Here is a 72,089-nt window from a genome sequence, read left to right as displayed (position 1 = left end):
GATACCCCTCAAAGTGCCGGTGCATTTTGATCTTTGTAGAGGCATTCTTTCCAGCACACAATAACTTCATATACAGGGTGATATTGGGAAATGAAGTAGCAGTATTCCCGAGTAGCAGATGGACACAATAAGATAAATCCAATGTTTTTATAAGTCCATATGTCTGAGACGTTTTGTGCAGCATAGGAAGGCACCTTGAAGATTCTGGGAGATATTTCAGATTTGAAAAAGTTCACATCAGATTTTGAACAGGGTGCAGAATTATACCAGCTTACAGAGGAGCACTTCCATGAGACTTTTGACCCTTTTTTCTTCTCCCTTTTTTTTTTATTGTTTTTGAATCAAAGTCAGAGTCTAAACCAACGCATATATTTCAATATGTATGGTGCAAGCCCTGCAAACAAATCAACAGTCATGTAGAAAACACAAATATGAGCATTTTCTTTGATTGGTGCTGTCCTTGTATGATTGGGCAGATTTGAAGTTGAAGAGACACTGTTTTGAGAGAAGTGGATGTTGTTTTCCCATCAGTTCCAGATCAAAAAATGAAAGGCATTTTTATGTTGGTCTATGTAGCCCCTGATTTCACATGTCTAGGTGCAGTTCTTTAACCAATTTATATGGTATTTGAGTGCTGTTTGAAGAGGAGCATATGAGGCGCTTTTTGGAAGACCAAGCACAATATCTACACCAGGAGATGAGGCACATCTGATAGGAGTTATAACCAGCAGCCTGGGCACATTTTCCAGGGTTGTTATGTGCCTTAGTTACAACATAAAAGGGAGCATTCTTAACCATTGTTTCTGATGCCTGCTGACTGGGTAGAGGGAGCGCACTACTTCAGATCTGCTTTACCCATTTGCTGTGATGCCTCTTGTTTCAGGCATTAAAACAGATTCTATTAGCAAGTGTTTTTCAAGCAAATTCATGCATGGTCACCCTCCAATTCAAAACAACTCAATTCACCACTCTTTTGGAGTATATCATACATGGAAGAGTGTTTTCGATCCTACCTTTCTCGGGACTCCAAATTTGATGAAGAAAAGTCTGGGCTTCTCTGTTCCAGAATGCTGTGCCATACTTCCTGTAGGAGACCCCACCCGTTTCCTGTAGAATGTTATTCTGCCTTTGAGTGAGCCCGATACACTAGAGAAATTCGAACTAGGCCGCAAAGCTCCATGGAGGTTGATAGGTTAATCGATGGTGGGAGCAGAGGATGCATACTTCAGCTAAGAATGTCACAAATGCAAATTAATCAGCGGATGGTGAGAGTCAGCCGAGCATTTTTTAATTACGGCATGATTTGTGGTGAGGGAGTGAAGTGGCCAAGTGTACGTGGCCACATGCAACTAGAAGTTTTGTTCCTGAACTCTGTGTTTTCCCCCTGTAATCACTGTCGTGAATTGAACTGAAGTTTAAACAACCAACACTCCTTGTTGCTTTAATTTTCACGTAAGTCAGCTGTCCATGCGTACTGCGTGACTTCCAGCTGAGTGCTAGAGAAGGAAATTGACTTAACCTTGCTATATTCGTGGCTTAATCCCACCATCCCATTAATTCATACAGTTTTTAAATTAAATTTATGCAATAGAGGAATGAGTTTCAGTCACATACCTCGAAGTTGAATGGCTGCCGTGAGCTGCTGTGGCCTGTCATTGCTGCATGCATTGGTTTTTCTGATTGCATGTGGCTTGGCTGCTAATCTTTGATTGCTTTTCCTTGTCCAAGTGCCCTCTAGCCGGATCTGAGCTGCATGCAATTGTTTCCACGTTCAGATCTGCACCTTCAAGCTGCTGCTGCTGCATGGTCACAAAACCAGAACTTGTTTTCGCCATTTCTCCCAAACGGCAAAGCGGATCGATCTGAAACTTGCTGAGCATGTTTCTATCATCATGATGCATCTCCCATAGAAAAATCGTGATCAATGGATGCACGGATTTCGAGAAAAATGGAAAATGGCTGAAGATTTCAGAGATCAATTTCTCGGAAACCGTGCATCGGAATCGGCTGAAACTGCTTGGGTAGGTTACCATCACTCATATGCATATCCCCATGAAACAGGTTTTGAAACGGATGCACGGTTATGGAGAAAATGCAAAAATGGCTGATGGTGATGGAGGCTGATTTCTTGGAAACCGTGCACCGGAATTGGCTGAAACTGCTCAAGCATGTTGCCATCACCCTTGTACAATTCCCCATAAAACGGTTTGTCAAATGGATGCATGTTTTTCAAGTTATGGCAAAAACAAATTTTGTTCTATGTGTTTTTGCTTCAAGGCACTTTTCATGTGTTTGCATGGAAGGAAAAACTGAGCTTGGGCTGTGATGCAGGTATGGAGATGATGGAGGAGGAGTTGGAAGATTGCATGAGGACTTCTAAACCCTCGAGGAAGGTACCATGTTCGCCAAACCACTTTTTGAAATGCATGCCTAGTTTCCCACAATTTCTACAGGAAGTTCCTGTAGAAGCACAATGAGAAGCACAATGAGGTGGAAAAAATGATGGAGAAAGGCAAGGGATGGACACACAAGTGCTTGTAGGCCTCATCAATAGATTCCCACCATTAGATTCACTTTTGAAATTGGATTTGGCTCGTCCAAAGGTTCTACAGGATGTTTCCTGTAGAAATACAGAGCTTCCTGTAGAAGGCACAAGAAAAATTCCTTTGATCTTGATTTGAGTGCTCCTCCTGTCATGAAACGTCCTTCTTGCAACCTGCAATGTCATTGCTGTAACATGAAATTATTCAATGGAGATTAGCTTTATTTTTCTTTTTCTTTTTCTCTTTTTTTTTTTTTTTGAAAAACAACTAGGGCGCCTCATGGAGGTTTTCACCCTAATTGCCTGCCTTGGGCGCCTCCAAGGGAGGTTTTCACCCAAAGATCTTATTCTCTTTTCTCTTTTTTCCCAACCCATTGACCGCCTCATGGAGGTTTTCAATCAATGAGCCAATCTATGTCGCCTCCGAGGATGTTTTCACCTTAGATTTCTATTTTCCTTTTTTTTTCATTTTTTTCTTTTTCTTTTTTTCTCTTTTTTTTCTTTTTTTCTTTTTTCTACCCTACCCTACTTGAAAAACAAAATCATTTTCAAGTATAAGAATACTTCCAATGGAGCCATGTGCACATTGAGATTAGAGACAAAATGATGTGAAGGCTCGAAATGCATTCTTTGTTAGGTATCCAGATCTCAGAGACAAAATGATCTGACTTTGAAAGTACAAAACATAGCTGAGGAGGAGAGTACTGCTGCAACTTAGTGACTGTCTGGAACCATGTCTCAATATAGCTTTGATATCCTTGGTTCTTTTGCTGATCTGGATCATTCTTCATGTCACCTTCTAACATGACTTTCTCATCTTCCTCTTTTTGCTGATCTTTCTCTTGAGTACATGGAGGATTTGATGGTAACCATGAAGGAACTCTCTCGATCTCTGATTCTGATCTCTTCTCTTCATCAAGTGCAGCCCATGGTTCTTTGATCTCCTCTTTTGAATCTTCTTTTGCTGGATTTGGTCCTTCAATGCTTTCAAGATAATCTCTTTTTTGCAAGGCTCTTCCTGAGCTATGGTGAAGATCATTGAGCTCAAGAGGAGTTGTTTGGACATGTTGTGCCTTAGATTTGCAATGGGGTTGAGCTACTCCATGGTATGGCTTTGGAAATGGTATGGGTAGTTGAGTGGAGGTGTTAAATTGAGATGGAGATGGATGGCATTGTGGTTGGGTAGGTATTTGGGGTTGCCTTGGTGGAGGAGGAGGCGATGGTTGTGGATGAGCAGGTGGTGGAGGAAAATGAGCGGGATGAGAGTTGTACTGGGGCCTCCACTCCTGATAAGGTGCATTCCACTGAGGCTGTGGCTGAGCATAAGAGTGAAATGAATGAGCAACTGGTTGGGCATAATATGGATCTGTGAAGGAATCAGGAGGAGGTGTGAACCATGAAGGATGAGCAGGGGGACCCCAAGAAGGCATGAACGTGGCTTGGTAGGGGTCATAATAGGTCTCAGGTGTCCCTTGCAGTTCCTGCTGGTAAGATCTAGGTCCATGCGGCCAACTTTGGTTCATGTAATAGAGTGATTCAGTGGCTCCTTTGGCTGTCTGATATGCAGCTTTGAATCTGGGTAAGGAAGGGCACTGATCTCTAGGATGGTATTCTTCACAGACAAAACACACTTCTATGGAGTACAATGGACATTCGTTCCTAGGATGCTGTCTAGTGCACCTAGGACAAAAAATGACCAAAGCCCTCTTGGCTTCCTCTTTCTTCTATTGGATCTGCAAGGTATCCAGTTGCATGGCAAGAAACTGCCTCATATCACTCTTGAAATCTTTGATTTGATTTTCAAATTCATCTTTGGACAAGATGTTGCTCCCAACATTTCTACTTGTAGCCATTTTCTCCAGAGGAATGTTTTCTTCTTCTTCTCCCCTAGAGGTTCTTTAAATATGCCTTGATGTCCACCCAGGGGTTCTTTAATCACAGCCATCGAAGAAGAGAGAACGTTGGCTGTGTGAAGTAGTGGGGCTGTTGTGCAATCATTTTTCTAACTTATCTCTACTCCTACAAGACATGAAATGAAATCTTTTTGGTTGATTTTTTCTTTTTTCTACTTCTACATGCAAAACTGAAATAGATTGAACTGCAACTAACTATCTTGCTAAAATGAAAATGCGGAATTGAAATGAAAGCAAGAAAGGACTTATCTATTTTGCTCAAATGAAATTGCAGGAATGAAATGCTAGGCTACGCTTGCGGAATTGAAATGCTAATCTACGCTTGCAGAAATGAAATTGCAGAATTGAAATGCTAATCTATGAAAGCGAGAAATGCTAATCTATGAAAGCGAGAAATGCTAATCTACTTTTGCATAAATGAAATTGCATAATGGAAATGAAATAAACTACTTAGCAGAAGATTGTAGTGGAAAATAGAAGAAAAGCGACAATCACCAATACTCTGACGCTTCCCCGGCAACGGCGCCAAAAAGATGGTGGGCTCTAGTATTGTAGCAATAATGCTACAACTCCTGGAGCTTCCTATCTCTAATTTTATCAACCCGGTAGTTCGTAACAAACTTGGAAGCGACGGTGCTGTATGCACAAGTACTAGCTCTTGTCGCAGCTGTCACTTGGTCAGCTGGCACAAGTCCGCTAGGGCTCAAGCCAACTTCTATATGTTCTCAGAAGAAGCTTTCTAAATGATGAACGAAGACTATCTGAAAGGAAATTAACCTACTTTGCAAGAATGAACTGAAAGCCAACAGAACATGGAAACCCTAGTAAACCCTAATCTGACTAGTCTAATCCCTATGATGTAATGGTGGGAGTGCAAACTTCTAGAAATGATGCCATTACTTCTAGTGATATGAGATGCATGAATTTAAACTACTTCTACTGAAAAGAACATTGTTTTTATATTTTTGCTTAAGTGGTTGGAGTTATTATGACTTGTTTCTTATTAGGTTTTGACTGCACAGGGGTGGTTTGAAGGGAAAGAAAGCTTGGGGAAGGTCAGGAGGGCTAGGAGAGGTTCCAGGGGATCCCTAACGTCGTTCCACAGAAGTCCACAACGTTCAGGTGCTCGGCAACTGAGTTTGCAGGCTTCTACAGGATGTCTGCAGGGGATCCTACAGGAAGCTCGGGATTTCTACAGGATGTTCTGAAAAGAGGATTTTGGAGCATGGGTGAGTGAGGTAAGGTGCATGAGTGGATATGGAGGTAGGATAGGGGTCTGAAGTGGCCTAGGAACTGATGGATGGAGCTAAGGAATGGCGAGGATGGTTCAATTTATTCAAGGGAGAGTGAAGCAATGTTGCACAAAAATTAGGGTTTTGGGAGCGAATGGAAAACGTGAAGCAAGGGTTCTAAGTAGAGGGTGGAGTGGATGGTGCTGATGGAGAATAAGCAGATGAAGGAGTGGTACAGGTGCTCTGCAAGTCGTTTTTCCAATCTGAACCAACAAAGACTTATGAATTCAAAGACCTAATTACGTTGACCTAATTTGCTAGCTGTTAGTAAAGAGAATGAACAGAAGTGTGACCTGCAATGAAACCATGTATTCTAACTCATGCAAATAAGCAAATGAAAGTTTGAACTGGTAGCCAACTTCTACACATGAAAATCAAACACTAGTGATTGCATGGCAAAGCAAAATGAGTGTTTTTGCGGGCAGCAAAGTCATCCTAGTCACAACTCCTGATCCCACTAAGGGAGAGGTGAAACCACAGATGTTTGTTGGCCCTTTTCTTGAAGCTTTTTCTGTTAACAACCTATCAACAAAATCTGAGCATGGAAAGCTATTTTACATATAAAAAAAACAAACTAAATAACAAAACAAGAGTTAGATCTAAATAGCAGATTTTATTCTAAGAATGCAGCAAAAACACATAAAGATAATCAAAGGAGGTATTGGGCGCTTGAGATGGGCCCAACCCCAACGGCTACAGCCTTCTAAGAGAGATTTAGAACTGGTGCAAAGCTGGATTCATCTTTATTAATCAAGAATGAAGAGTTACATCAAAATTGTCCACAAGGAGAGCTTGAGCATGAGCTGAAAGCAAAGCTAATCTATTGCATAAAAATCGAACTACAAACTAGCTAACTAATGGCTAAAACAAAATGACTAACTGGCTAACCAAATTGACTAACTGAAATGAGGCCCTCAGCCCTCTTATTTATACAATTTGGGGACCCAACAGTCCTCCTACAATTTAGGGACTCGGCTGCCCAAGACTTGGAGTTAACAGCAGTCCTACTTGACTTGCTTGGCTGCCCTTGTGCTGATTGATTTGGTGGCCCTTGAACTCCGAGCTGATGGTGGAGAATTCGAGGTAAGGGCCCATAAATGAAGGGGACACCTTCCTACAAATCCTCTAGCTTTTTCTCCCACGAATTTGGCTGCCAAGTGCTCATTAAGACCTTCAATTTTGTCTCCAAGTTGACCAAAAAGGCTACACAAAGCACCCATTAGACTTGTTGGCATAATGACTAACCAAATTCACTCTATTAACATAAATATAATAAAAAACATGCAATAAACTAATGAGAATGGTCGATTAAGTCAAATTAGGAGGTTGAATGAGCCCAAATAATTGTCCATTTTTGGGGCTCATCACTTGTGTTCCTGCGTGACTCCACCGGGGTACTGTTCAGGCCTGCTCATAGAGGAGAAACACTAGAGATGAAACTAAGAATCTGACGACTATACTTCTTGTGCACCAATATACCCCTCATCCCCAATCGAAACAACTATGTTGGCTTCGCTTGGAATGTGTGTTGACTGACTACGAGATTGGAAAATGCTACATCTTATAATCAAGAAAGTGTTGAAACCAGGATGAACAAAGAATTGAACAATACTTCTGGAGGTGTTAGACTTTCTTTTCACGAAAAAGGTCCATTCAGAGAGTTGGAGTTCTACCAGTGTGTCACCAAGTGTTGTAGTGGCTAAAACTAACCTCCAAAATTTGTCCTTAGCTTCATTTTGGAACCTCCCTACCAACCATCCTTAGCAGCATGTCTTGCACTATCCAGTAGATGAGCTTCACCGGTTTTCTAGCAGATTGCCAACCTGTGCACGATAGCTTGTTTCACTCCCATCACAGGTTGTTCATTGGACTTGGTCCAACTGTTGGCTGAGAAAATCCCTCAAGAAATTTCACAATTCTGGAGGGGAACCATCCTTCCCTCTAAATATAACTGGCAGCCTACTGAGCTCAGAAACTGCACAATCTTGTCAGTCAACCTTCCTAGTGAAAACTGCACAATATGGCTCAATAGGACAGCTCAACCCAGAAATTGTGCATTTCTCAGCAACAATCAACTGCTCCTCCCAGAAATTGTGCAATCCCTTTCCGTAGCCAGCCCAACTTCCTCCTAGAAACTGCGCAAAATATCCCTCATTCAAGCAGGCTATTGTATGTGCCCCCAGGTTGAATGATTCCATCCAAGACTGAGAAAACTTGACTTGCATGCATGGGCTACATTTTCCCAAAATAGCAAAAAGAAACATGCTAAAAGCATCCCTAAATTTTAGGGAGCTATCTTTCGCAGTTGAAGGTTACATGCAAAGATCGTTTGAGAAACCTTCCTCCAAGTGTCACTTTTTCCTAGATTTGTAGCATGCATGTCATGAGCCTTAAACTTATTTATTTGATGCTTCAGAGCTCATTCTTCACATTGATCTTTGACATTTGACATCCCATGATAGATCCAAGAGTCTTTGACACATCTAGCTCAACTATTTACGAGTAAGTATACTTAACTTGTCGTTTGCAGTATTTCTATCGCTTTTCATGTTTTGGCTTGTGTTAGTAATGTCTACTTGATTTCTATGAATTCTTTCTATCATTTACATGCATATTAGCTTGTCTAACACCATTTAAGTTTTCATTAACATCTCACTATTGTCACATGCATGATACTATTTTTGCATGAATGGTTGCTGATTCGATGACTCGTCTCACACACATGCATGTTGTTCCATTTTATGAATATTGCATTCACAACTTGCATGCATGCTCATTCACCTCTGCCTACACTCAGTATTTCCGTGAATTCACATCTTCATTTTCTTTCAGTTTCCTATTGGTGGGCAACCTCGGCTCGGACTCTGCCTCACCAAGACAACATTGTGAAATTCTGAGAGTGAAGGCTTTCCCTTCCTCCCAAAAAATGTGGATTTCTAGCTATTGACTATCCTCTAGTCTTGCCTTGCACAATTCTCAGAGGCAGTGATTGCTAGCCCAGAAAATTGTGTAATGCAGTCCTTGGGCTTGCACCACATGCTAGCTAGAATTGTGCATTGTGCAATCCTAGCATCCAGAAGATTGTCTGGATTACGCATTGCACAATTCCAGAAACCATCCAACCTCCAGATAGTCTAGAATAACTTTTACACAATTCTGGTAGCCAGTTTCTCGTCCTCCCAGTGTAAATTGTGCAATCCTTACCACTCAATCCCCAAGTATGTAGCATGTCATCCCTCAAGTTTTCTTTGGTTTTAGCTGACAGATTTCTTGCCATGCATGTCACCATGTCTCTAGAGATTGTAGGTGTTTGTCTGTCGTTTAAAAATTCATGATAAATGGCCTCAAAGAGAGTAGGATCAAAGGACACCAATGGAAGTGCAACTGGAGTAGCAGGTGAGCGAGTGTCTACAAGTTTTTCGATCTATGAAGACACCAAGATGATTGTAGAAAAATACATCAAGATGAAATGGAAAGAGGTCAATGATGCATTCTCAGGCACATTTGGGGAAGATATCAAAGACCACTAAGTCTATGTGAACATTCACAAGTCCGGCTTGTACCGGATCGCATGCAGGTATCTCGTGTTCCCATCTACGGACATGATACATTGGATTGTCTCGCACACTGATCCCAAGACGATGACATTGAGTAGTGTTAGCAAGATAGAGATTTATACCTTCAGGGCATAGGATTATCAACATATGTATCATTTTTCAAAGCTAGTGATCACCATGTAGAAACCTTTCAGCCAACCCAACAACAATGACAACTCTAGGGATATCTTGAAGAATTTGGTAAAGGAGCCGGCCAAATTCATTATGACACCCACCCATATTTGCAAGACAAAGGTACTACGGAAGGCATAACAATACTTGGTCATCTTTGCATGTCGCTTGTATGACCAAGAGAGCACGGAAACTTTCCTGTAGAGTTGGGTGATTGTGTTGGACAAACTGGTCAGTGAAGGAAAAACATACAACTGGTCTGACATGTTGGCTCACAGGATGAAGGAATAGGTAATAGGAGCTCGACAGCTGCCCAAAGGTTAGCAAGCAAAAATATACATGTATGATTACATCTTGGATGCAATATGTGCCCATTAGTAGTTCCTGGGCATGAAGTGGGCATGGACATCAAGGGAGACCTCTGTGAACACTTATTTTAAATTGTTTCCTAAATTCAGCTTCAAAGGAGTTATCACACAATTGTTAGATCATTTTGTCACCCTAGTGTACAAGATGATATTTGAGTAGGATCCACCTTGCATGTCGAAGGCAGTAATTGAGGCACTAATCGACATTGCAGATTGGTATGCCTCACCATCTAACACCTTCATACAGGTGTACAACATGGAGAAGCCTTCGCATGCTTTGCCAAAGTTTTCCATGGACAAGTTCGTCATGCAGGAAGTATGATATCACATCTCGGCAAGACTGTCAGCTAGGCTACACTAGAAGAAGAAGACACCTTGGCCCACTCTTCCATTGTGGATCAATTTGTACGAGATGTAGAACCTCAAGAATGCAGATGTTGAAGTAGAGGAGATCAACAAATATGCTTTCGATGTTCGAAGCTTCAATCCGTATGACCCGCATTGTATTGTGAAAGATTGTTGCATGAGATTATAGTTTCAGTGGATCCATGGGGCATGTCATTAGGTGGAGGAAGACCCATGGAGATATTATTACAATTTCTCTAGGACCAATGAACCATTTGGCATCATTGTGGAATAGTTAATGAAGAAATGAGAAGTAGCATCCAGGAGAGCACCAACAACAACAGTAGTAGAGGTAAACATACCAGTGCATGACAAAGGCAAGAGAAATATTGTCGACAATGCAAGGGAGAAAAAAAAGATGCAAGTTTAGGGCAGACCCAATTGTGCAGAAAGAAGCTTTGGCAATAGAGCGAAGAGGCAACAACGCAACAAGAGGAATGCACAAAGGCATAGAGAAAAATGGAGAATGGAGGAAACAAAGAAGGATTTGCATGAGTTGAAGGAGAAACTCCGAAAGGAATAAGAGTTGCGGAAATAGGAGAAGGAAGCGCAACAAGAAAAGGTATAGCAAGGGGCATAACATGTACAAATAGATGAAAATGCGCTCGTACAGGTAGTAGAATCATCAGAATAGTTGGCACCAAGAAGACAGGGTGAGCAGTTGTAGGAGTAGGAATTCGCTCAAGAGATAGAACAAGCACTTGAATAGATGCATACGGATATGGAGAAACAAGAGTTAGAGGAGGACATTGACCTCATTCCTTACCACCAAGAGGTTGACCTACTAGATTCATTGGCTCCGGAAGTGCAGCAAGTCCCAAGCAACCAAGGAGACACTGAGATCCTTGGAGATAATCAAGAAGGAGAGATGCACAACATATCATTCGACGAGTTGTAGCATAGAGTTGTGCAATCTTGCAGAGTGTCTACTCTAGATGGAAACACATCTCCTGCACAAATTTGAGGAATAAGTGATCATGTTTTACGTGTGCAAGCATCCAACAACATTTACCGATGCTTCCAGAGAATATGCTGAAGCCACTAGCTCCAGTGGTCACTTCTTTATAGCTGAGAACAAGTGAATGGCTAAGGAGCTACAGACAACCAAGCAGGGAGGAGAACTGGTTACATCATTCGCCCAAGCAGAGATGAAGAAGACAATACTAGATTAAGTTTTGTCCCTTGAGGTAGTCATGTGAGTGTTGTATTCCAAGTTTGGAACCATGCATAGGGTAGTTGTCCATCTCAACTGTTGGTAGCAATGATATGCTAGGAGATCATGTATCTTGTCAAACATTCATGCTATTGTTGACTACATTAAAACATGGACAATGAGATACAAGGGAGGCTCATTACACTTGCCCAAGATGATGAATCATAGAGTGGTCGAGCTAAAGGCACCCATTTGGAGTCAGATCTGAAACTATGAAGAGCTCCCACAGCTCATCACTATTTTGTAGGCTTTGCATGCACGAGTGTTCAAGAGTATGGATGTTGTTGTGTGCACACATGCGATCCCATCTATTGAGACACTCTCTGAGGCAAGGACAAAGGCACAAGTAAGACTAGAGATTGACTCGTAATTTGAAGAGTTGATGGGCATAGCCACCAACGTAGACTTGGTGATCGGTGCAGACACCATGCATAAGTATGTTATTGGTCTGGCTGCACTCAAGACAATGATGTGCATATTATGAGATGAATTGGATAGAGGATCTAGAGAAGTGTACCCAGATGCTACAGAGGAAAGATTTCGGTTCTAGAAAGATGTCACCATAGAGTACACAGACACCATCACGGACTACCGAGCTTGGAATCAGTTCACTACAGTCGACCACCGTTAGGATGTGGAAGAGATGGTATTCCCACAATTGTCTGAGTCATAGTGATGTCTTGCATGGCTTGCTCAAGACTATTTTGTCTCAAAATGGGTACATATGAAGATTGTATGTAATGTCTTGTCAAGTGGAAGTTCAAGTTTCGATAGTTGGATGTAACAGTCATAGAGTAGATGAAGAGTCATGAGGGTAGATGAACTATCACAAACGGGAATGTCGATGGTCACCCCACCCTTTTCTATAGAAAGTCCCTCATAACCCATTGTAGAGGCTTTTGGTCAGCCAAGCTTGTGATAGGAGTATGTTAGAGAGAGCTTGGAGAGTATTGTAATGAGTCTTGGCTTCTGCACTGTTCAACGCTAGTATATCTCTTTGTAGGAGTAGGTGGAAGTGATTGTAACATTCCACTATCAGAACTAGTGGTTGGTCATGGTTTTATTATATGACTAGAACTTTTACTTCTTAATATAATAGATCCAACACGTTTCATGCATATGTCGTATTGTATTTCAGCTATCTTGTTTACTCTAAAATGATATATGTATTTTTTTGCTTATGCATGCATGTGTAACTATTCTTTGTATATGTATGTATTTATCTTACTAAAATGTGTTGTTGGTTTAACCACCACTTTAGATTGCTAGCTTACTTGCCTTCCATGTTTTGGTGCATCTTTGCTTGTGTGTTCCCTTCTTAACTCCGTGCTTTCACAGGTTTCCAAGGGGTGCACTCACCTCACCTTCCATGTGTTAGAACCACTCATACACATTCCTTGACTTCCTGCATATGTCGTAAACTTACAACCAACATGGACATCTTACTAGCCTTTGTGTGCAACCGTGGTCAAGGCTATATCGTATGACCCACTGCTGGGACTCCTACACCAAATGATCTAAGGTCTAGTTGGGACTTCTTACCGGGGAGATCCCCTGACATGTTGGCGGGTCCAAGACCATCAACATAACCAGATCAGTGAATGTGGTTGTGCTAGTATTATTTATATTCACAATATTAACGTTAATATCATTAATAGTGTCACTAATATCATAAGCAAGATGGTTGAAGTTTTATTTTTTATTGGAGGTTTTATGAAATATAACGTGGAAGATTGGATCAAAAGTTGGGCTTAATTTTCTTATTTTTATTTCCAAAATAATTTTTGTTTTTAAAATACCTCATATATTATTTACATACTTTGTACTAAGTGCGAAATATATGAGAAATACCTCCAATGAGTATGCATTGGAAGTTGTGTAGATAGTCTTTTTCCTTGTACAAAGTCCAACTTCTTTAGTAAACCTCCTTGAAAAATTCTACACCTAAGCGCTCTATATATATATATATATATATAGATTAAACCAAGAAATTGAATAACACATTAAATAAAATAACTCTTCTTTGGAGCGTCTGCAACACTAGTAAATCACATTTTAAATAGAATGAGTAAGTCCTGGGTTGGAGACATCATGTGCAATTCTAGATTAAATGCAGTCACCATTTGGCTACAATAAGGTATGACTCACAACAGGAGTAACAAACATATTAAATCAAATAAATCACATATTATATAAAATAATCAAGTCTTGGGTTGGAGATATGGCATGCGATCAAAAACCCTGAGACAAAGACCTAAAAATGAATTTCATCCTAATGAATATTTAAACATATCTATTAGGAGCATCATGAAGCAGGCAAGAATGCATTATCAATATTCAATCATTTAATGAATTTTCAATTCTTTGGATTTAGGACAATTGTCATTCATTGAATTTAACCAAGTGTAATATTGTAATATTGGAGTAGAATATAAAATGTTAATTGCCATATGTTTCAATTAGTAAATGACACAGTAAATTTATAATCATGGTTTGTAAATTTTTTATTTAAGTATGGGTTAATCACATGATTTAGATATGTAAGGAAGTTAGTAGTGTAAATTTCATCTATTGATATAGTGGCGACAACGAGAACATACCAGCATCTTCAAATTTACACCATCCAATCAAAATTTTTAATTAGAAAAATCATGAAGGTAGCCAATTCCAATAGGGGTACACCTATCGACATAATAATGAGATGCAAGATTTTATTGAATTCGTTTTCACAACAATGTAGGAGGAGAGGGAAAATTCTTGGTGGACTAGGAGAACTACAACGCTATTGAGTATTTGTCTTTCACATTTGATTGTGGACAAACAAGAAGTTGATTGTAGTTTATGTATTGACTGAATGTTACTATAAGTAGCACAACCACATTAAAAATATTAATATGATTTATATAGTTGAAGACTTCATTTATATCTAGCATTCATAAATATATAATAATAGAAGAAATAATAAAAAAAATATCATTGATAAATATATAATAATAAAAATAATAATTTAAAAAAACTATAGCAATAAAAATATTATTATTATCATTATCATTATTTAATGTTAAATGTTATGTGGTTTATTATTATATTAATATTTGATTTATCTTTCATACATTATTAATTCATTCATTCATTAAATAGTTAATTTAATAATAATTAAATAAATAGTAATAGTTATTTAGTAATAACAATAATTATTTTAAAATTATTATTATTTATTTATTAATGGCTTGTGTGGTAGATACAAACTAAACCTTTGACGTATATCAACTACATTTACTAATAAATGTGATTGTGCTTAGTATATGTGGTTGATATATGTCGAAGGCGTGTAATTATCATTATTATTATTATAAATTAATATTACTACTATTATTAATTAATATTACTATTTTTAATTATTATTAATTAAATTTAGTATCATTATAAATTAATAATAATTAAATTATTTGTTTTTGTTTCGTTCATTAAAAATTAATTTATCAAATAATTAACTAACTAATTCATTAAGCAATATATTAATTCATAAAACGCTAATTAATACATAGTTAATAATTAGTTAATTCAAAATTAATTAATACATAATAATGATAATTAACTAATTAATAATTGTTATTATTATTATTTTAATATAAATATGGTTAATGTTATTAATATTATTGTTATTGTTAATATTTTTTTTTGTACGCTTGGCAGTGCCTTTCCATTCATTTATTTGAATAATTACCTAGGTTACAATCATATAAATGGTTCGATGGCTTCAACTTGCCCAATGGGGAACTAGGTCTCTTGGCCACCGAACCACATTATAATCCATCCAAAACATAAATAGCCGGGGTCTATCTATCCAAGCCTTATAAGACTTATACTCTTTAAACCATCTAGTAAGAATAAAAATGTAAACATAAATGCTACCTGACATATACATCAAAATATAAGCCAAAAATTATGAAACATGGCTTCTAGTTTCTACTAGTCATCTAGCGATTCCATTAGAGCAGGATCGTTTACACTTGAACTTGGCAATTCAGATTGGGGAAGACATGGAATATGGTGCTCTATGTGGCCAAGGTGGGCATTCAAGTGCTACAACTGGAGTTGAATTGGCTAGAGTTCTTTTTCAATGTCTCTGAGACCTAGATCATAATCCACATTTGTAGCTATGTTGATGGAGGAAGCCATCTCCTTAGCCACAATACATTTCATAAGTCAAAAAAGATGAACAGATTGCTTATACAAAGTGAGGCGGCTGCGGGTATAACCAGGGTAAGGGATCAGATCACTCCAATCTTATGGCAGTGGCTAAACCTCAACTTTCAAGTTTAATTCTGCCTCCTAAATGGAAATCAAATGCTTCACCTAGGCAGGGGTCCCTACACAATAGGCCTGGACCGTATTATGTAATATCTCATCATCCATTTTCCTTCCATGCTAGTGCGGAGTCTTTCCAGACGTCGAGCTTGTTTCCTTTCCCTTGCCACCCTTCACCAGCCTTCTCTCACCTTCCCACACTCGAAACCCAACCCCACTATATAGAGGCAGGAGGGAGAAGCGACTTAGGCGGCCCTGGAGTAACAACAATACATAAAACCACTAGAAAATCAAACATAAAATTAATCGGAGGGAAAAAGAACAGAGGTAGCACCAGAAGACACTACAACAAACAATAAATCCATCACCTGAGCTAATATACAGATACAAATAAAAACCCTCTCGGAGTGTGAGGCACCTTCTTAATGAGAAAAATGACCCTCATGCACCCATGAGAACAGAGTCCATATACTTAGCCCTGACCAGAAATTTGAATGCTTACTCTCAACATGAAGAGGAAACATTATAAAAAAGACCTGAAAACCAGTAATCATGCCCATACAGAATAGTAAATTGCCAAAAAATATGGATATTGACATAACATAGTTGAGAAAGCCATAGATTTTGGTCACAAAAACTTCCAAATTAACCATTGTTCCTTTTCCCTGCCAAACACTAGGCGTATCACAAATTACAACCCCCATCTGACAGTATAGGATAAGCATGGAAGCATACCAGACTATGTGTGCCAGCTGCGTGTAGAGACAAACTGCTACTGAGTTTTCTCCTCATGTTCCAAGTGCCACGAACCAATAAACAATTTCCTTAGGCTCCCTAAGATATTCTGACACCAATTCGATGGATGGAAAAATGTTATCAAATAAACCTACACTCCCACCACCTGTAATCATAGTAGTCTGCCAAAATTCATGTCACAGATCTGTTGTGATCTATGACCCTTCATATCCTTAAGACAAGAGAGTGTGTGAGGGAATGGGAGAGACCGCCCATCGTCCCGAGCATTTAAGCCATCAATCATGTTGATGATCCCTAGATGGATCTCTAGCTCTCTCGCACCCCGATCAGTGATATTGTTATTGTTAATATTATTAGTATTGACAACAATATTATTAATACTATTAATATTTTTAATATTATTAATATTAATATTGTTTAGATAATCTTCGGCAAAATCACATAACCAATCTTTTGTCGACGCATTTCGAACCAACTAGTGTTATGGATCACAGAAGTCTAAATTCCTTATTAATATTGTTATTAATATTATAAACCTTATGAATAATATTATACCCTAGGAATATGAGCACTTAGATTGAGAAACCCAAGGGATTGATATTATTAACCCAAGGGATTAGTTTTAAAATCCTAAGGTGTTATAAACATAAGAGAATAATATTAAACCCAATGGATTAATATTAGAAACCCAGAGTATATAAAACCCAAGATAAATATTATAAATCCAACAGAATAATAAATCTAAGGGAATAATAAACCCAAGGGATTAAAACTAAAAACCCAAGGGATTATAAACCCAAGGTATATAAAACCTAAGATAAATATTATAAACTCTAATACAAACATGGTTGACCATCCTTGATTTTCATATTGACACAATCTTTGTCACAATGTGGCATTGGACTATGGTTGACCATGATTGATTTTCATATTGAGACAACATTTGTCACAATGTGAAGTTGCAAAATGGTTGGACATGGTTGACCATGGTTGATTTTCATATTGAGATAACAACACAATGTTGAACTGTTTTTGACCATGGTTGTCACAATGTGACGTTGGACCATGGTTGACCATGATTATAAACCCTATTGATTTATATTAAACCCAAATATTAATATTATAAACCTTATGAATAATATTATACCATAGGAATATAAACCCTTAGATAGATAAACCCAAGGGATTGATATTATAAACTTGAGGGATTAATTCTAAAGCCCAAGGTATATAAACCCTAAGATAAATATTATAAATCCAAAATAATAATAAATCCAAGGGATTAAAGATTAAAACCTAAGGGATTATAAACCCACGGGAATAATATTAAACCCAAGGGATAAATATTATAAACTCAAAGTATATAAACCCTACAATAAATATTATAAACCTAAGGGATTTAAATTATAAAATGAAGGGATCTATTTTAAATCCTATGATTATAAACCCAAGGGATTTATATAAAATCCTATACTAGAACAAAATGTCTAATTAGTTACTAAAAAAATGACTAAAATTTGCATATAAACGACTTTTTTTGTTGGTGCCAATAGTAGCTATTTTACAGTATCTTACAACATGAACAACTTTTAATCATTTTTAGCTTAGTCATTAATTGGTTGTCTCAATTTTATCATTTAGTAGTATATTTAGCCATAAATTTAGTTATTAATTTAGTAATCGATTTAGTTATTAATTGCCAAAATTAATCACCAAATATACAACAAAATATATTACTACATGACCACCCGATAAAATCGATTAATGATTTACTTTCAATAATAATCATTTACTTTCAAAAATAATCATTACAAACAACTAATTTAGCTGTGTATTCATTTTATTTGTGTTCATCATTAATCAATATAAACTACTAATTTGGTAGTTTTAAAGTGATTTGATGTATTCATTATTAATCAATATAAATTAATTAGTATTATTTTGTGACTAAATTAAAAAAATGGCATACAACACTAGTACGAAATGACAAATTAGTTACTAAAAAAATGACTAAATTTTTCATATAAATGACCATTTTTTAGTTGGTGACCAATAGTAGCTAATTTGCAGTATCTTATAACGCGACCAACTTTTAGTTGTTTTTAGCTTAGTCATTAATTGGTTGTCTCAATTTTACCATATAGTAGTATATTTAGTCATAAATTTGGTCATAAATTTGGTCATAAATTTAGTCATTGATTTAGTTATTAATTGTGTTAATTAATGACCAAATATACAATAAAATATATTGTTATATGATCACCCCAGAAAACCAATTAATAACTAAAGAAATATGACCAAAATTTTGGTTTTGTTATAAGATACTGTAAATTAGCTACTAATAGTCATATATATGCAAATTTTAGTCATCGTTTGAAACTAATTAATGACTAAAGAAATATGACTAAATTTTGATCGTGTTATAAGATACTGTAAATTAGCTACTAATAGTAGTATATATGTGAAATTTAGTCGTCATTTATAATCAGAAATTTATCATTTGCAATAGTCATTTATCTTTTTTTTGTAGTTTCATATTCATTATATAAACGACTAGTTTAGTAGCTTATATGCATTTTTTCTTTCATTAATAATCTTTATAAACGACTAATTTAGTCGTATATTCATTTTATTTATGTTCATCATTAATAAATATAAACTACTAATTTAGTAGTTTCAAATTGATTTTACGTATTCATTATTAATCAATATAAATTAATGAATATTATTTTGCGACTAAATATAAAAATGTCATACAGTGTGCAGGTTCATCTAATATGAAAACGCAAAGTTACATATGTTAATTACAACACTGAACAATATCAAGTGCAACTATAAATAATTTCAATCAAATAAATTATATTATATGAAATTTCAAATATTACAATATGAGTTTCCAACTTAATATTGGTTAGACTACAATTTACGCATGAAAATTTGTTTCATCACTTCAAAATATTATTATTGTGTTGCCAAGAAATTACGGGTGTATTCACCAACTTTGAAGATTTGACCACCAGTCTCTATTTGTTTGTCTTATGTGAGATATTAGCTCTAAGGATATCACTACACCAATTCTCTTCTCTCTCCCTTTTCGCATTTCTTGCTCCAATGTTATTATTCTCATCTTTCTTCAATTCCTACTTCTTACCATCAATACTGAGTTTCCTTTTCTGAAAATAAAAGAAGATACAATGCATAGTGTAAGACATGAAAGACGATGAATACTAGAATATAAACTAAAGTAGATTATAAATGATTTATACAACATATACCTCAACATCAACAATGTCAAAGCCATTTTTTCCCATAAAATCAAGAAACTCGACTTGTATAAACAAAACAAATACAATGTCACTATAGAAAAGAACGTCTTAGTAACTTAGTATTCTACCTGAAAGAGAAATCTTAGGCACAATCATGCCAACTAAGTTACATGCTAAAATGCTCAAGCTGTAGATAACTTGTGAAAAAAAATAATCTGAGGTGTGATATCTAATCCTTGTCATTTTATTTGCAACAAAATTTCATTCTCTAATGTCTGAACTTGGTAAAGTATATAAACAACATGTGCTCAAATAACAACATGAAAATAAACTTTTTTAATAGTCATGAAAATATTTTAACACAAAACAACTAAAAGGATTTCAATCAATATCATGTAATACTAATTTCATCTTCAATCTTTGGTTGTTGTTTAAATGGACATGATACCAAGTATTTTCAATTTCATAGTTAAAAGACAAAACAAAATCAAAAGAAACATTCAAAATACAATCAAACAATAAAGAGAGGATATCATGGAATGACCATTACAATTACAAAAAAATTGTTTACCTGTCCACCGAAGTCTTGCCTGGCATTCCTAAAACATTTGCTTGCCCAAAATAACCATGAGGTGAAAGGATAACAACATTAAAAACCATAGGAATCCCTACTAGAAACATTTCAAAAGTTGATGGCGCAGGTGCTTGATGGATCTCCAACAACAAATGAATCATATCCAAGACATGCTCTGCATTGTCTTCCCATAATTTTTCCAATCACATTCCCTGTAACCTACCCACACCAGAGTCAAGTAATAATCAAACAAAGGCATTGACATTTTTTTTTATCTTTTATATATATAAAATTTGAATCTGATTTGTTTCAGGAACATATTAATTCATATTTAAAGTCTTCATGTCATGAGAAGGTATCAATCAAGTAGGACATCAGAAAAATTGACCTCAATGAGGTCCTCAAACAATTTCTACAATATCAATATTTTTCTTGTTGTGATATCTTCGGTAGAAAAAAGAACACATGAAAAAGAAAAAGCCATATATTACTTATGTTCAAACTCTATATATGGTGTATTCTTAGGAATCTTTTTAAGATGTTCCTTTGTCTTTACCAAAGCAGACTGTAACTTGGTTAAACTCTGTATCCTTTCATTCAACATCAATTTCTACAAGATAAATGTTACACATTATTCTTTCCCATTTTTCAACATGCTACATATGATAAATTGAAAGTCACATAAAACCAAGGGAAAACCCTTTTCTAACCAAAACAAACAAACAAACAACGCCTCTAATAAAACTTCACACCTCATAAATTACTCGGCCACATGCTTAGGCTAAAGGTGAGATTCTTTAAATCATATTTAGGTCATATTTAATGGGATATTCATATGTTACCATGATGTCAATTTGGTGTTAAAAGAAATATATAAATCCAAGTTATTATCAATGAAATTGAAGTATAATTCAGAAAAATAATGTCATTCCAAGGTAGCAGTACAACTCACCATAAATGTGATAGTTAAGCAAAATATAGTAGTACAAATGTACTTGAAAATACCTCCTGTGTCACAAATGTAGTAGTACAACTCACCATTCTGTACAATATTCTTTTGTGCACATATCCATTAGAACTGACTATTCAAGTTATACTCTTTGATAAGTCTATGCATTTTATGTTGAACCATGCTATCTACGTAAAGGGACAGAAGTGAAAATATTTTAGCCATAAGAAATACCCTTATAAATTTCAATGGAATTCTTGAGCAAGCATGTAGTTAAATATCCTAAGCCAGAAGAGTGGAGGTGGGAAAAGATCTCTGGAATCCCTGGAGTATCTAGTGATCTAGTCATTGGGACATGCTTCTTTCACTAAGGGGTGACAATTGTATATTTGAGCAGTCTATCAGTGGTTGGGAAGAGATTCTGAAACCTGATCCCAATGCCCATTTTAAGTCACATTTTGTTGAATGTTTTATTAACTATCTAGGTAAGGTACAAACTGCAATGTTGTATCTTTTTAGGCATTTTGTTAATTAAAGAAATGAACTCATGAATTTCAAACTATAATAAGGTTAGGTATTGTTAGGTTAAACAATATACAGACCTCCTTGACATTGATATGGAACAAGAGGTATAAATCTGTGCCACCAGGTATTAACTATTAATAAAGTGAATTGATGCCTCAAAAAGGCTTCATGTATAGTCTTTACATGATCTCCCTACCTTAAAGCTAATAATATGGTACTCATTGCCTATGAAACCTTAATGGTTCACACACCATACATTTTAATAACTATTATATGCTTTTATTACATTGTGGTGATGTAACTTAGTTCTGTGAGAAAATTGTCATTGTGCTAGAGCATTGTCGGTCTGGCATAGTTTGTGAGCCTCTTAATTGATTTTTGGATCATCTTTTGTATTGTTGTTCTTGCACTAGAGTTGATGTATGTCCTCACTACTGCATAAACACTTGTTGGTAGTAAAAAGAGTTCTATTGGAACACAGGGTAATGGTGGTATACCAATCTCTATGTTAAAATGGTTTCCATAGACACCTGTTGTAGTCCATTAATGTGTTACCCAACACATAATGTATTATTGCAGCATGTGGAACTGTTGACACACAACATAGACTAATGTATAGGACCATTATGCTAACGCACAAGCATAAAATAGTACTGCAACAAACTGTCTCATGCAAAGTTGAATGCATCATCGTATTCAACAATATGTAACCACCATGGTAGTAGTTGCAACCATAAGAAATGTTGTACATCCCTCTATTGGCATGTAAAATTAAAGGTAGTTTGTTGCCTTTTCTTGAGTATGTGACATACATCCCTCACATATCCCCTGCCTTCATAATACTTTGCAAGATAGATGGATGTATCACATGTTAAATAGGGGAATAGAACATGGTTACAAAAAGGATAATTATGTTAACATTCCTAAATGTGCCTCAAGAAGCCTATGCATCTGCCTTCAAAGTAAAATGTTACACTAAACAAAGGTAGTTGGGAGATTGATCAAAACAACACATGCTAGAGTAGATTTGATCAAATAGAAGCCAATTGGCTTATACATGTCATAATGAGGGCACACATAACATAGACTTGTTATCTCAATCATAACAAGGTGAAAACCTATGGATGAAACTCTCTACAATCCCATTGCAAGAGGAATTTGATGGCAAAGATTACAGGGTTAGGTAAGACATTAATGACTAACCTTTGTGAGGTGTGAAAGTTTGACGAAAACCTTAAATGAGAAACAATAGATCATGTCAATCCAAGAACCAAACTTATGCGGAGTTTAGGTAAGTGAGGATTATGTTAGAATCTCAAATTGAAATCAATTGGAAACACGGGATAAAGCCCAAGAAGAAACTGGATGACACTTGTCACAATGATATTTTCCATGCTTAGATTTCTTTCACCATCCAATCGTGGTGGACTTATGACAATTATGGTTCTCTTGTGGGTGTTCATGGGTTTGTTTGTTGGTTACTCTTTTGCTTGTGTGTATAAGATGTTCAAGGGCACAAAATGGAAAACAAACACGCTTAAGACTGCATTCATCTTCCTTGGCATTGTTTTTTGGCATTTTTTTTGTCCTCAATGCACTGATCTAGGGTGAAGAGCCCTCTGGTGTCATACCAATTGGGACAATGGCTACTTTGGTATTTTTATGGTTTGTGATATCTGTGTCTTTGGTCTTTGTTGGTAGTTACTTTGGCTACAAGAAACCTGTAATTGAAGATCCTGTTAAGACAAATAAAATTCCCAAGTACATTCCAAAGCAGGCATGGTACATGTAGCCAATTTTCTTAGTACTCATTGGAGGCATATTACCCTTTGGTGTAGTTTTCATTGAATTATTCTTCATCTTAACATCTATTTGGCTAGATCAATTTTATTACATTTTTGGGTTTCTTTTCATTGTCTTTGTTAGCCTTATTATTACTTGTGCAGAGACCACTATTGGTCGCTGCTACTTTCAGTTGTATAGTGAGGACTACCTCTGGTGGTGTGTTATAGACATTTTTGTGCCTTACAGCATGAAGCATGAAATGTCCATAATCTAAGGGATCCAAAGTCCCTAAACATGTTGTTCCTACCCCTAGAGGAACAAGGTCAGCAAACCACAGCACTGAATAACAGTTCTCCACCTGAAAACACTAAAAAACAAGCCAATTCTGGATCATGTCAACTGCTACACTGGCTACCTGCACTGAATGTCAACTGCTACACTGGCTACCTGCGCTGAATGTCAACTCCAACACTAGCTACCTGCACTGAACGAGTTTGGACATGTGGCAGACTCATTCCTCAAGGTGTCAGAGCCCAGGAAGCTTCCAAAGTGACACTTGCATCAAGGAATTCGACTGGTGATGAGTAAGAGGGTCTAGATCTCCAAGTGGAAGCAAGAACCTCCAAGTGGACTCAAGAACTGAAGAATAACTGAAGTGGGAGAGGACACTAGTCAGCTTCATGCCAGTTACAAGCTGACTCATCCTTTCTCCAAAAATCCTATATATAGAGCTCTCTCATGAGGTCTAGGGAGGCTGGAATCTTGTGAATGTAAGGAAGTTCTGTTGGTTTGAGTATAGAACTATTGGGTGATTTGCTTGAAGGAGGTGAAGAGGAGATTTCTTTCTGCTAGGAAGTGATGCTGGATTGGGCCTTTTATGGTTGTATTACTTCCTGAACTTTACTTCTTCCATTAATAAAGCATTTGAGGTTCTTCTATATGCATGTGTTTCAATGGTGTGTTGTTATACTTGTGTATTTGATTTATCCTAATCCTTGAATCAATTATGAATGTATGCTTCTTGTAGTTTTCCTCTCTTGTTATTTTGCAGGATCTTGGTGTTGCTGGGCCAGTGAAAGAGCAAGGAGCTGGGAGCAAGCAGCAAAGAGAGAAGATTGGATCAATCATTAGCGGAAGACAACGGTTAGTGGATCTCTTTCTCTCCTCTCTTACATCTCATAAAGAAGTAATCTTGAATAGCTTTGCTTTGATTGTTGCTGAGGTACTATCACCCTTAGAGTGGGATAGGGTCATTCCATATTGGATACTTTTCCCAACAACAAATTGGCGACTCCGCTGGGGATCGTATCTTGTTGGTTGTTTGTGTTTTTGCTATTCATTTCATAAACACAGGGAGTACCGAATCGAACTGCATTTGGATCTTTCAAATGCAAAGTAGAGGGCAGCTACTCTAGCTCAGTTTCTGGGCAAGTTTATGATTTGAAGAGCTGATCCACAAGGACTCTAAATATCTCTTAGTGATAGCTTTTCATCCTCCTTTTCATCCTCCTTTTCATCCCTTAGTGTGTACTTGACTGATAGCTTCTGATTTGGCCAAAAACTGTGAATTTTTTAGCAATCTGTGACCCGGAAACTGAGAAAAACAAAAGTTTATCTCTTCAGTGCAGGCACTGTGAAGGCAGTCTGCATTTCAGCGCAGTTCCCAAAGGGGCTACTTGCGCTGAAGTTCAAACTGCCAGTGTACTACCTGCGCTGAACCAGTTTTGCCTAGTGCTACTGGGGTTCCCTGCTGTTTATTGCCCTGTTTTCATCCTTGTTTTTGCAGCCTGTTGTCTGTCAATGTACCTATCTGAAACCAACTTTCCTTGCCACTATTCTGCCTCGGTTGTATAAAGAAACTGTATTTGTTCTTTGTGTATTTCTTATATCATTTGCAGTTTCCCGTAACGAAAGTGAACTAGTCTTGCTGTGACCTCTTAGATCTAGACCTGTGATGAGTGTCGTTTTGATCTTAAGAGTTAGTTTGTTTGTTGTTCATAGCTGATTGAGCTTTTTCTTTCGTCATATGGTTTGAATTTATATATTTTTGGTGTCGAAACAAGTAAATCTTAAGGTGTCTTTTGATTTTGGACAAGCTTGTTTGCTTTCACTTGAAATTGAATTCAAAGTTATACAACAGCTTTCTTTTTGTATTACATCAACATTAAGAAAGAGAAAAGAAATACCTGCATTGTGCATTTTGCATTTGATAAGTTTGTATGTTGATTTAGGAAAAAGTGCATTAGTGTGTGCTCTTTGATCTGTGTGAAAAGATGATGTCTTTCTTTTCCCTCAGTAGTTAAGATTTTCATAAGTCGAAAAGATTGAAAAAGCTTGCTTCTCATCTTAGACTGCATTTAGGAATTTGTATCAAACATCTCGTGGTGAACCTTGGAAGGCAAACTTTAAAAAGATCAACTTAAAATATATTTAATGAACCTAACAACGCTTTGAAACATAACGCAAACACATAGAGGTCTAAGCTAGAGACGTGTTCCGGCATCGTTAAACGTAGTGACTGTCGATCTCGAAGAAGGTGGGTGATTCCTCCTGAGAGTCGGTGGCACTAATACGGACTTGTGCTCCCACGTACCGTCGCGTATATATTGGGAGACCCCTATAGGCATATATCTTTTATCCATAGGAAGCCGTGTCGGCTGCCTTACTGATCGCAATGGAGTAAACACAGCATTCACGAAGATCGACCACCCGTACCGTAAAACGTATCTGTGGTTTTGCGAAAGGTTTGGCACACCCTCTGCCTAGATCTCCAGAGCAGTTTCTTTTGGCCTTTTTCAAACTCTATAACTGAAAAAGTCCATCCGAGCATTTGTCACTTCGGGCTCGTTAAAACATCAAAGGAGACTAGAGTCATCTTTAGCTTTTTCTCGACTCTTAAAAAGTGAAAAAGCAAGTTGTGTCTTAAGCGTCGTTAAAATTTATTTTAAACGGAATAATCATCACCATTCCCTCGTTGATCTTCGAAGTTAGTCTTTTGGCATCGTAAGTTCTTGTAGAATCGCTAAGATATCCTTTGGATAGACTAGATATGTCTGAGCAACCGTCGACATCTAGGACTGTGTCATCCGACACAGTAGCAGCAGAACACCCTACTGCTACTCCAACAATGTACGCCGGTATACCATCTGTCCTGGCAAGTTATCAACAACAAGCCGGAGTCCAATCAGGGACGACGACATGGTTAGTTCCTATTTTTTCATCCGGATTATTATCTGGTATTTCTTATGTTGAAACTCAACAAATTGATCCAATGTGTCTTCAAAGGCCAATTTACCCTTTAAGTACTGGATTTCCACCGTATGGAGGGCAGTATGCTCTTTCATTGTTCCCTCCTAGAGAACAACCATATGGGAGTTTACAACAAAGTTCAGGTCAAACTGGAATTACATCCAGCGGTTGGGTACCAATACTGCCTCGACAACCAGGGGTTGTATATTCGATGCAACCAGTACACCCTGTGTCAGATATTCCCACCACACCTGCTATGGTGAATGCGTCGCTAGTACAAGCGCTACCTGTTGTATGTCAACCCCAAGTTTCTCAGGTTACAATACAACAGCCTCTTGTCTCAACGACTCAATCACAATCTCAGGGTAGTGCCTCCTTATCTGGAGCGACTCAGGCTCAAACAAGTACTGTGACTCCTCATCTTGGTCAATCATCCAGTATTGGTCAACAGCAAATGGTCCAACAACCAGAGCTGGTTCAATCTCAACAACCACCATTCCAACAATCATATCAAGGACCTGAGCAACAAGTCTTTGTAAGTAATGGGCAACCATGCTATAATGGTTATGCCCATCAACCTTGTCAAAGTTACCAGCATTATGCTGGTCTGCAAAGACCCATTGCTCAGGCGATACCATCTTATCCTGGATATGCTTCTCCTAACCTGAACCAACAGTTGCCCTTTGTAGCAACTCTAGAATTACCAGATCTAAACCGGCTGACGAATGATCCAATTGCTTATGCCCCTTGGTGGCCAGCGATTCCACATAAACTTCTGTCAGATATTCCTATATTTAATGGAAATCCGGGTGAAGATCCGTCGAATCATGTGATGACATTCCATCTATGGTGTTCATCGAACACCCTGAATCATGATTCGATAAGACTTCGCCTCTTTCAGAGGACGTTAACGGGTCCAGCGGCAAAATGGTACATTGAATTGCCTAGAGCTTCTTTCGACAACTTCAGTACCTTAGCCACAAACTTTTTAACCCATTTTCAATTACCGATAAGGTATGAAACGAGAACAGAACTCTTTACCAACTTCAAACAGACGACTCCCACCCACATATCTGATCATATACATGAGTGGCGACGTCGTCGTAGGATGGTAAAAACGTACGTTCTCGATCAGCTATTAGCTGAATGGTTTATCAAGTCATTACTTCCTGCCATCACAGAAGATGTGGCAAAGGGGGGGGTCGTAAGGGAAGAGCAGGTTATCGCTTGTGCGCAATATCTGGACTTGGTCTATACTCAGTCCGGCACGCTCTACGACAAAATACCTGACGTCCCTAGACCGGAATTCTCAATTCCTCCTCCTCCTAAATCAAACAATGACTCTCACGCCAGCGATGGCGTGATTGGCAAGCACAAAATTTATAGTCAAAATTCAAATGAGGAACTTCTTGCCTCAGAAGTAAATGCCATGTCGACTGACAAGGGCAAACAACTGAAGCAACCAGGGGGCAAGAAGAAAAAGAAAGGGAGAAAAAGGAAACCCCCAGCAGGGTGTCATATATGCGATGAGGATCATTGGATGAAAGATTGTCCACATATAGCTGAAGTTAAGAAACTCTTTAAGAGTTCAAAAACCCCAGCAGTATTGACTGATCCGTTTTCGAATCCAGGTCAAAATCTGGTTGCTAATCAAAATGCTTCCCGATCCCAAGTGCTTATGTTGTCTACCTCAAAGCAACAAAATGATGCTTTGACAAGGAATAAAGATTATGGGAATCCAAAGCTGTCGAACAACAAGGTTAATGAACGACCTAGTAGTTCAACAACAACTTTGACCGAAGTTGTGCCACCCATCGTTCCTGAGCCGATGATAAAGTCGCCAAAGGGAGTAGTACACAAATCGACATTTAATCCGCGTGCCAAAGGAGCACAGAATTATAATATAATAGAGGACCTGGCCCAATCGCCATCTGCTATGTCGACACTTGAGGTACCGCAAAATTGCCCCTCCCAAGAGCAAACTTTATTATCAGCAATAGGTGGGATTGGCCCAATGGATTCCAATCTTGTGGCCTTTGATCATAAAGGATATGACCCTAAATTACCAACTCAACTAGCTTTCCTTATTCAAGTGAAAGCCCTCAACAAAACTGTTCATCGAACAATTATTGATGAGGGGGCATCTACATGTCTTATGTTGATGAGTTGCTGGAAAAATTTAGGCTCACCACCCTTGTCGAAATCGTCAACGACCTTAAAAGCATTTGATGGACGGTCATACACTCCATACGGGATTTTAAGTAACTTGCAAGTTGAACTGGGGGGCAAAACAGTAGAAGTCGATGTTGAAGTAATCGATGGAAACCTCGATTACAACATCCTACTAGGAAGGCCCTGGATATATGCCATGGCCGCGGTTGTGTCGACCTACTTCAGGAAGATTGCATTTCCCTTTCAAGGAGGGATTACAGTCGTCGACCAACAAACTTTCCTCCCCGACAGTTCACAAGTTACGGGAAGCATTCCAATGATCCATGGAAGCGATTATTCGCTTCAAAATATTGGAGTAGGTCTCCTAAAAGACCCTGCCTTAATGGGTACTTTTTCCCTACCGCCTGCAAGAAATCTGGCGGAAGTGGCCACAGTGGAAACCTACAATATGAAATCTTCTATATCTAATGGATTCAGAAGATTCCTAAACATTTTGTCAGCATGGATCATCGCCCTAATGGAAATACTGTAAATACAGTGGGCTCCGAGGATGGTTCTTATCTCGTGTCAACCTCGTTAAAAAATGAAACAAGGAGTCAGAGGACAGTTCTTATCTTGTGTCAACCTCATTAAAAAATGAAACAAATCCCCTTTCTCAAAGGTAAACCTTCATTCCAACCACCGAGTTGAATGCAATGAAGCTTGGGGGGCATGCACCTCGATTTGCGTTATTATGCTGGGGGCATGCGAACTTATCACTGAGCAGTTTTAGCACATAGTTCATGCTCGTTAAAAAATAAACATAAGATTGAGCAGTGTTTTGGCGCATTCAAGCTCGTTAAAAAATGAACCCATCCCGGTAAATAACCATTAAGTATGTAACCTGATCAACCATAAAAGCCTTGGTCGTGTTTTGCACCTGCCACCTCCACTTTCATTTGGCCGATCGTTCACCTCCATATGATTGTTTACCCATTTTGAGGAATAGCCGCGAAGAGTGATTTCACCTAGCCATCCTTGTGACACTGCCGTGATTGGAAAATTCCAACCTATACCTGGAATCAGCTGCTATCCTTGTTCATCACTCGTTCCTCAAAAAACGAGTCTTCTTTAAGCTCTTTTCAACTGACTCGTAAAATATGAAAAGATTGCCGAGTTTTGGCCTTCCAGCTCGTTAAACGACCGGAAGAGCTATCCCTCCTCTATATTTTAATCTTTTTGGACCTGAGGGATTATTGCACAAAAAGATCGAGTGCTTGTTTTGTTCGGCTCGTTAAAACTATCGAAAACTCATCCCTTCTGTATTGTTTTATACTTTTTCGGACTTAAGGGATTAGATGACGAAAAAGGAATTTTGGAGTTAACTTTCTGTACCTTTTCAGACTCTCTAAAAATGAAAAGGACCGAGTTTTCCTTGTCGTTAGACTCGTTAAAATGATTAAATAGCGACAAACTTGTCTTTAGACGAGAACGAGTTTCCCTATCGCTAGGCTCGTTAAAACATAGCGATGGGCTTGCCCGAAGGGCAGGTTATAGAACAAGCATATGTTATCCTCCTCAAGCTTGACAAAAATAAAGAGGTACTAGTCAGAAATGACTGGGGAAAAATTGGGAGAACCTCAAAGCTTTAATGGTAGCAAGTCGCTCTTGAACATGACACTTTTTCTTCGTATCACATCGGGTTGGGTTGTTTCATTCACCGGTCTCATCACCATGGTCTCGCCAAACCATCCACATTTGGGGTAATGCTACCGATCCATCGCATCAGTGTCGTTATATGTTCAAGAGATGTTGTTCAGAAAGAGTCAACCGTGTCCCATCCACTGCCATACATTATCCTTCATCCACCCATGATCGCCACCCTGAATCATATGTCACAGATTGTTTTCACCTCCATTAAAGTCATTAGCTCCGTTCCGTGTCACTGATGTGGGATTCATTAAGGCCCTCCTTTGACAGATCGCTTCTTGTCGACATCAGCTCATTATCCAAGAAGTTGATCTAGGAACACCCCCCTCAGTACTTTGAAGCTTGCATACCTCAATGGCAAGTTTCTCACTTCCGGCGACAGGTATACATCAATGACCTTCGACCAGAAGATTTTGCGTGGTGTTCGACGCCAAGTCCTTTATTCACACCACATGAATTGTACTGCAGTACCTTGAGGGTCATTATCATTATCGGTGATTCCTCTCGCGCTTGTTAATGGTTTACATCATTGGCCAGTAATCAAGCTATGTCTTTCCATGTTCGACTTCAGCGTAATTCTCACATGGATCAACTTGTACTTAGAGTGAAGATCGAACGAGTTTGAAGACCTCAGATCTAGTTTCATCCATCCGGGCTGCGATATATATCCAGGAAATATAAAGACATTTGATATGTACATCGTTACAGCAGATGATCATCCTACTCAAGGGATGATAATTTCAGCAGAGAATTATCAGTCTATCATCAGACGATCGTCTGTTCTATGTACCAAAATGAATTTATAAAGCTGAGCATGGGAATGCCCGCCTCAACTAGATCATGAAAGCAGAATGAAAAATAATGTATTGTATTGTATTTTATTACAGTTCACCTCTCAGTGATTGAATGAACTTCGGATCCCCCGGATAAAGCATTTCACCCGATAAACGACCTCATACTTTAGGGGGCAACTGTTATAGACATTTTTGTGCCTTACAGCATGAAGCATGAAATGTCCATAATCTAAGGGATCCAAAGTCCCTAAACATGTTGTTCCTACCCCTAGAGGAACAAGGTCAGCAAACCATAGCACTGAATAACAGTTCTCCACCTGAAAACACTCAAAAACAAGCCAATTCTGGATCATGTCAACTGCTACACTGGCTACCTGCACTGAATGTCAACTGCTACACTGGCTACCTGCGCTGAATGTCAACTCCAACACTAGCTACCTGCGCTGAACGAGTTTGGACATGTGGCAGACTCATTCCTCAAGGTGTCAGAGCCCAGGAAGCTTCCAAAGTGACACTTGCATCAAGGAATTCGACTGGTGATGAGTAAGAGGGTCTAGATCTCCAAGTGGAAGCAAGAACCTCCAAGTGGACTCAAGAACTGAAGAATAACTGAAGTGGGAGAGGACACTAGTCAGCTTCATGCCAGCTACAAGCTGACTCATCCTTTCTCCAAAACTCCTATATATAGAGCTCTCTCATGAGGTCTAGGGAGGCTGGAATCTTGTGAATGTAAGGAAGTGCTGTTGGTTTGAGTATAGAACTATTGGGTGATTTGCTTGAAGGAGGTGAAGAGGAGATTTCTTTCTGCTGGGAGGTGATGCTGGATTGGGCCTTTTATGGTTGTATTACTTCCTGAACTTTACTTCTTCCATTAATAAAGCATTTGAAGTTCTTCTATATGCATGTGTTTCAATGGTGTGTTGTTATACTTGTGTATTTGATTTATCCTAATCCTTGAATCAATTATGAATGTATGCTTCTTGTAGTTTCCCTCTCTTGTTATTTTGTAGGATCTTGGTGTTGCTGGGCCAGTGAAAGAGCAAGGAGCTGGGAGCAAGCAGCAAAGAGAGAAGATTGGATCAATCATTAGCGGAAGACAACGGTTAGTGGATCTCTTTCTCTCCTCTCTTACATCTCATAAAGAAGTAATCTCGAATAGCTTTGCTTTGATTGTTGCTGAGGTACTATCACCCTTAGAGTGGGATAGGGTCATTCTGTATTGGATACTTTTCCCAACAACATGGTGGAGAGCTTATCTAACTTCAAGCTCATCTAGACTTTTCCTATTCTTGTATGCTATATTATACTTCTTCACCAAGATGGATATTATGAACCTTGTCTTTGTTATTATGTACTTCAACTACATTACAATTATCTCATATGCTTTCTTTGTATTGGCAAGTACAATTGGTTTCTATGCATGCTTCTTGTTTGTACAAACCATTTATGCTTCAGTGAAGATTGACTGAAGTTACATGTTATAGCCAAATTTTCCTCAAGGCTCAAATTTGCATATGCATAGAATCAAGTGGTAGAATGCTAGATGTTTGTTCTTTGCTCTAGTGTTTAGGAAAATAGAATAGGAATTTTGTTGTGCTAGCAAGAGGAGATATCTGAGTGGATATCATGAATATCACGTATTAGTTGGGTATCATGAGTTCATCATGTCATATACACATTTCGAGGTTCAAAGTGTACTGTGTTGGCTAAGATGTTCAAAGTAGCAATAACTCTTGTAATCTCGGTTTGAATGTTTGCCTCTATTGCATTTGTAGCAATATTGGTTGCATTAGTAGTAGCAAGCCCCACAAAGGGATAGAGTGGATGAAGTCTTAAGCCCTCTTGATCCAAACTATGTTAGCAAGTATATTCCCATTATTGCAAGCATTAGTGAACATCAACTGTCTACTTGGCCTTCATATTTTATGAATATAAATGTACCTTCATATCTAGAGCTAGTAGGCATCATTGAATGTTTCTTGTAGTTGTCAGATGCAAGCTCTTTTTTGTTTCTTCACATTGTGGCATTTGTATAATTTTATGACTTAATGGTGTGCTCTATGCTAGTGTTAGATCCAAAAACTTGTATTTAATTTGTCATTGCTATTTTTGAAGCTTTTACAACACTAACACTATCAATCAAATTCCAGCTCCCTCTCACTTGAAGATAGCTTGTTCCTTCATATGAATCACATTCTCATTGGAAATATTTTAAGAGAATGTACTCAGAATCACTGTGCAAAATATGGGGTCCACTAATTCTCCAAAGCTACAGGAATATTGAGTTGCACTGAGTGATAGGAAATGAAGAGTGAATGTTGTGCAACTTTTATCTAGTAAGCATAAACATGAAATCCCATGCTCTTTTATTTCATCTATTGGAAGAAAGGGGCAACTTCTTAGGATTTAGTGGTGTAAGTCCTTAGGGCATAGACATGTTTCTACACTAGATACAAAAGGAGGATTAAAATAATGGCTAGTCGAATGTAAACCAACCTTCCAATAAACGATTCCGCTCAAAATTTGAAATATGGTTGTTGGGTTTGGGTCCATTTTCAAATTTTGCTACTAAATTTACATGGCTAGTAAACTAGAAATCTATGAGGGCCATATTAACAACAATAAATAGAATCATAAAAAGAACAAAATTGTTTTCCATTGTTTCAAGCTTTAGTGTTGGTATATCTTATGTAGAAACAAAAAAAAAAGGTCAAGGGCAGCAGCTCCAAATTAAAATGACAAGATGAGCAGCAAAGGTGCATTCATACAGACAAACAAGATATGAAAAAACATTTATCATTTGCTTCATAAAGCATTCCATCAATCAATTTATAAATGGATGTCGATACATTCATTGAGTGGATAGTATTTTTAGAATGACAAATGGCATTCAGAATAAATACTTGGAAATACAATAATAGCATCTTCACTTTATGACTATAGATAAGACAACTCACAAATTGTTATAAATGTAAGAATTCATGGAAAATTAATGCCAAAAAAGTACACTATTTTCTAAGACAATTGAGACCCTTCATACCTAAGGTGACTAACCTCCTCAAGACACCTCATCTTCCTTTCTCTTCTTGGAAAGCAGTTACACTAAAGAAGGCTGGAACTTAGAATGCAAGAGGGGATAAAGGACAGAATTGAAGACTTTGCAAAGAGTTGGAATTTTGAAACTTGTAGGTTGAATTTCTCTAATGCCCAAGGGGCCACTGTATTCACAAAATATCTGAGAGTGCACCAGAAGATTTACCTCCCTTTTTGCAGAATTTGTATCCTAGTTTTTGTATGTTTTCTTATTTAATCAAGAACTTTTTCCCAATTGGAAAATAATTCAACTTCATAGACACAATATAGAGTTCAAGGGGACAGAATGGAAAAAAAACACGTTGAATACTGCATTCATCTTCACTAGCATTGTTTTTTGGACTTTTCCTTGTCCTGAATGCACTGATATAGGGTGAAGAGCCCTCTAGTGCTGTACCAATTGGGACAATGGCTACTTTTGTATTTTCATGGTTTGTGATATCTGTCTTTGGTATTTTTGGTAGTTACTTTAGCTATAAGAAACCTGTAATTAAAGATATTATTAAGACAAATAAAATTCCCAGGTAGATTCCAAAGCAGGCATGGTCCATGCGGCCAATTTTCTTAGTACTCATTGGAGGAATATTATCCTTTGGTGTATTTTTCATTGAATTATTCTTCATCTTAACATCTATTTGGCTACATCAATTGTATTACATTTTTGGGTTTCTGTTCGTTGTCTTTGTTATCATTATTGTTACTTGTGCAGAGATCACTATTGTCCAATGTACTTTCAGTTGTGTAGTGAGGACTACTATTGGTGTTGGAGAGCTTAACTAACTTCAGGCTCATTTGTACCTTGCCTATTCCTATAGTCTACATTATACTTCTTCACCAAGATGGAGATTATGAACCTTGTCTTTGGTATTTTGTACTTCATCTACATGACAATTATCTTAGATTCTTTCTTTGTATTGACAAGTACAGTTGGTTTCCACGCATGCTTCTAGTTTTTACAGACCATTTATGCTTCAGCGAAGATTGAATGAAGTTACATGTTGTAGCCAAATTTTCCTCAAGGCTCAAATTTTTCTTTGAGAAGAATTAGGTGGTTGAATTTTAGATGCGTGTTCTTTGCTCTAGTGTTTAGGAAAATAGAATAGGAATTTTGTTGTGCTAGCAAGAGGAGATCTTTGGGTGGATATCATAAATATCACCTATTAGTTGGGTATCATGAGTTCATCATGTCAGATATGCCTATCGAGGTATTTGCAAACCTATAAAGACAAACAACCAATGAAATTTGAAAAACTATGAGATTGATATATTGGAGGCATGGATATATTTTGATGGAGTTTGTCAAGGAGTTCCTATAAAATATGGAGGAGGATGCAATATAATTATTGGAGACATCCATGTTATTTCCTTAAAGGCAGTAGGTGGGGTTGATACTAATAACATAGTAGAGATATTTGCACTTTGTTGATGCTAAAAATTGTTGTTGAAAGAGGTATAAACTTTTCTTGGATAAAGGATAATTCCAAGTTCATTGTAGAATGGGAAAATGGTAATTATAGGGTTACTTCTAGGGCTATGAGTAGATGTATTCAAGAGCTCAAAATGAAGGGCATAATATTTAATCTTTCCAGAGAGCCTCAGACTACCAAGAAGATGAAAAGCTCCAATGTGGAAGACCAAATTCATCCCTCTCAGATGGTGCTCTCAGTTCTTCCCTCCCTTTACCTTGAAAATCACCTCAGGCTTCATACTCTACTCATGCAAGTCCATTTCCTATAGCTAGCTAGGCATTAAAATGCTCCAATAAGTACTTTCATGGCCTGCTCTTTTTACAATGCATCACTGGGCATCTGTTTGTATCATAAGACACAAGAAATGAAAGTAATAAAAGAGTTCTAAAACACCGTAGCGCAAAGGGTTTTGGCATTACAAAATCCCTTCGTCATGAAAACTGCAAATAAAAATAACACATAACTACCCACCTTACAAATACCAGGGGAATAAATAAATTGGCATCTTGGGAAAATGAAACGGATCATTGAATTTCACTGATATATATTGGCTAGAAAATGCATCCTATCAATAGATACCTTCACAACCACACACTCACTCTAATGCTAGATTAATTGGATAGAATAGGAATAGAGACCTTGAAATTTTAATGTTTGATTTACCATTCATAAGCAGCTTTTGAATACATCCAATCCTTTTTCTGACAAATCAGAAGTTTTTCATCCCCATTCTTAGCATCCTTAGTGTCTCTATAATGGCAATTTCATCTCATGCTTGCGGCTAGATTCTTGACACTATTGACAAAATGGGGTCATTCATGCATTATGACATAACTAGCAGGTCTTAATATACGATCCATTTCCAACAACACATATTTCATCTCATATCTATTTCAAAAAATACACATAATAAATAATCAAATGTACTTTTTCCTCATTCAAGGTTATCAAGATTAAAAAACCAACATTTAGCACCACTTAATAGAAAACTCTGTACCTACCTGTGACTTTCTGCACTGAAATACCATCAACATGTAGGAGATCATATGTTCTTGGATAGGCTGAAAATGCATCACACTTGAACAACACAATCCTCAAGTATTAGTGAAGATAATGGTGTTGTGCACACCATATTGCTTAATCAAACCATCAAGAAAGAAACTTACCAATCATTATATGTACCAATTAGTCCTCGGTCATAAACAACATTCAAGGAATTTATACCATAAGAGGAAACCACATTCATGACCCACAGAAGATCATCTATCAGTGCTGCAACAAAACCCCCATAAAGAGTGTTCATATCCATAACATTTCTTATTTTATCTATTCCAATATCAGGTACCAATGTCTTGTAATGGTTAACGCACGCCACCCATTGAGTTGTATCATTTCTAAAAGCACCATCACTGCCCCCAGAAAATGTATGGACCCACTTTGGGGCTACCTTCAAATGTTGTGGCCACTTTGGAGTTTGTCCTACTCCTAACTGCTTGAAGTTGGGATTTGGTTTTACTACACAAGACCGCATGGGAACATACCAGGCAACATTTGGTTCAATGTTGTCATCACATTCAGGGGGGTAAACTATTTTTTCATGGGTAGTGTAGCAACCACTATCCAAAGATTTCTACCATACAATAATGTCATCCTTTTCATTGTATAGTTTATAGCACATCTTGTTCAAAAGACCTTGAAGGGCATCATAGTTAGCCTTCTACTCCTCTATAGTTATGTTCCATCAATGCCATCTATTTTCATAGTTTATTGGTGCTCCAGATAGGACCCAGAAGCCTCCTAGTTGCAGTGCTCGATCTATTTCCATAAGGTAGGCTCTACCTGCATCAGAAGAACTTCACTCAACAAATAGCTACCAAGCTCCCATAAAAATTAAAGAATTGAAGAGAAATCAAGGATAATTTTGATAAAATGAAACTAATTCAAACACCTTAGTTGGATCATGTTCCCTATGTCTTCCAGGGAAATTTATTTTTTCATAAAATCACTCTCTTACTAAATCAGTGAACAAAACCCACTAAACTGAATAGGAATATCAATCTAAAATGCTTCGTAGCCATAACATTTGATTGAATTGAAATAAATACTAAAAACTAAATAAATAAATGAAATTAAAATAATTGTAAGTACTTTAATTAAATAATTAGTATGGGTTTAATGGTTAAGAACATGTGTTTTCTCATAAAAAATCACTACTTCAAATCCAAAGAAATAGAGTATGTACACCTTCCTAAACTATAACAATCAAAGAAAAACTGAATATGAAAATTTCTATTCAATAAATAAGGAAAAGGGAATGAAATATTTTTCATTTGGGAAAGTATTGAAGAATAAGAATAAGAAATTGATTGGGAGCTGGGTGGAAGTCCCCTACACTTAGTTGCAGTAGCACTTATACTCTCGCCGTTGGTTATTCATATTGATTATGCAATAAGAATGAAACTATATTTATTTTTACCAAGTAATGATTTGAAAATTGCTGTGCTCACTTTATCCATATTAATTTGAGTACATCTAAGAAATTACACAATCTAGAGCACAAAAAAATTTAGAAGGTATCATCAAACATACCAAATTTTGTCCATCGAATGAGACACTAAGAGTAGTGAGCCATGTAACATGCATTGGATGGATAAGGAAGCTGTTGTGTAGAGATGATACACAACATTGTAGGAATACCATTGATCTGAAAATGGGGCACTAAAGGCTTTTTTTCTAACTTACAAGAACCTCTCCCACTTCCAAAGCTTAAATATTCCATAGTTCTTATGATTAACCAATTGCGGAATTAAAAAGTGCTTGAAAATAGGTGTATGCTTGTGTTTTATTTTAGAATGTTCAAGTGCTTATGTACATTTTCTTATGCTGATATTTATACACACATAACAATAAATAAAAAAAGCGAACTAGCAACACATAAGACAACAATATAATATGGAGTTCACCCTGATATCTTGGGCTACGTCTCCTTGAGCTCTAATCAACTCGACTAGGCTCTTTGGGATTATGGCTAAAATATTTTACAAGCTCCACGCTCAACTCCATTGGTTTACACTGAACCTATGGGTTTAGAATGCCATCTTATCCCGCTGGTTGTCCTCACTCTGCAGACAGATCTACGCTTCTCTGGACTCGACTCCTTCAGTCCATGCTCTGAGCTTCTTGAGCTTCTGGATTCTCTGACTCCCTCAGAATTCATTCAACTATCTCTGGAATTCCTTCTTCTCTTATCATCACACTCTGGACACCAGAAATAGCTTGATCATTTGATCTCTTTGCTATTCTACAGCTTCACTACAGCTCCATGGCTCTTAGAAGTCTACTGTGAGCTCTTTGGCTCTAACTCTGGCTCTGGCTCTCGCTCTTGGCTCTGGCTGTTGCTCTAGCTCTTTGGCTCTAGCTCTAGCTCTAGCTCTTCGCTTTGGCCTTAGCTCTAGCTCTGGCTCTTCGGCTCTAGCTCTGGCTCTGGCTCTTTGGCTCTTTGAGCTTCTTCTAGCCTCTGCGTGCCTTTGTAGTTCGCTTGACCTCCAAGCGACCCTCAGCAACCTTCCGGTGACCTTTTTCAGTCCTCTCGCTCTCTCATCCCCCTTCTACAATTGTGTGCTCTGTGCCTTTATAACACGTCAGTTATAGTCCTCCATCATGGAAAACCCAACTGTTCACCACAAGAATCCATTTACAATGGAAAGGAATCGTCGGCATGAGGAAACACGATTGTTTTTCCTTCCTCTGGCCATGACAGCCAAATAACAGAAATACACAGGAAAACGCACGCAAAACACATCATGGGCCTTTAGCCCGGACTTCAAATAATATAGAATCACATCTATAAACCCATCGGGTCCGTCATTTTATCACAAATTGCTATCGCATGGCACAATAGTCAAAACCCAATACACAGGAAATACAAAGAAATCCCACATTTCTGGATTTCAAATATTATGAAATCGCATCCATAATCCCTATCGGGTCTACCTTCTATCGGCATATCGCTATCGAAAATTGCATGGTGCATTAGCATTTGTATCAGGGATCACCAATCGTTGATCATCGATCAAACATGGACCATTGATCTTTCTCCTCGATCGGATGGTCAATATTGCATATCGCTATCAGCATATCACATTGGTAACGACCCTTTGGTATCAGGGATTCGTCAATCTCCCAATCACCGATTAAATTTGGGCCATTGATCTGACTCCTCGATCGGATGGTTGATATTGCATATCGCATTGCTACGGCCTGGGGGTCTTCCCTTTGTATCCCCCGATCAGCAATCATTGATCGCATCTCGACCATTGATTCACGACCTCTAATCTGACGGCTGACAGTCATTTCGAGCGCATAACTTACATGAGGATTAACTACCCGAAAAAGTGGTTTCCTCTCACCTCCTGTGTGCTACGTGGCAGCCAATGTATGGAATCGGGTGGAGCCTATCCAATACCACTTAGTGCTTGAAGCCCGCTTGAAATACCGCTTATTGCATTCCTTCCGGAACTCAAAAGGTTTAGTCTATTTTCTATAAATGCTTCGAGTCAGCGGAATTCCTTTGCACCTATTTTAAGTCCTTCAACATTAGTTTATTTCGATGTGATAAAGGAATGTGATGTGATGGAATATAAGGGATTTTATGTTTAAAAACACATTTTCCCTTAAGTCCCATTTATAAGAAATTGCCTCCTTTTCAAAGGACAAAGCCAAACTTCTTTTTGCGATAACTTCTTCATCCGAAGTCCATTTCAGCCCATTCAAGTTGGAGTAGATTCAGAACGAGAAGATCTATGTAATGGGACTATTTCCTAGAGCATCCTTGGACTTTCATTTTCCTATGTGAGGAACACTTTAGACTTAGAAGTCTATCTCAGATCCATTTTGGATCAACCTTGTTTGAATGCAAACTACACTTGCACTTCATGATTATCTTTGGGCACCAGTGACATTGTAATAATTCCACGATCCAACAAATCACCACCCCAACTTGAAACCTGAACAAAAATTATTCTCTTATATAAAGAAGGACATGTATACTTATATAGTAGATCTCACAAGTCATATTCAAATAACATAACTATGAAAATTTACATTAAGTAAATTATTTTGATCTTTATCATGTAAGATATAGAAATATACATATCATAACAAGCAATAGCAATTACAGATAGATTAATGAATACTGGATGTAAGGCTATCTGAGAATCAACTTCTAGAAAAGACCTGTAATTCTGCAACTATTCTTTGTTAAGTACCATGTCAACATGCTCACTAAGACTATAATTCTGCAACTATTCTTTATTAAGTACCATGTCAACATGTTCACTAAGGACTAATTATATAAATCCACCTTGTGACAACTAGTAGGAGGGAAGAGAAATATCTCTCTAACAGAATGTTTACTATTAAACTTAGCTCAAAAGCAAGTTTAGATGTTATGTAAAGTAAAATGATGCATAGAAAAATAACTTTAGATCAATTCAGGTATTAATCCTCTTTCTTTTGACATAAAAACTTCTGTTAGCTTTCTTTTGATAATGTGGATGTCTCAAAATCTCAGGTATAGTGAACATCATAAGGTTGATCAACCATGTGTGTTGATGGTGCATCCATTAGTTTAACTTGACTCTAGATTCCTTGTTGTTGTTTATGGAGTATACTTCCTTCATAACCTGACTACGTCGTGTGATCGACAATATAAACTCAGAAAGGTATCAAAGACTAGATTCGTTTTGGTAAAACTATTGACACTAGTCAGAATGTTACCCACCCCACATCTAGTATCAAGTGCAGTTTGGACTATTCCATCTTTCATTCCTGGGACCAACTCTTCCATATGATCCACATATTCACCAACTCCATTGGGAAACATTGTACCTCCACTCGGGAAGAGGAATTTCTCCCCTTCCTTCCTCAACCAATGCTGATTTGATTTTTCATTATTGATCCATTCATAGGGGACATTCTTGTGCCAATAACAACATTTAAGAAGAAGTAAGTCCAGAAACAATGCCAACTTATTATCATAGATCCTCTACAACATTTGGGTGAAAGAATATCAAAAGGTTTACATTTGGAGTTCGAGTGGGGAAACCTATAACAAAAGTCTTATAGGCTTGGATCTAAGGAGTGGGGGCTCAAAGAGATATGAATGACAACCATTGCAAAAAACTAGATTTCTCAATAATCATCACCATCATCTTGCAGGCCAACATAATACCATATTCTAGCATGTCCAGGACGTAATATGGTACTCTTGACTTTGTCGAGACAAAAGGTGAGATATGAAATAAAGACACTAAGATTTTTCTTCTCCAGTATCCTTGAATGAATGAGGCACATTCCTTTCACTCATAGAAATGGGGTTTCTTTAAGATCATTTTTCCATGAATACTCAAGAGTTCATAGTTAAAAAAATATTAAATAAAGGTACTAGATAAGATGAGCAACAATCAACTACATAAAGAGTTAGGAAATTGGACATGCTTGAACCAAGGAATGTTGCAATGGCCATATAAAAAGGTACACAATTGACAATAACATATAGGAAATTGCTATCATTTGAATTATCCTTTGTCAAGATAGGGGCTAGCATAACAAAGATCAAACATGGTAGCAATACACAGTAATAGGAAAAAATATATGCCTTTTGAATCTGCATTTTGTCCCATCGAATTAGACAAGCACTTTGTGGGTGGCATGGTCAACATTCACCATAGGCCCCTATCCTTCCAAATAACAAATAATCAAGCATCAAAATTCACAAGTTTTCCCTTAAAAAAATCAAATAAGGGGGAGTAGTCACACCTTCATTCCATAATTGATTCTCCACAAGATACAATAGAGATACTAGGAAATTACAATGCATAGGTGGGGAACCCTTTACAGTTCATCATTCACAACAATCTACATGTTTTTATAATCCTTTGTATCTCTTTTGCTTGAATTAATTATTTGTTATCCTACTTTTGATATCATCATTTTTCTTTTGTTTCTTGTATGTTTTCTATACAATCCACCATGTAAATTGTTCCCCATGGAATGAAAAACTAATGCAGACTCACTCTCATAAAAGGTAATTGAGGCATTGGAATATTATTCTTCATATCACCAGCAAAGTCTAGGAAAAGCATACTTTTTCCATTAACACATACACACTCTGTACCAAAGCAGGGGAACTGGACCCAAAATAAACCAATGAAATTGGCATGGAGCTTATTTCCTAATCTCTTTAATGATCCAACTATCCCCGGTGATTAAATTTTAGTGATATAAATATGCCAGAACACTTAAACAATCTTCATTTCATATCAACCTAAAGGGAAGGTAGACTTAAAAACCCTATATTTAGATTTAAAAACAGATATTCACATGCTGAGTGGAGACCTATATTTAACCGTATAGTTCCACAAGGTCTTATGCTTGTACAATGAATCAATGCAAGTAGATGGAAAGATTTCCTTGACAGTGGATATATACATTGGGATTAAATAAGTGATGTGATGCGTCACGTTTTTGGACTACGACAAGTGATAATAAACTTATTTTGACTCAGGAAATTTCATGTTATTGTTACCATATGCTAAAATGGAAATACTACTAGGGAATGTTATGTAGTAGCAAGGTGTACCTTAGAAAAACACTCGATTATCATGACTGGTGAACAAAACCATGCAAAAAAGAAAAGTTGTGTGAGTATGAGAATCACCACAATGTCATACTAGATACCATGCCAATTAAAGTTTCGTAAGCAGCAAAACTTGTAGATATAATTTACTAATTAGGTTAATGCAACTAGATCATATGAGATCTTTTGAGGATGCCTATATCAAGGTGATTTGTATAATATTTGATTGAAGCATGTATGTCGTTCAAGTCTGAACATACAGCAGTGAAATCTTGTTACCATGATTAGTTAGGTATGTGAAGACGAATACACCGTTGGTGAAATTATCAGTAACCTAGATTGGACATTAGGAGTTACAAGTAGTGTAATACTTGTATGCTATTCCTCATGGGATGCCAATCCCAGCTTTTAATGCTTCCATTAGCGTTCAAGAAAGAATTAATCCATTGCTTAGGATGTTATGAAACCAGCTCAAGAAAAGATAGAAAAGATAGATCAATGCCTTAGAATTCAGCCTCTTCGAGGGGGCAAACTCTTTTACATTACATAAATGAACAATTCTTTGATGATACAAATGAAATACCTCCTTTCTATATATAGGAGTCTAAGGGGTCATAACATAATCAGAGCCGACATAACAATAATAATGTAAGGGCACAATAATAACAATAGTGGGCTTCTATGGGGCACAATAGTAACAATATGGGCACTACATGGGTACAACAATATAATAATTGGGTTATACCAATAACAATAAGGGGTTACACTAGTAGTATAGGGGCCTAACATGCCCCTCTCCTTCAAAAAGCGTTGTCCTCAACGCTTGAATAGTTCTTGATGATTCTGTATAAAATTCTTGTCCTCCCATGTGGAATCTTTAGCAGGTAAGTTCTTCCACTTGATAAGATACTCTGAAATTGATTGATTTCGTAGCTGTCGGGTTCTTGTTTCTGTGATTGCTCCAGGTTCCAATATGATTTTTCCTTCCTCTTCAATTTCTGGAAATATTGTTTGAATTGGGATCTTTTTTGAATAAGTGGCCATACTTCTTCGTCCTTCTTCCATTCATCCCTTGCTTCGTTTATCCAATCTAGTTGGATAATATAAATAGCACAAAACAATGCTTCCACATCCTCATCCTTGAAGAGTCTTCCCATTCGGTAAGGTCGCCATTTCTTAAGTGCATGTAGTATTGCCAACATTTCCTTCTCATAAATAGCTTGCTTGAGATGTAGCAGTAAAAATACCCAATCACCTACATCAAAACATTTTTCACTACAATGTTTATCTACCTGTTGTTTCGTTTGATTTTGCACCGAAGTGGCGTTATCCTTTAAAAGTTGGAGAACTTGTTGTTGATGCTCAATGTGATCTTTCACTGCTTGAACCTTTTTCTTCTTGATATGTCCTTCTATCTCTAGAGTTGGAGGAGTGGTAATTTCTTCCAATCCTTTACAAGATATGGTCGGATTCATTTCTTGATGCTCGATGTGATCTTTCACTTCTTGAACATTTTTCTTCTTGATATGTCCTTCTATCTTGATAGTTTGAGGAGTGGTAATTTTGAACAATGAATTACAAGATATGGTTGGATTCATTTCTTCTTTCTCGATGTGATCTTTCACTTCTTGCACATTTTTCTTCTTGATATGTCCTTCTATCTTGAGAGTTTGAGGAGTGGTAATTCTTTCCAATGCTTTACAAGATATGGTCTGATTCATTTCTTCTTTCTCTGGGGTGGGGTCCTGGCGTATATCTTCTTCTTTTGATGTTTCTTGATTCGTTTCTTCCTCCTCTTCATATTCTATGTAAAATAATTTCTTCTCAGCACACTTATGACCTTTAGTGCATTTGCTATCACAATTGTAACAAAGCCCTTTTTCTCTTTTTTCTTCCAATTGTTGTGGTGTAACCCTTGTAGGTTGTGGAAAGCTAGGAGAAACAACACTTCCATCTTTATAGTTATGAGGGGTACGCTTCCTGGTTTCCATAATTTTTCTTTCCACTATGTCACAAAGCCCTTTTACTCTTTCCAATTGTTGTGGCGTTGCTCTAAAGAAGGCGTTGCTCTTTGTATCCTCATAATGTGCTATCATTTCCTCCGTGAAAATTGACCACGTAACAAGTTTTTTACGAGAACAAAGCCCTTTGTACCATAAAAATTGATCTGGTTCTAAATATGAAGATGCAATACATACCTTTTGTAACAGTTTTACACCATGTAGATCAAAATATTGCTCCATCTGAAGTATCCAATTTACCAGATCCTTGCCATCAAACTTCCTCATCTTGCTTTTTCTTGATTTTAGGAGCTCGACCTTGAAACAACTATAACTCTGTAATTTCACATCTTTAAGTTCTACAATTACGACCTATAGTATCCCTATGTGTCCTATTTCCAATGCCACCCGTCTGATCCAAATTAGATTCTCTAAGAAAGAGTTATGCACAATCTCCCAAGATGACCCGATTATAGACCTTTCCAGAAGAGCGAACTTGTATGAAGTGCCACGTGTCACTATTTTTACCTTTGGATCTGAAAACGATATAAAGAAAACTAAAATCCGTCCTCTTTCTATACCTTCTTACGAAATTTCAATCCGATCCCCAGAGAAAAAGTTATGACGATTTTCCCCAGGTCACCTGTTTGGAATGTAATTCATGAGTCTGCAAAAACACCAAATTCCTCAGATCATATCTCCGTAAATATCGTCCGAAAAACTCTGAAATTCGGACCCAAGGTTCAGCATGATTTCTTCTCAAATGGGTTTCTTTTGCGACTTCTGAAACATCACAGAAAAAAAGTTATAGCAAAAATGACACGATGTCCTGTTTGGAGTAGCGAAACCCTAGAATCCAAAGCTCTGATACCAAATGTTATGAAACCAACTCAAGAAAATATAGAAAAGATAGATCAACGCCTTAGAATTCAGCCTCTTCGAGGGGGTAACCTCCTTTACATTACATAAATGAACAATTCTTTGATGATACAAATGAAAAGACCTCCTTTCTATATATAGGAGTGTAAGGGGTCATAACATAATCAGAGCCGACATAGAAATAATAATGTAAGGGCACAATAATAACAATATTGGGCTTCTATGGGGCACAATAGTAACAATATGGGCACTACATGGGTACAACAATATAATAAGTGGGTTATACTAATAACAATAAGGGGTTACACTAGTAGTATAGGGGCCTAACATAGGATATGGAATGTGAGAGCAGTCTCCTAGTGCCACAGTTGAAGAGATATTCAACTTTGTTACATATTCTGTGGTAGGAAGGAATTTTATTAATGAGGAACTCACCACTATTAAAATTGGAAACTAGGGCCAAATTCCCCTTTGGGTATCTTATTTGAAGAAGGTAATTGTGGCATTGAATTCCTCTTTTTGACAGGACCAAATTGACCTAAATATCGCCAATTTTGGACAAGAAGAAATATGTTTTTGGATTCAAGCCCTCATGTGTGCAATTTAACAAGGTTGGCTTGGTTTTAATTAATCAAGTTAAACCCCTCTCCATGTCGTATAAAAGGAAGTGGCCTCCAGCCTCATTTTATACATACACATCTCTTGTTTTCTCCTCTTTGAAATAGTCACATAAGGAAGATGTCTCCTACGAATGAGGAAGGGAAAGGTTGTTTTGGAATGTTTAATGGGCCAAGTTCCTTAGGTACGAGGCCAAGGTTGTTAGGAGAAATTATGGGTTAATTTGATGCATGTTCTTGGTAGTGTTTATCCTCATTTACAGGCTGATATGATATATGAAGGTAGCCAAAAAATTTAGGGTAGTTCAAAATGTGTGTTGGCACTATTTTGTGTGGTATCTCTCTTCTTCAGGTAGGCCGCAACACTAAGAGGCTTCATTAGGCAGACCACATGCCTAATAGTACTTGGACAACAGACCAAAAAAGTTAGTAACAACCCAGGTAAGTTGCAGACCTTGTCTTATGGAAGCAGAAGGGTCTTGAGGCATGTTTGAGGGCTAGAATTAGTCTAGAAGGATGATTTGAATTGCTAGAAGGAAGGTCCCAGCCCTTGAAAGAAGTCTGGAGGTGAGAAAAGGAGTTATTGTAGTGATCTAATAAGCCCTAACTAGGGTTCATTTTTCTATAGAACTTCAAGCTCAAGAGGGATTATTTTGTTGATGCCATGACCATCGTTGACCATTAGATAGGGCACAATTTGTCTATTGTTGACAGAGTGCCGGAATTGCAGTTTTGATTGGGCCATCTATTTGTCTAAGGGAAGTGGTATTGGATCTTCAAATTGGCATGTCATTTTGACTTTGAATTATTGTACTCTCTCTCTCTACTGAACATTTGACATTAATAATAAGAAGAATTGATCAAGGGTTTTCCCCATCTTGGGGTTTTTCCCTGGCTTGAGCCATATACTTGTGTTCTCTTGTCTTGGATTGTCTTCTACATTTATCATTTATGTTCTTTCTTCAGTTACTATCAATGTGATAATGATTCATGTGATTGCTAATGGAAACAAAATGGATTGATAAATGGGATAATATGGAACATTGAAGTAACTGTCCTAAGCAAAGAACATGTTAAGCTAAAATTAACATGGTTTCAGAGATCAGGTGAAGACAAGCCCAAGAAAAAGAAAAATCAATCAACAGAGATAAAGGCTTCATCACATCAAAAGACAAAGACATACCTAGGACCAAGCTCCTTATGGCATTAAGTCAAATTTTGGGCATGATCTCAAGCCATAGTCACTATGACTAGGACAAAAACCTAATCAAGAAGAGCGAAGACTTTTGAGGGGCATATAAACCCTAATCTGGAAGACCGAGGGGATAATCTAATAGCCCACACACAAAGCTAAGTTATTTGTCAAAGAAATTGTAGTCATGGGCACATCATATGAGGTCTGAAATCAATTTATGTGGACTGAATTATTTGAGTTTCTTCATAGTTATGAAATTCAGAAGCACTATGAATATATTATCTAAATTGTTGTTTGGAAAACATTTTGAATTTTTCCTCTCACTTGAGAAAGGAAGCAACCATGTTTGAGTTTATTGAAGGCCTTTCAAGCTGAGCTGAAAGAGTGATTTCTTTCTATGATATAGCTCTACGTCTAGGGGAGTCTTGTCAATATCAATATAGATCAAATCTCTCCCTTGAACAAGAAGTAATCTCTTGGTATTTGTTGGATTATTCTGAATTAGTTTGAAGGTAATTCGAGCTCTGTTTAGGCAATTTTCCATGGAAGTTTATAACCTGATCTCGAACCTCCTTCTTGAGGCCTTTCGCTCATTCGCAAGGCCAATTTTGTGATTGTTCAAAGGGTTTCTGAGGCCTAGTATAAGGGTTTTCTATGACATACCTCTTAGCATTATTTGAAAAGTCATTTTGAAGCAAGCAATCAACCTCTTTAAGGCAGCATCATCACTTTTGTTCAAGACAGATATGGAAGACTTATATCGGAATTTTGTACAACATACAGGCTAAAAATTCATTGACCTAGTACATCAAGGAATATTTCTGCCTCATGTGTTGATTATGAAAATTTCAGATACCCTAACCTCTATATTTAGGACAAAATCAAGGCAACCCTCTCAAGGACAACTTACCATGAATAATTTGACCTGAAACTAATGGTTATGTGATTCAAGATTTAAATCATTGTTTCACTCTAGCATCTTTATCAAAGTCTATAGTTGAAGTTTGATTTATGAGGTTGCAGATCTGTGTAGCAATTTTTGACTTTAATACAATCATATATGTTCTTCAATAAATTCTTAAATTCTTAATCTGAATAAGAGTTACATTGAATTTAATTAAGACAAGTGTGGATTGCCTATATTTGAACTCTAAGAGGGTTTAGTCACAACAAAATATGAAGCAAAACATTAACATTGAAATGAAGCAGTAAGGTTTTAATATGGGTAGTTCTTCTTCGTCTTGTTGGGAGTCATTTTCCAAATCACACGAGAATTGATCTGTGGGATACTATAGTCTCCTCTCTGAAGGGAAATTAACAAAATATAATTAGTTTAATGACAATTGTGAGCAAAAAATTCAGTAGTAAACTTAAGGCATTCATACTTGTCATGTCTAAAGGCAGTTTCACTGACAACACATTAGGAACTCTAGATAGTGTGAAGCATGAATCCTCATCACAATGAAGAAAGATATCAAAAAGAAACTTCAGGCACTCCTGTTGACACATAAATGACACATCACTCAAGGTATGACTGATTATAGGCATTAAAGTTTGTCTAGAGCATGAAGATATATTTATATTACAAAATCTTATTAAGGTTTGTGGCACAAATGAACTAAAGACTAAAGTTGAGAAAATTTGTATGATATTAAGGCTATTTTTTTATTGATTAAAGAATATTCTCACAGTTATTATGGAAATACCTTGAGGGATCTTCAAAATAATTATGGATAATCTCAGACTTGTATAGTTGTGTCAAAGAGGTGTACAGTGAAGTGTGGATCACCAAACTTGAGGTAATTGTTAGTGATATTCTTGGCATGCATCTTAAAATACATAAGTGGCACATTTTGCAACAATAGACACCTTCAGGGATTATAATAGCACATCGACAGACCTGAGGACTTGAAGAGCAGCTGGTTAACTTTGCATCATTGTTGATTATGAGCTTATGATGCCACTAATATTCTATATGGTTGAGATCACTTCTCTTGCTCACCATACATTATATAGCAGATAACCTAAATTGGATTGAGAAATAAAGTGAAATTTATATTGCAATACGTGATGAACATCGTATCTGGGCCACAACAAGTGTTCACAATTTTTCATCTTCAACAATCAATGGCAAGTATCAGAACCTTGAGGGAAGAAGTCAGTTTTTCATCAACAAGCTTAAAGTGCATTATCTATTTGCCACATTCTTCTGTAACAACACTGAATCTTTGAAGAAATATAGTACATCAACAATTATATATATTCTAAGCATATTGATGACCTTATGAAACTATCCTATGATAACATGTTCTGAAGTTTAAAAATTTGTGGCTAAGAAGTAATTTTGCATAACTTGATTTGATCTATGATATTCATTGCTTGGGTTCTATTTGAACTATCTAAAGTATGGCAGAAGATGTTTGGAACAATGCTAATAAGGGCTAGACACCCTGGCATAATCAGAATTGAAGCAGACAGTTCAAAAGGAACATAGAAGATCATTCCAAGGAAAAATTTAGAACAAGTCTCTTGGTGTCTTCATACAGCCAGAAGTACTTGTGATATATGTAATATTGAGGTACTATTGATGTAGCATGACAATGTCTCATCTTAAATATGAGGAGCATATTGATGAAGGTTGGATAACTAACTGATGTAAGACTTCAAAGGGAGCTATAGAATCCCTAGCCAAATGTCTTGATGAATCCTTTTGCCCAATGATTATTTCAAGAAGGATGAGCATGTCAAAGAACATTAGGCAAGACATGGCAGATGATAATTCTCTAATGATGATTTAATAAATCTTTGTTACTTGAGAAGTTGCATGACTATGATTGGATGATTTTGGTACATGGTCCAAAGGATTAATATCAAGTTGTAGATAACTCGATGGTTATGTTTTGGACAAAGTTAATTTCCTGATATTCAGAGGGAGCTATGATGTTTGGATGCAACTATTGGTGATTTATTCCCAACAAATGATGATCCTCTCATTTATCAATGTAAGAGGGAGTTGACTTTTAAAATCAAGATTAGAGACCTAGCTTTGTGCCTAGGCATAAAGGTCTAATAAGATGGAGATGTTGCTGATCTGGTTATAGAGAACTTGTGAGGACATTGGTGTATGAGATGGCCCATAATACTAAGACACTTAGACAATTTATGGTTAAGACTCATATATTGGATAGTTTCTCATTAAGATTAATTATGATTTGAAATACACTGTTGAGAATTCTTGGACTAGAAGTGTGGTAAATGGAAAGAGCACATCTAAGTGCCATATCTCTTGGGGACCACCTTTATTTCGTGACTAAATCAAAGACTGAATTTTGTTACTCTAGGAGCACCATTGAGGCTGAATGTATAAAGTAGTAAGCATGGCTTATTATGAAGCCATTTGGTTGAGGAAGCTCTTCAGTGAGCCATTTGAGCACATACTGGAAACCATTGTTGCAGAGTGGGATTTTCCTTTCAGTGAATCTCGTGTTCCATGACCTTTCCTAGCATATTGGTATTAGGTACCACCTTATTTTGGATATGGTACAATGGGGAGCAATAAAGCTCCAACATTGCAAGATGGATGTGCAGGTTATGAGCATCCCCTCAAAGCCTCTTGGTAAGGTCAAGTTTACCTTCCTTCAAAGAGAGGTTGGGAGTCATGGAAAGACCCTACTATGAGGGTCTTGGTTGAACATTGAGCTCTAGTAGCTCCTAGGGGCCTGGGGTACTTCTTAGAGCTATGTACGACTTTAGGGTGAGTGGTTCACCTTCCCCTATTGGTTCATTATGTACAGGGTGACTGGTTCACCTTCCCTTATGAGAATATACCCTAGTATGATGACACATGTATAGGGTGAGTGGTTCACCTTCCCCTACGACTGATGAGATATTCATAGGATGAGTGGTTCACCTTCTCCTATGGAATATAGGCATGATGAGGGGTTCACCTTCTCCTGTGGATGCCCCAACATGCACTAGCCATGTATCTTGGGACTCATGGGAAGTACCTCTCACCTAGCCAATGAGTTGAGAAAATTGGATAGGGAGCATAGCATTATAGTTGGATGCATCATGTACTATCGTACTCCTTCTGACTAGGATGCATTATGTTCAAAAACTTGATCTGGGAATAAGCCCGATTAGGGTTCTACCCCTAGTTATGTGGATTGACTTTTGTCAGTGGAAAGTGGCAAGGTCTTGTGACTCACTCTCGATCAATTCTTCTTCATTATCTATATCAGTGTTCAACAGAGTTGAGAAGGGATGCAAAGATAGTTCATGATGATAGGATGGCATGATGATGGATGGATTGGAAGGTGGAATTCTCACTAATTGAGATGGTGTTAAAATTGGAAACTAGGGCCAAATTTCACTTTGGGAATATTATTTGAAGAAGATAATCATGGCATTGAATTCCTCTTTTCGAGAGGACCAAAATTGACCTAAAGATCCCCAAATTTGGATAAGGAGATATATGTTTTTGGATTCAAGCTGACATATGTGTAATTTAACAAGGTCAGTTTGGGGTTAATTAACCAAGTTGAACCCCTCTCCATCTCCTATAAATGGAAGTGACCTCCAACCTCATTTGATACATAGACATCTCTTATTTTCTCCTCTCTGAAATAGTCAAAGAAAGAATATGTCTCCACCAAATGAGGAAGGGCAAGGTTGTTTTGGGTTGTTTGATGGGCCGAGTTCCTTAGGCAGGAGGTTGAGGTTGTTAGGAGAAAGTTTGGGTTAATTTGATGCATGTTCTTGGTAGTGTTTATCCTATTTTGTAGGCGAGATCCTACAAGAAGGCAGTTACAGACTTCAGGGTAGTTCAGAATGTGTGTTGGGACTATTTTGTGTGGGATCTCTCTTCTTCAGGTAGGTTGCAGCACTAGGAGGCTTCATCAGGAAGGCCACAAGCCTAATAGTTCTTGGACAAGGGGCCAGAAAGGTAAGTAACAATACAGGAAATCTACAAACCTTGTCCTATGGAAGAAGAAGGGCCTTGAGGCTTGTTTGAGGGCTAGAATTAGTCTAGACTCTAGAAGGATGATTTGAATTTCTTGAAGGAAGTCTGGAGTTGAGAAAAGGAGTTATTATAGTGATCTAATAAGCCCTAACCAAGATTCAATTTACTAAAGAATTTTGAGCTCAAGAGGGATTGTTTTGTTGATTACATGACCATCGTTGACCATTAGATAGGGCACAATTTGTCTTTTGTTGACAGAGTGCTGAAATTGCAGTTTTGATTAGGTCATCTACTTGTCTAAGGGAAGCGATACTAGATCTTCAAATTGCCATGTCATTTTGACTTTGAATTACTATACTCTCTCTCTCTGTTGAACTTTGACATTAATAATAAGAAGAATTGATCAATGGTTTTCCCCATCTTGGGGGCTTTCCCTGGCTTGAGCCATATACTTGTGTTCTCTTATCTTGGCTTGTCTTCTGCATTTATCATTTATGTCCTTTCTTCAGTTACTACCGATGTGATAATGATTCATGTGATTTCTAATGGAAATAAAATGGATTGATAAATGGGATAATATGGAACATTGAAGTAATTGTCATAAGCAAAGAACATGTCAAGCTAAAATTAACACCACCTACAAGACTGAAGTCTACCACTTCCAAGGTTGAAGTTGTAGATCAAACTAATGGGAGGATTTGACTCACTTATTTAACAAGAACCCAATGTCCCTTGACAAGTTAGTCACTCAACCTTAAGGTGTGATAGATATTTTTCATCCTTCATCGACAATGAATGCAATTTTTCTAGCGGCATTGTTGTAGTAATATTTTAATAAGTTTTTGCATCTCCCCGATGAGAAATAGGGAATATTTTACATATTACCCTTTCATTTTGTTTTTAATTATCAATGGTGGGAAAAGGTGAATATATACGTTGGTTAGAGGTGTGGTTTTCTACTCATACCCTTCAGGAACAGTCTATGTAGACATAATGTAACCTACATAAAACCTATTATAAATTTCTACACAGGAATAATTTTCACCTCATGTATAATAGACAGACCCATCGCCTTTACCACCCCATAACTTCCTATCAAGATATGAACAAAATAATAAGGATGGAAATGGAAACAATTAAATTCCCAACAACGTAGCATCATGTAAATGTGATTATTCTTATAATGATGTTTTCAGGAGATATAACTTAAAATAAACAATGGTGGAAATACTTATCTCTAAACTGGGTATGGAAACTGAGTTAGGGACTAGACTTCTCCACACATATGTAGACTGGCCTACACCAGAATGTTGTTTTTCTTACAACCCAATAACCCCCGAGCCAGATTCTAGGGCTTGGGGGAGAAATTTCTCAAGGATTAAATTGAAAATAGGTGGTTGGTGTAGGGACTCCGAGGGATTGATTCCCTCCACCCTTCAGTGAATTTACAGGCCTTGAGTTCTGCACAAGGATGTGCAACGTTCTCCTTGTTCCTTCCTTCTATGCATGCAACCCAATAGTTCCTTCCTGGCGTTGTTTTCAATAGTAGAAACCAAACCCCTCTCCATGCTCCTCTTTTGTGCTATTCTCTTCTCCTTTCAACACCCCTGCTCTTGTTGCTTAAGAAAAAAATATATGCCCCTTTCTGTTGGTTTCCAACCTAGCACAAAACAAGCAAGCCAATCTAATCCTTCCTAGTTTTCCATCTTATTCCATATTTTTGTGTGTGTTAGCCTTGTCATTGCTGACTTACTTATGTGTTCTTGCCAAGTCTTGAAAGCCAATCCCTATGATGCCACCTGCCCCTTGTTTTCCATTTGTCCCCACACAAAGTCTTCCTCATCCCTAGAACCCATGTCCCTAACTCAGCCTATTTATAATGTTTAATTTAAGAGGGAAATGTAACCGAGAAATTACACTAACTAACTCTAAATTCCCTGGTTGTGCCTAACCAAAATAGTTTGCAATAGAAGCAACATCTCCAACATTCAATTTAACCTTTTCGATACAATTTGTTGTTTCCTTTGAAAATATATTTCTTTTTCCAGTTTCTCCTCTACTTATTACCTGCTAATGAGAAACAAAAGGTGTACCCAGGATGTTAGTACCTTATGCAATGAGAGAATTTTGAAGTAGTTGAGAAAATCATTAGCGACCCAAGGAAAGATACTGATGTGGGTTTAGTATGGTGTTTAGGAACATTAGATGTCCCTTGCAAGCCACCAGTTCGGACAATTTCTTCTAAAAAAATTTTCTTTCTCCTCTTTCTAGGTTTTTTCTCCTTGTTGGATTGCCTACCAACTACCACACTTGTTTTTGGAACATCTGTACTAACATAGGTACTAGTGTGAATTGTAGTAGCCCCAACCATACTTAGGAAATGAGGAACCACAGGTGTCATTGGCATATATGGTACATAAGGTGATACGTAATACCTTCAGTTATTAAGTGCATCTTGAGTTCCTTCTGGAATTGCAAAACTAGAAATCTATAAGCCAAAATCTGGTGGTGGTCCTTGAGGAGGGACCACCCATGGTCTAGGGAAAGGTAAGTGAGGCATCCAAGGAGTAGCACTTCTAGAGTAGGTAGTGTCCAATTTGTGCAGATTGATAGAGATGCCTTACTACAATCATTTGATGGGGTTCAAGATGTAGACTCCTCTAAATGGTGGACCCATGCATCCCTTCATTCACTGGAGTACTCCACACTGGTGGTGACAATGTGAGTGGGGGAAGTGGACTCATAATTGCTCGAGGGGTATTCTTGCTCCCACCCCTCCCTAAGTTAGAAGCCCTGGTCATTATAGTCAGCAATAAATGGCTCCTTGACACTACCAAGTCTACTGACCTCATTCCTAAAACAAGATTCCTTGCATCAGGGGCATCAACTGATGCAGGAGTTGTAATCTCCATGACTTCAACAATTTTGCTAGATACTGTTGATGTTATTCTTGAGAAAGGGGTGTGAATAGGTGTGTCTGAGGTACTAGAGAACCCCTTCCCATGAATACAATATGAAACAATATACCAAGCATTATTCCACATACTCCTTCTTCCATCTGATGCAAAGGAACCATTTTGAGATGCTAACACACAATATTAGCACACAAACAAATTGTTCGTCTACAAGAAATAAATAAAAATGAAATATTATGTAAGCAATGATCATCCCACATAGATAACAAACTCAGAATAGAACATGGTCACTCACCTCCCCTATATTAGAAAAAGTTGTTATCATCAATGCCTCATATGGTAATGACCCTTTGCTACCAAAACACATCATGAATTTCTAGTTAGAATGTAGATCCCAATTAAGAAAAATTGTGGGTTCTGAGGTAGAATAAACACAACAAAGATAAATCACATAAGCAACTAGTACACAAGAATCTATGCACGCAATTGTACTTGTTGTGAATCTGTGAAAATTTGTTCAAACAACATTGATGTTGGTACTATTGTTGCATTCAAATATGGCAATGTTGATATATGCATGGTACATGATGATGTAAATTGTGGGCCAATATCAAGAAGATATGTACTAGAAGGCTTTTGTTCCTATCTAGCCTCAATTTTTGAGGAATGGATCCCTAGCCTAACTGATGCACTGTAGATCATGGCCATAGTACATAAACTTACCACCTCACTATCACCACATTTTTTTCATGACTTGTAAATTTGTTGTCTGACTCTGTAACAATATTTGCATGACTTCTTTTCTCTCCACTGGGTATATTTTTAGCTTTGGCTTCAACAAAGACATAATTGCCCTTCAGGAGTATTGAAATTGTATCAGGCACTGCAAAATTAACATTATCATTTGCATGTTTTTGACATGCTTCAGCTTCATCTTTCCTAGTTAGGCATGTTGTAGAAGCCTTGTTTTGTGCAGCAAAATCCAGTAACAATAAGATATTTTCAATAAACACCCTATTTGTAAGTCTGCAAAGCTAAAGAAAGGACCCACTCCAACCCAGTCCAAACAATGAAGTCAAAATGAATAAGACCTGAGCAATTAAATAATCAAAATCTTTTAGAAAAAAGAAAGGAATCCGGCTTCGATCACCACAACATATTCAATAATTCCAAATGACATTGTAATGAACATAAGCTTCATTTGTAAAACTTGTTCTACATGAATAATTCCATTCATTTAACATAATAAAAATAAACTTCATATCATAAATGGAAGTAATACTGAATCACTTTGCTTGGATGTCTAGCTTGAAAGAGTTTCTAGCATCCAAATTTTTTATCTATCTCACCAGACTGGGTGAAATCAACTAAACCGTAAATACTCTCTCCAGTGGTGACATTATTTATCCAATCTCAAATGTTAAATTATTTCTAATTTGAGACATAGACTTGGCTTCTAAATCTACAGATTCAATCTCAACCTTCTACAATTTAGCATCCCCCTCATTGGAAATAGAAGGAAATTTTATATACTAAACAAAATCACTATTTTCAGTAGAAGGCCCATCAAAATTTGGAAGGAGCATACAACTTTGCAAATTATTATCATCTTTATCCATTGCAGGAGATTTATTATCAAGCTCTAATGAGATCCCAACTTATAAAATAACCTCCATTTCCTCGAGTTTGTCTTTGTATTTTCCAAGCTCTTCTATCACTTTCGCAAGCACTTCCGTAGTCACATTTTGAACCTCTTGCCCAAGTTTTTCTTCTTCCCAAATAATATTCTCTACAGGAATATCCAATTGTAAAACTTCCACCATAGTTTAGTTAGTGTGATGACCTTCCAAGAAAAAGCGAGGGTTATATTCAGATGTACTTCCTTGATATAATTTACTTATTCTTTCAGTCACATACTTTAGGATTGAAACTCCATTTGCCTGTAGACCAAAGTAACAAATTACCAGTCTTATAAGATTTGAAAATTTTCCAATATGGTTGTAATAATATAAAACTCTAGACCAATTTCCAGATTTGTTGGCTAACCTCCATAACTTAAACCTAACTTCTAAACTAGTGCCTAGGTGTACACTAACATTTTTTAGCTAAAAAACCAAGAATTGATCTCTTTAAGATACATGCTGAAATGCATTTGGTTTCAAAATCAATTATAAAACAACTACTACTATATAGAAGCTCAAAAAAATAAGTACTGAAAAAAAATAGTACACAATAAAAGGAAAAAATAAAATCAAACAGTATTAGTTGGGAGAAACAAACCTCTGGTGCATCATCCTTGTACAAAACTCCACAGTGCGTGAGAGCACATGCATTTTGGGGATTGAGCACAATAGTTTCTGTAAAGCATTCAAATTCCCTTGGAATGAGACTTTGTATTTGGAGACAAATTCATTTTTCAATGCTAGCCTCGACATTGGTAGGCTCTATTTCCAGACTAGTTTCATAGAAACCAAGTGCATCTCCAAAAGTATTCCTCGATTGCAATATACTAGCATAAAACAATACATCCTTCCCTTGAAACCTTCTAAGTGATGAGGATGAAGGGGAGGAGGCAGGAAGAGGAGAAGAAGTAGAAATAGGCCTGATACTAGAAGTATTGGTCATTGAATCATTGAATGATGGCCCATCGACGACTCACTGATCCATCGAAATTCGAAGGAAATGACCTCTACAAGTGCTCATTGTCACCTACAACATCCACCGCTCCCTTCCAACATTCACAATATAAGGCTGAGTAGATTGAGTGACTTGAAGTTTTGTCTGTCCATGCCATAACCAGACCCATTCCACTCTTCAATGCCCCCAATTTTCCATACTGCTCCATTTCACAACCCTACTCCAGCCAAAATGAAGACAATCACATAGCAACCCTGTTGAAATCCATTGAACAAATTGAATCCATCATATTCTATGCAAGTGAAAGCCAATCATTGATATAATAATAGTTGGGTATTTAAACATACATCATATACAGGCAATTTCCTTCCAAACATCTCCCAAATTAACTTCAACATTACATAAAATCCTCCTGTAACCTCACACAAAATTCATCAAAACAACAAGAAGTGACCCTACATGCGGATTGCCATCACATTCAAAATAAAGACCCTAGATCAAAATCTAGCAAATGTAGTAAGCATTTGGGATGATAAGCTTTGCCTTAGGGTCAGGCAGGACAAAATTTGGATGGATACTTGTTCTGCAATGCAAAAATGACAGTCAAAATAGAATTTGAAACTCTAAAATGTTGAATCTCCCACCAAGAAAATGTGGTCGTGTTCGTAGGAGGGAATCACCTTAGTATTTTGACTCTGGGAAGTAAATCTTCATTGTAGCATTGGGATCTTCATCATCTTGATCTCGGAAAACTTGAGTTCCTGGGCACGATATCTATGATTGGAAACCCCATGGTTCAAGGATCAATTACGATATGTTGATGATATTTAACTGAAGTTTGATTTCATTCTCATCAAAGCCAAAGGTTAAATGACCAGCATTTCTATTCATCAAAGCCATAGGCTAAATGACCAGCATTTCTATTCAAAAATTGGAGCAGAGGGAGCATATACGAGCTTCAAAGTCACTTTTTAGAATGATTATAAAAAAATGAAATGAAAAAATTCGATTTTTTATTGAAATGTAATTTGAATTTAATTATATTGCCACCAAATACTTAGCTCTTACTCCTTAGAAATCAAAACTTTATGGAGGTTCGACATTGGCCAGATGATGTTGTGAGGCTCCCTATTGCAATCTATAAGTGGATCGATCTTTCTTATTTTGTGACTTTTTGTGGTTGATGTTGCAATCATCACCATTGTGGTTTACCATTAGATGGATTTTGCTTGGTTTTTGTAATTATTATTATTTTTATTTCTCAAATTTGCTTCTACTAGTTAGTATTGTAGATGATTTGGAACAGTTGTGATGCTTAGTGCTATGTGTGAGGGTCAAAGTGGATTTGATGATTTGCTAATATATTTCATTTTTCATTCATATTACCACATTATATTTTGTTTGGTGGATTTGAGCATTTACATGGGTTTCTTAATATATAAAACTAAGGATTGAGGATTCCACGTGTGTTTATTAGTGTTTCTGTAACAGATATTTGACCATTAATATATATATAATGCTAACATTACCATAAATCTAAACTCATTATGTTATATTACTCGACTATGGTTCCATGACACCATACTCAAGTATTATAACATAACAAGTTTAGAATTATGGTAAGGTTAGCATAAATAAAATAAAAAAATTATGGTCAAATATTTATTACAGTTTATTCTTCATTACATGGGTTTTTGTTGGATGTTGGCCTTGTTGTATTTGTCCGTCAATGTTTCTAAATGATGTGTAGAAGTGTGATGTCGTTGTTTAAGTTGATGGTTCACAAGGATGTCATGTGCATGCACACTTGACAAATGCTTCAAATTTAATTCCCTGTGAATGTTATCAAATGATATAACCCCGAATATTCTAATCAACTCCATAACTCTAATCATCCGTTGATCCAATAAAGAAGTTTGTAAGGAAATATAACCTTTTAGCAAATTGATAACAACCTTTGAATCCCATATCACTTATAATTTTAGATTGTTGAAGTGGAACAATTAAAATGACTAACATAAACGACCAATTTGTATTATTGTAGTACTTGTTAGGTAGTTGTATTTTTGTTCCTAGACTAAATTATTCATTCACATTAGTCATTTTTAGTTTTATTACATATTAGCTAGTCATATATTTTAGTCTGGGACTAAATTAGTTGCTTATGTTAGTCACTTAATATTGCTCATTTCTAGTAGTATTTCACTTGGAAAGGTTGTGGTGACCAACGTTTTTTAGTCACCTAGTCACTAATTTCATCATTTTCCACTAGTGCAATGTGCATATTCATCTAATATAAAAACACAAAGTTACATATGTTAATTACAATACTAAATAATATCAAGTGCAACTATAAATAATTTCAACCAGAAGTTATATTATATAAAATGTCAAGTATTACAATATGAGTTTCCAACATAATATTAGTTGGACTACAATTTACACATGAAATATTATTTCATCAATTCAAAACATTATCAACGTATTGTCAAGGCATTGCAAATGAATTCACCAACTCTAAAGACTTGACCATCAGTTTCTATGTGTGTGCCGTATGTGGGATATTGGCTATAAGAGCATCACTAGACCATTTTTATTCTCTCAACCTTTTTTCATTTGTCACTCCAGTGTTATTGCTCTCCTCTTTCTTCAATTCTCGCTTCTTATCATCAATATTGATAAGTTCCTCTCCTGAAAAAAAGAAGAAGATACAATGCATAATATAATACATGAAAGACAATGAATACTGGAATATAAACTAAAGTAGGCTATAAAATATTTATACAACATATACCTCAACATTAGTAATGTCAATGCCATTTTCCCCCATAAAAGTAAGAAACTTGAACACGTTTTCTTGAGGTGGGCGATAGTGGCCACTATGTGGCCATATGATATGTATAAACAAAGAAAATAAAATGTCACCATAGAAAATAACACCTTAAAAAATTAGTATTTGACCTTCAGAGAAAGACTAAGCACAATCATGCTAAGTAAGTTAAATGTTAAAAAGCTCAGAATGTGGATAATTTGTGAAAACAACTAATTTGAGGTGTGATGTCTAATCCTTATCATTTTAATCGCAACAATATTTCATCCTCTAATGCATGAAGTTGGTCGAGTATATAGACAACTTCTGCTCAAATAACAACATGAAAATAAACTTTTCTAATAGTCATGAAAATCTTTTAACACAAAACAATGAAAATGATTTCAATTAATATTATGTAATACTAATCTCATCTTCAAGATTTGGATGTTGTTTAAATGAAAATGATACCAAGTATTTTCAATTTCATAGTTAAAATACAAAACAAAATCAAAGGAAACATTCAAAATACAGTCAAATAAAAAAGAGAGGATATCATGGAATGGACATTGCAATTATAAAAAATATGTTTGTTTGTCTACCAGTGTCTTGTCTAACATTCCTAAAACCAATTCTTTCCCAAAATAACAATGAGGTGAAAGAATCACAACATTAAAAACCATAGTAATCATTACTTGAAACATTTCCAAAGTCAATGTCTCAAGTCCCTGAGCTCCTCTTGTATTCGCAAACCATATGATGTAAAAAGTGAACTACCATAAGCTATTTTTTCTAGAAAATAGTTCACAGTTGAATTTGGAGGTAGTTCTTGCACAGTCATAACATGAATAAGAAATCCTTTATTCATGAAATTGATATGATGGTAAAAATTTAAAACAACATACACAAAAACTTGTGTAAAATTTTAGCAAATGAATTTCAACACATGTAGATTAGCTACTAATGGAAACATAGTATGAACACAATATGAATTTTAAAACAAGTAGATTATCAAATGAATTCATACTATGTTACTAATTTCTAGTGAATTTCCAAACAAGCAGATTAGCAAATGAATTCATATTGTGTTACCAACGCATTGTTCTCCTCTTTCTTCAATTCTTTATTCTTCCCGTCAACACTAAGTTCCGCTTATGAAAATGAAAGAAGATAGAATGAAAAGTATAAGATATGAAATACAATGAACACTAGAATATAATCTAAAGTAGACGATATATATTTTATAATAGCAAATCGTCAAGAAAATTAGAAAGATAAAAATAGTCAACAAATTAATAAAAATCTCATTTATATGTTGAGTACCATATAGGCTTGCATTTTACAATGTCCAAAATTAGCCTTATAGATTATTTGGCTACTTAGAAATTTCAAAAAAAAAAAAAAAACTTAGTGTTATATTCATTAAGAGTTTCCAACTTAGGTCTAAATTCCACTGAAATTATCCAAAAAGAGCCTTGCTTTATTACAAACGTTGCCACACTTAGGGGTTGAACTTTTCCATGATATGTATCTCATTGTCCTCATATGTAGAGCATGGTTGTAGTTATGTAGGTTGTATTTGTACATGAATGAACAAGATATGCCAAAAATGCTTGAAATTAAATAACTTACAAGGTATTTTTCGTATCATTAAAAATTATAATTGGTTTTATTTCTTTTTATTAAAAAAAAAAAAAGGAAAAATCAACAATTGAGGGCATTGGAAACACCCCTTTAGGTTAGAAAGAGAAATATGTTCTTTAGAAATATTTTTAGTAGTTTTTGAGGCATTTCTAAGGTGTTTTGGTTTACATTTATAATGGTGAAATATTGGCACGGGAGGCATTTCCTACTAAGCTTTTGAACAATGCATTCTCTCCTATCTTAAAGGTTTTCTTATATAATCTTGGTTGGAAGGAATGTGTTGGCTTGTTAGTAATATTTTCTTAAGTATTTTTTTTACTAAAGTTGAACATAACATGCACACACAAATTATTGTAGAGCGTGTGTTTGCGAGACCATTTTTGAGAATTTCTGGAAGAAAGTTGGAGGAAATTGAGCATGACTCTCTTGAAATTCGAGGTAAAGGAAAGAGCTCAATGATCACATATTGGTGGCTTGGGGGTGTTGAAAAGTGTAACTAGGTTCAACCTTCATAATGACATGTAATTGTGATTTTATGTAATGAGATGTAAAGAAGAAAAGTAAAATTATTGTATTGCTTGCATCATGGGTTTCATGAGAAGGAGATTTTATTTTTGACTCAAGGCTCCTATTGAGAGCCTTTAGGAATTTTTTTGTCTAGTCATAACAAAATAAAAGAGTCATTATCATGTAATGAAGTCATGTTACACATTGTAAAGAGTCATTCTTTTCTATGTAAGAGTCATGTTCCAAGACCTTGTCACGAGCTCTCTTCAAGTCGGCCTAAAACAAATGAAGAAACCTATAAGGTCATGTTTTCTCTACCTCAAGTAAAAATTTAGGCCTAAATGAGATGAGGAAATGTGTGTATGTAGCCACACTCAACTTGACTTGGAGGCAATAAATTCAGTGAAGAGGACCCTACAATCATAAATCAAAGAAGGACTAGAAAAGAGAAGTGAAGGACGAAGGAAGGATAGTGAAGGAAGGGATAATTCTAGGAAGTCTGGTTTGGGCTTATATACTCTCCCATGTGTGAATGTAGCGGATCTGAAGACATATAGAGAAGATTGAAGAACTTACTGCTGCATTGAGGTAACCTTGTTTGGGTAAAGGATATTGCAAGAGAAAGTCGAATAGAAGTGTTATAGGTCTCTCTCTCTTGAAGATACTAATCAAGGAGTGACGATATTTTTAGGGTTTCTTGAATAGGGTTAACCTAGTGATCAAGATATCCTAGGAAAGCTGAGAAGAGTAGTGTAGAAGAGAAGAGACTAATATTCTATAGGAAGTCGAGAAGAGCAGTTCGAGATCTAGAAGGAAGTTGAGAAAGGGAATAGGAGGAGAATCAAGGAGGTTAGTGACTTGGTCTTGGGAGTACTCTAGTGTCAAGGGTCTTTTTCATGGTCTTGGTATTCCTAAATTGAAGATCTATAAGAATAATTTCTTATTGGGTTTTCCTCTCAAAGAGTGAGAGGTTTTGGCCCTAGTTAACAAGCCTACATTTTGTGTCTCTTGTCTTCTATTGTTAATTTGGTAATTGTCTTGATGAAAATAACACAATAATAAAATAACAAAGATAAGAACATAATTCAAGAAGTAAAATTATATCACAAGAAATTATCTAGAAGAGAAATATCCTATAATATGATGCCCTATATTTCTCAATATGGTATCAGAGCTTAGGTGTTGAAGTCAAGAAAGGAAATTCAAGGAAGAAGACACATGAGAATCAAGCTTCAAATAAGGATAAAATAAATTCAAAGAAAACAAAACAAGAGATCAATATCTTCATTGTACCCAAACCCTAGAAGCATTTCCAAGATCATCATTGAAAGAAGGCTAGAACATTCAAGAAGGATCATGAAGCAAGATCTCTCTCAATATTTCAAGGAGTAATATTATATAAACATAAATTTTAAGGAGGAAGAAATAAAAAAATACCCAAGTAGCTTTATGACTTCATCTAATACTATCAAAATTCCTTTTTTCAAGGAAAGAAATAAATTGGTTGGCACATCAAATTTCCTTGCATGGAAGAAAATAACAAAGCTAAATATAATTAAGAATGAAGTCATGGACCACATCAAAGGGTCAATAGCTCAACGTCCCAAAGAAGATACTCAAGCACATGCTAGATTCATGAAGGGAGAAGTGAGTGCCCAAAGGATTTTCATATAATCCATCAAAGACTCTCTCATCCCATATGTATCAAAATTAGACACTATACAATCTATATATGATAAATTGGTATATTTTTTTTTTATGTAAGTAATTTTGTAGAAGTAATACCTCTAAGGAAATAACTCTACAAAGCAAATATCTGAAGGGAATAAGGAATAACCTCATATTTTATGAGGATTTATGAGATAAGATATCAACTTCAAGATTTGGGTGAAATAATGTCTGACAAAGAAATGACTACTGTAGTATTGAATGCCCTACCGGAGGAATGGGGCAACTTCACTTCAAGTATCTATGGGAAGAAATAAGCCACTCATTTTCAATATCTATGGTCATTTTGTAAGATAGAAGAAACCAGACTGAAGGAAAATTCAAATGTAGGAATAAATGAGCAAAATTAAGCATACGATGCCATGTCAAGAAGAAAAGGGAATTCAGAAAATTTTGTCCTCAAAATAAGAAGAAGATCATGGCTAAAGTACAATGTTATGGATGTCAAGAATATGGGCACTATCAAATATATTATCCTAGGCTTAAAAAGGACAATAAAAAGAGGAATAAGGAAGAAACCCATATTACTGAAGAAGTATAAGAGCGTAAGACAAAAAAGCATAAGAATGAGGAAGTGAAAGATCTCTACTATGAATAAGAGAATCTCATTCACTAAAAGGTACTCTTATGTTGTGTAAATTATAGATAGGAAGCTTTAAAAATAAGATAGGATGCATCATATTAGTGAACGGCTTCATGGTACAAGCAATAGAAGTAAGATCTTGTGACATGTATAATATGAAAGATGTCTGGAACAAAACCTATGGAAGTAAACTATGTAGGATATAGATATGGGAAACCTTAGTGAAATATCAAGTGATAGTTATACAATTAATTTGGAAAAAGGATTATCATACATCTATCAAAATATATCATTGAAAAGAAAGGATATGAGAGATCCTCAAAATTCTCTAATAGAAGAATCTTCATTGTAATATTCACCGATCAAGAGGGAAAGTAAATGTTTCTTCAAGAATTCCGATCTTGTGGAATTCATAGAATGACGGTATGAAAACATGACATTTCACTCAAGGGAATGAAGTTCTCTCATTCAAAGGAAGTTTTTGCAGGAAGTTTGGATGATCCAAAAGAAAGATGAGGTATGTATGACCACATTTGATATTATGGAAGTTATGGCATATGGTTGTAGACAATAGGGATCACCGAGGCATGATCAAAGAAAGAATATCCTCCTCAAAAGGATGCAAGAATGCATGGGTAGCATATCTATTAGATGAAATCAATATAATATGTCCTCATATGGACTATGAGGTGGTTGAATACAATTGAGGAACTTTGAAGCTCCTAGGAATGAAATGAAGGAAGAGATCATGAAACTATGCAACTATGGAAAAGGTAGTGAATATATGAAAGAACAATAAAATTTGACTATGGTATCTCCCAGAAAGATATGAAGACTCTGTTGGAAGTCTGGAAAAAGATGGAGACCCTTGAAAATACATATATTTAGGAGATTTGTCAACATATATGCAGAGTGTTGATGCCTACAAGAAGATTTCATGTTGAGAGACCATCAAAAAGGTAATTATGATTTAAATATGAAATAGTATCTAGATAGGCTTATGAAGGGATGCCAAAGGGAGGAGCTATGAATATCTTCCATGAATAACTGAGCAGAAGGATGTAAGAACCTTCTAGAAAATAAATCATGATAACGGTAGCATAACATGAAGAAATGCGAGATGAAGACTGATGAACCACTTTCTGATAAAAATGGCGAGATCACTGATTCATGGATAGAAGTGATAGATGGTCTATGTCCTATGAATAATTTTGTAAATATGAATACTCTATGACAAAATAAATTCATGACATCAAAGGAAGGAGTTCTTTAAGTAGTTGGTTGTCCCATCATCTCCACCTGAGGAGCTGCTGAAGATCCCTATTCTTAAAGAGAGAGTCGAAAGTTTCTTACTTGGAAGAAACTTGGAAATTCTTGAGCCAAGAGGGAACTTAGGTAAATTCCTTGTATAGGAATGAGTAAATTCCTTTATTGGAATAGTCATCCCTAATTGAGAAGGAGGGATAGACACATCATTCTAGTCTTCACCTGGGAAGATAAAATGATAGGATTTGGTAATCATTTGGCATCCGATACTCTTTGAGAATGAGATAGGGCATCCAATATAAGAGTATTCATGAAGCACTAATATTCTTTGAGGACTAGGGACTGAAGATAAGAATAGTACTATTGGAACACACCCTAAGAACCCTAGTGGGATATGTTTTGAGAGAGAAAATGATGAGAGTGTCTATAAATAATTGGTCTTACGAGAATTCAGTTCATATATGATGGAGATATAGAGTTGTTAGTCAAGGCCTTGATATGTGATAATGCTGGTTGATATGATGCTAAAAGGATGGGTTACCAATTTGATTCTTCTTATGAGAAATTATTTAGATTGAGAATGACCAAGTACCATTATGAATACCTCCCTAGTTAAGAGGGAGTGTTGAAAAGTGTAACTAGGTTCAGTCTTCGTAATGACATGTAATTGTGATTTTATATAAAGAGATGTAAATAAGAAAAATAAAATTATTGTATTGGTTGCATCATGGGTTTCATGAGAAAGAGATTTTATTTTTCATTCAAGGCCCCCATTGAGAGGCTTTATGAATTTTTTCATCTAGTCATAAAAGATAAAAGATTCATTGTTATGTAATGAAACCATGTTACATATTGTAAAGAGTCATTCTCTTCTATGTAAAATTCATCCTCCAAGACTTTGTCACTAGCCCTCTTCAAGTTAGCCTACAACGAATGAAGAAACCTAGAATATCATGTCAAATCTCCCTCCAGTAATCATATTAAACACATATTTCATTAAATTTGGAATTAAATGGTGGATCTAGAATTTCAAAATAACCAAAAATCTCAATTCAAGTCATTGACCTTATAATAAAATATTTCCAAATTTAATGAAATATGTATTATTAGCCTAAAGCACATGAGGAAACATGTATATATAACCAAACTCAGCCTCACTTAGAGGCAAGATATTCGGTGAAGAAGAGCCTACAATCATAAGTGCGAGGAAGGACTAGAAAAGTGAAGTGAAGCACAAAGGAAGGATAGAGAAGGAAGCGATAATTTTGGGAAGTCTGATTTGGTCTTGCATACTTGCCAACATGCAAAGGTAGAATATCCAAAGGCATATAGAGAAGATGGAAGAGCTTAATGCTGCATTAAGGTAACATGTTTGGGTAAAGGATCTCACAAGAGGAAGCCGAATAGAAGTGTTATAGGCCTGTCTCTCTTGAAGAGACTAATCAAGGAGTGAATATTGTTTTAGGGTTTATAAAATAGGGTTAACCTAAGAGATCGAGATTCTCTAGGAAAGCCAATAAGAGTAGTGTGGAAGAGAAGAGATCAAGATTCTTTAAGAAGCTCAGAAGAGCACTTTGAGATCTAGAAGGAAGCCGAGAAAGGGAAGAGGAAGAGCATCAAGGAGGCTAGTGACTTGGTCTCGGGAGGAATCTAGTGTCAAGGGTCTTTTTCATGGTCTTGGTATTCATCAATTGAAGATCTATAAGAATAATTTTTTATTGGTTTTTCCTCTCAAAGAGTGAAAGGTTTTGGCCCTATATAACAAGCCTACATACTATATCTCTTGTCTTTTATTGTTCATTTGCTAATTGTCTTGATGAAAATAACACAATAATAACATAATGAAGAGAATATCATAATTCAATAAGTAAAATTATATCAAAAGCAATTATCTAGAAGATAAATCTCTTATAATATGATGCTCTATATTTCTCAATAGGGGGAAGGTGGTGGTGGGGCAAGCTACTAGCTTTTGCTAAGATTTGTGGAGAGATGAGGTTCACGGTTTTAGTGATATAAATTTGGAGATATATGAGTTATTTGTTAAAGAGAAAAGCATATACATCATGATAAGAGATATTCATCCTCATCATAGACAAACACTCTCAAGGTCACAATAAAAGCAATGGTGTAAATGGAGGAGGAAGTTGAAGGCATCTCTTCCAAGCCACCATTGACATATAAGGAGGTAATACACATCAGGGGCATGATTTTTCAGGTTGATAAGGCTATCAATAACAATCTCTTGATTCAAAGCTATTATTGTCTCTTCCGTTAGAAAATAATATCATTTTCACTGAGTTTTATAGATAGTGCTACTTCTCCTTTAATTAACACTTCCAAATATGTTAGAAACATATCTCACCTCCCAAAAATATTTACATATGACTCATCCCATAGGGACACTAAGATTACCATTGTTACTTATAATTTATCTTTTCCCACTTTTCTCCTTAGCACACATTCTACATGGGGTATTGCAATTTTGATAACATTATATTCCAATGAAATTACCAAAAACGATTTGAAATTTATTTGTAGAGAAACTCTACCATTAACGTTTATGTGAAATTGGGGATTTAACTCAATGTTCAAATTTAAAACATGTTGGAAGTTTCAACAAAAGCCGTAACTTTGAGAATAAATTCTAACAATACATTTTCTCTTTATTTTTGAGGTCAATTTATTCTTACATGTTCCTAGTGCCATCCCACAAAAGTGGGGCAGTATAAAAATTTGAGCGAAGGGATCCTAGACAATAATTAAAACTTGAGATAGGCCTAGTGCTCCATACAAGTATTAATACAGATTCCAACTTCCAGTCTATGATCTTGCTCTCTGCAAATTAGAAAAATAGCTGACAAAATTTCTAAAATTAAACAAGGAAAAAAACCCACCCAAATTGATAAAAATAAACTAGGACAAAACAACCATCAAAATTGTTAAAAATAAACCAATACAAAGCACCCGTCAAAATTGCTAATAAAACACCACTGAGGTAAACATGGTGCTACAAAAAAGAATGAAAATGCACATAAAATTTAGTGATTATGTGCTTTACCATTTTTTCCAACATTCAATACAGTTGGGCTTCAAGAAAAAACATAAATGAAATGCATTTGGAAATTTTGTATCATTAAAACTCCATCATCAATGTTTTAGAAATTTCATTAAGAGAAACTTGAATATAACTGCAAAGAGTTCATGGAAAATATATAGAAAAATGTGAAGAAACTTCAATGTGACTGGAAGGAGTCCATGAATAATTTACATAAAAAAAATTGCAATTGACATTGAGACAAGGGACTAATGTTGTTGAAGCTCACCTCTAAATTATGCTGAGCAACCTACTAGGGAAAGAAATATATAGTGGAGGAGTTTAGCCAAGCGCTGTATCCCTTACATTTCATCTGTGTAGGGATCAATTTTCACAAGTATATCACTTAACTATATGTGATGTGTGTCTCTTAAACTTAAACACACTAGTTGATTTAGAGGGGTTACATGTAATAATTACATGGCATAGTGAACTATCAAGGCAATTTCCAAAAGAAGCAAATTGTCGAAAATAATTTTTGAACTTAAATGATTTATGATCTATGATGGCCAATCAATCATATTAACCATATTTGACATTCAAGATGCACTTTGACAAGACCTTTTTTTCTCATTACTTCCATTAGTGGTTCTTTACTTGACACTTCTTTAGGTACTAAAAATATCACTATTGAAAATTATAGCTCGGACATGAACTTCTACAGAGGTTCAGTGTGAAAATAAGAATTAGTTTGAGATAATTTTGAAAAATAATTCTATTTTTGGAAAATTAATTCTATTTATAATTCACTTTAGTAAAACAAGTGAAATTCTTATGTTTAGCAGTTGAGCCTAAGATTGTATCTCATGCATAACTTACACTAGGAGGAATCTTAAAAATAGATTCTTTGCTAAAAGTATATAGATAGGGCAAGGTAGAGGCTTTCAACACACTTGGGAAGTTGAGTAGGTTGAGAAACATAGAGGGAGAGAGAGCAGGTAACTAGGAAAGAGATGTTTCCAACAACACTCGGTCCTATATGGTCACATGGATAACAAAATAAAGACTTTTATAGTGATACGAACAGTATTGTTCAGATCCATACAATTACATAGACATTCCATACATGTGTCCATAGTGTTTATATGGGCAAGCCAAACATCTAATATAGCAGTTGTTTTACTCTGTCCAATGTGTGTTTGGCATCCATACATGCATTTGTATAGTCCTTATGGGTACAAAAACATCCATATAGCGATCATTTTGCTCAGTCCATGGTGTTTTTGTATCCTCCTCATAGAGCTCTCCCTTCCCTTTTACAGAATTTCTCGATGGAAGGGAAATCTACCATAGGTCACATAGATAAGTAACCCCAAAGGACCTATGAGATTTGATCCTGAGACCTTTGTAGACTTAGCACAAAGAATCTTTCAATCAAGCTAACTGTTAGGGGTTAACTGGATACTATACATAAATGAATATGCACTAAAACATCATTCTTTTAGTTGTCATTTGAATTTTTTAATGACTTCACTTGTCCATGCTCCATGGAGATTTATGCCCTTGACCCTAGATAT

The 72,089-nt window shown here is 36.4% G+C and overlaps 1 pseudogene; it reads right to left on the bottom strand.

Moving 5' to 3' along the window:
• Positions 1–37,255: 37,255 nt before the first annotated feature.
• LOC149169729 (putative methyltransferase PMT21) lies at positions 37,256–58,124 on the bottom strand (annotated as a pseudogene).
• Positions 58,125–72,089: the final 13,965 nt, after the last annotated feature.

This window comes from Pinus tabuliformis, chromosome 4_2, assembly GCF_031772625.1.
Source record: "Pinus tabuliformis cultivar Carrire ecotype Pingquan chromosome 4_2, CPIR1, whole genome shotgun sequence".
In the NCBI taxonomy this organism is placed as follows: domain Eukaryota; kingdom Viridiplantae; phylum Streptophyta; class Pinopsida; order Pinales; family Pinaceae; genus Pinus; species Pinus tabuliformis.
This window is presented reverse-complemented; position numbering and strand designations above follow the sequence as displayed.